Source organism: Miscanthus floridulus, chromosome 12 (genome assembly GCF_019320115.1).
Source record: "Miscanthus floridulus cultivar M001 chromosome 12, ASM1932011v1, whole genome shotgun sequence".
Classification (NCBI taxonomy): domain Eukaryota; kingdom Viridiplantae; phylum Streptophyta; class Magnoliopsida; order Poales; family Poaceae; genus Miscanthus; species Miscanthus floridulus.
In genome coordinates this window covers 44651864-44723345 of record NC_089591.1, presented here as the reverse complement: position 1 = coordinate 44723345, position 71482 = coordinate 44651864, and the positions used below count along the sequence as shown (strand labels likewise).

The 71482-nt window shown below is 46.5% G+C and overlaps 4 protein-coding genes across 5 annotated transcripts; all 4 read right to left on the bottom strand.

Annotated features, from left to right (window-relative positions):
• Positions 1 to 17077: 17077 nt before the first annotated feature.
• On the bottom strand, positions 17078 to 17849 carry LOC136497360 (abscisic stress-ripening protein 3-like). The gene is made up of 2 exons (XM_066493153.1): positions 17616 to 17849; positions 17078 to 17515 (listed from the first exon to the last, which is right to left on the bottom strand). Exons 1-2 carry the CDS (start codon positions 17766 to 17768, stop codon positions 17363 to 17365), a joined length of 306 nt encoding a protein of 101 aa, XP_066349250.1. The 5' UTR covers positions 17769 to 17849; the 3' UTR covers positions 17078 to 17362.
• A 5784-nt stretch (positions 17850 to 23633) lies between these two features.
• On the bottom strand, positions 23634 to 24833 carry LOC136497025 (abscisic stress-ripening protein 5-like). Of its 2 annotated transcripts, XM_066492814.1 has the most exons (3): positions 24620 to 24832; positions 24180 to 24574; positions 23634 to 24049 (listed from the first exon to the last, which is right to left on the bottom strand). In XM_066492814.1, the coding sequence occupies exons 1-3, from the start codon at positions 24726 to 24728 to the stop codon at positions 23858 to 23860; spliced, it is 696 nt and encodes a 231-aa protein (XP_066348911.1). In that variant the 5' UTR covers positions 24729 to 24832; the 3' UTR covers positions 23634 to 23857. The 2 variants fall into 2 exon arrangements, with proteins under 2 accessions (XP_066348911.1, XP_066348910.1); XM_066492813.1 differs by having other exon boundaries at positions 24180 to 24833.
• A 14249-nt stretch (positions 24834 to 39082) lies between these two features.
• Positions 39083 to 51858, bottom strand: LOC136498497 (protein SET DOMAIN GROUP 41-like). The gene is made up of 6 exons (XM_066494418.1): positions 51546 to 51858; positions 49833 to 50610; positions 49338 to 49377; positions 49162 to 49262; positions 41102 to 41200; positions 39083 to 40576 (listed from the first exon to the last, which is right to left on the bottom strand). Exons 2-6 carry the CDS (start codon positions 50589 to 50591, stop codon positions 39662 to 39664), a joined length of 1914 nt encoding a protein of 637 aa, XP_066350515.1. The 5' UTR covers positions 50592 to 50610; positions 51546 to 51858; the 3' UTR covers positions 39083 to 39661.
• Positions 51859 to 53510: 1652 nt separating this feature from the next.
• On the bottom strand, positions 53511 to 54587 carry LOC136498541 (pectinesterase inhibitor 28-like). The gene has a single exon (XM_066494446.1). It carries the CDS (start codon positions 54510 to 54512, stop codon positions 53874 to 53876), a length of 639 nt encoding a protein of 212 aa, XP_066350543.1. The 5' UTR covers positions 54513 to 54587; the 3' UTR covers positions 53511 to 53873.
• Between the last annotated feature and the right edge of the window lie 16895 nt (positions 54588 to 71482).

Genomic DNA, 71482 nt, shown 5'->3' with positions numbered 1-71482 from the left:
ATCATAAACATTATGTGCGGACACGTAGAGGCGGGATTCTAATCCATTTTCTATAAAATGTTAATTCTTATTAGACAGCTAGATCCCCATGCTCTGTTGGTCCCTGGTCAAAAAAAAAAAACACAGGTCCATTATTAGGGCCGGTTTAGAGCCCTAAAAATGAGAACTCCTAAATCATCCTCCTCATTTGTCATTACCGTTGACTCTCCACTCCGCCCACGCGACTCCTCTACTGGGCGAGATCCGTCTCCCGCAATGGATTTCCCATCGCCCAGCACTTCTTTCCTCTCGATGAGGTCCTCGGTGGCCCTTCTCCTCTCAGCGAGGTTCAAGGAAGCTCCTCTCGGAAGACCCTACTGATGATGTGGAAATTCATGTCCCGGCGACATCTTGTCCCGTGAGAGCATGACTCCCTAGCCCAAAGGAAACAATGAAATGAAATAGTAAAAACAGGATTTACAAGAGTGAAAATGAAATACAATGGTGCCAACTGTCATTTTTGTTAATTTATAGGTCTTGTTTGATATGTAAGTTTGTTGGGCAATTGCAGCAAAACAAACTTAGCACACACCAAAATTCAAATGACATAACATGTGATTTCATTTTATGAGATGTTGAGTCGCACAAAGAACGTTTAAAAGCACTCTGGGAAGATATACCTGGTGGCAAAAGATAACTTGTGCACAAAAAAAATAGTTGGGAGATGTATTGAATAATGATATGGCATTACTTATCACCAAGAAAGTAGAAGGGCATGCCTTTAATATTAACTAACAGAATCACTCTTCCAGAATCACTACTTCATATCAATGCTAGCCTTATTTTGACAGATAATAAGATCACTGATGAAAAATTGACATTGTAACTTGAAACTGAAATGCGAATAAACAAAACACACATATAGTGCTGGTACATTTGATAGCCAGACTAGGTATTCATGGCATACATATGGATACCGAAGGACGTGCATGTTTACCTCATGGGCATTACGTCAAGCACCTCCTGTACGCTACCGATGTTGACGTCGGGTCCAGTCTCCGGTGTTGGAGGTGGGTGCTGCCGGGGCTGCGAATGCTGGTGTAGATGGCCGAGATGCCATGAACGGCTGTCGGTGCTCCCTTCCGTGGCTTCGCTTGTATTGCCGCCGACAGCAGCACAGCGGACGGCAGTGCCGTTGATGTCGTTGACGCACAAGAGCGTGCACGGCTGCGCCACTGGAGGAAGCATGCACAACTGACGGGAATGTCGTGGTACCGGACAGGGCCTCCATGTGGTCTTGGTGGCGTAGCCAGGGGCGGTCGGCAGGGCAGGACAGGGGCAGGGGCAGGGGCAGGTATGGTGTGGCGGCGGCAGAGGGGACAGGGCACTGTGGGCAACAGGGGTGTGGCAGCGGTGTCGGCGGGGGAGCGGAGCGGCTGATCGGTGCAGGGCGGGGGTTCTGTTTTTCTTTCATGAAAAGAGAGGGTGTGGACCTGTGGGGAGCATAGGGAACGGATGCAGACTGCGAATTGACGAGTGGGCTGCGGTGGGCGCACGGATTTCGACTTGCCCGTTACAAATTATAAGACGATTTAGTTTTTCAGATTTAATAGTTTTTACTATACACCAAAATAGAAGTTATATCTAGATACAAAATAAGAACTATGTATTTAGAAATGCCAAAAACATTTTATAATTTAAAACGAATAGAGTACTAGTTATTCAACGCTTGATTTGTACTTGATACAAGAACGCCGAGGATCAACGGTTCCTACGTGCAAATATCGGTAGCCCAAATCAAGACCTGGCGCACACACGAGTTGAAAGAACAAATCAAGCAGCAGCCACGACGATTCGCTGCTTCGGTTCAGGCAGTTGATCGATGATCAATCAGTTGTGGCCGTGCTTCTTGGCGTCCTTCTTCTCGTGGTGCTCGTGGAAGGCGAACCCAGCGGAGCCCACGGCGGCGACGGCAGCCACCTCCTCCTTGATCCGGTGGCCGTGCTCGTTCTCCGGGTCCTTCTTGGCCTTGTGCTTCTCATGCTGCAGTCACATACACAGGAACACATCGATGCATACCAGATCAAGAGCTGAATCATGCATCGATCAGGCGATCAATAAAGAAGTTGGATTTTGTTCTCACCAGAGCATATGCGCCGGCAGCAATGGCGCCGAGCTCGCCGAGCTGCTCCATGTGCTTGTGGTGCTTCTCCTTCTTCTCGTAGTCGACCTCGCCGGAGCCCTCCTCCTCCTTGCAGTGGTGGAACAGGTGGTGGTGGCACTACGGGAAACAGATCCTTTGCCGAGGGCTAAAAGTCGGGCACTCGGCAAAGAGCTATTTTGCCGAGTGCCGCACTCGGCAACGATATACACTCGGCAAGGCACTCGGCAAAGCCAGACACTCGGCAAAGGCCCTTTTTGCCGAGTGTCCGGCTGTCGGCAAACCCTGGCTCTCGGCAAAAAGTGGCGTCAGGTAACGGCCGCCGCCTGCCGTCCAGGTTTGCCGAGTGCCAGCGGGTAGACACTCGACGAACCACTTCTTTGCCGAGTGCCAGACCCTAACACTCGGCAAAGAATAACAGCAAACTATTTTTTTCTCACTTTTGAACTCCAAAATTTTTCTCGAGTCCTCCTACAGTACATGAGACTCCATGTCAAAATTTGGTACATTTTTATTGCTTTTTGCTATATTTAGTTACTTTATTTCATTTAATTGAATTTTTTCAGAAAATGCAAATTTGAACTGCACTTGCATCGAATAATGGAATTTAATGATTTCAAAAATGATATTCATGGTATTGAGTGTAGTGTGAGGCCATATCCAGGAACGGACCCGAAATTTCGAACATCTTGTTCACGAAACATGACGACAAACTTGCGGACGAATTGTTTTTAAATTCTATAAAATGCAAACGAAGTCCGAAAATCATGAAACTTGTCGAGATGTCATGATATCGTATGTGGAGGATGTGATAAAAATTTGAGAAAATTTAGTACACGTCATCATGTACGATGCTTACAAACCAGGACATCCCCTACAAAAAGAAAGTTTGGAGGTCAAAATACAAAAAAAAATGGTTTACCGAGTGTCATCTTTTGACACTCGGCAAACATGCTCTTTGCCAAGTGCCAGCTGCCAGGCACTCGGCAAAGTGTTCCGTTTGCTGAGTGTCCATGGGGACACTCGGCAAAGAGCGTGTCAAATTTTTTTAAAAATGTTTGCCGAGTGCCTCTCCGCAAGGCACTCGGCAAAGTGGTATTTTTTTTAAAAAAAATACGATGCAGTACGGTTTAGGGTTTAGATTTCAAAAAAAAGGAAAAAATGTTTGCTGAGTGCCCCGATCTGGCACTCGGCAAACCGGCAGCCCTAGTCCTTTGCCAAGTGCAAGATTGGGGCACTCGGCAAACGGCCCATCCACACTCAAATTGGCCACCCAACCGTTACCTCCCTCCCTCCCACACACGCACACACACACACACGCGCGTCGTCGTCCCGCCCCACCCCGCTCTGGCCGGCCTGCCGTCCCGCCCCGCCCCGCGCACGCCCCGCCCACGCATAGCGGCGCGCCCCCGCCGGTGTGCCCCCACCGCCTTCGCCTGCCCCACCCCGCCGACGCGCCCCTGCCACTCCGCCGCCCGCGCACGGCGGTGCGCCCCTGCCGGCGTGCCCCTACCGCCTTCGCCCGCCGGCCCGCCCACACCGACGCGCCTCCGCCGGCCGCCCCGGACACCGCGGCTCACCGGCGCCCGCCGCCCCACGCTCGCCGCTCCAACCCCACGGCCCGCGCCCCGGCCCATGGTAGTGCCGCCCCGGCCCTCTCGGCGTGACCCCGGTCGTCCTGAATGCGACCCCGGCCATCCTCGGCGCGCCCCCGACCGCCACGGCCATCCTCTCCCCGTCCCCGGCATGCCTCGGCCGATGAGTAGTAGAGTAGCAGTGGTAGTATGTTTAGTAGAAGTAGAGTTCGGTAGAGTAGTAGTAGTAGGTGGTTGAGGTGGTGGTGGTAGTAGTACAGTAGGTGGTTGTGGTGGTAGTAGTAGTAATAGGTGGTGGTGGTGGTGGTGGTGGTAGTAGTAGAAGAGTAGAGTGGCAGTGGTGGTGGTGGTGGTTGTGGTAGTAGAAGAGTAGAGTGGCGGCGGCGGCGGTGGTGGTGGTGGATGAATGTGACTTGGCAATGATATGTTGAATTGAATGCATATGTATATGTGGTTGTCGGCCATCGTGCCGTATGTTTTTTTGCAGGTTTTGGATACCTCACCGTGCAGGGGAGGATCTACCAAAATTTTTAACTGAGATAGTATTTTGTTCTTTTTTTTGCAGAGAAGAGCCGTCGTAGCTGAGCCGGAGTATCTCGATGACCCCGATCGTCTTCCTTGCCGCTGCGGGTCTGCCTGCACCGCGTCGCCTCGCCACTACACCGACCCACCACGGCCTCGCTAGCCTGACTCCACCGCCACCCTAGGTATAACTCCTCTTTCCGTGTCATGGTCATAGATCGCGTAACTCAGTTAGGCGTCTCCCGTTCGAAAGAGATATGGTTGGAGGTATGCAGATCTTTGCATATCTATGACCATATCTGTTTTGGATTGTCCACGTTTTTTGGACAGCCCGCGGATGCATAGATGGGTTAGTTTTCATGGTCTGTTCCGATCCGAGATAGAGTTTCAGCATCACCTCCCTGTTGTTCTCCCGATACGCACTCTTCTTTGGCAGGACGTGTATCTAGAGAACAGCGGGGAGGTGCTACTAAAATTCTGTCTTGGATAGGAGTAGAGCATGGAGACTAACCTCATCTACGCATCCACGGGTGGGATTAGGACCTATCCTCACCAATTAGACAGCAGGAACACCATGTAGATGCAATTGATGGTTACTTTGCTCGGTGACACATATGTTAGAGGATGGATGACCGTCAGTGGATGTACATGGGCCAGAGAAGTCAGAGTGATTACACCAATGAATGGATGAACAAGACCAATGCTTTCTTAAACAGTGCATTTGGCAAGGCTGCTAAAGGACATTGCCTAGTTTTGTGTCCTTGCAGCAAATGTGGAAGCAGGAGAAGGGTAAACAAGGTGGAAATGGGTAAACATCTTGTGAAGAATGGATTTATGCCAGACTACACCCGGTAGGTCCACCATGGTGAAGCCCATCATCTGAGAGAGGAGGTGGTGAGACCACGGGTGGAGGCTTTTGATGCTGATGTCGGGGTAGCAGACATGTTAGATGACTTTCACTAAGGACAGTTCGATGAGGGACATGAGAAGGAGGAGATGGAGGTAGCCGCACAGGCGTTCTACGACATGATGGACTCGGCACAGAAACCCCTTCACGATCGGTCAACGGTATCTCAACTGGATGCCATTGGACGCTTAATGGGGTTGAAGTCCGAGTTAAACTTGAGTCGAGAAGGCTTGGATAAGATGTTGGCCGTGATTGGCACCCTGCTTTCGGAGGGCCACATTCTGCCAAAGAGCATGTACGAGTCACATAAACTCCTTCGTGCACTTAAGATGCCGTATGAGCAGATATATTATTGTCTGAAGGGGTGCGTCCTATTTAGGAAAGAACATGAGCATGCAAAGTTCTGTCCAAAGTGTAAATCCTCTAGGTACCTAGAGGTAGACTCTGATGATGGTCAGAAGAGGCAACTTATGATCCCCGTGAAAATCCTACAGTACCTTCCGTTCCTACCGAGGATCCAACAGCTATACATGACCGAGGAATCCATGAAACAGATGACATGGCACAAAAATGGCAAACGGTATAATCCTGACAAGATGGTACATCCATCCGATGGTGAAGCTTGGATCCGCTTTAATGACAAACATCGTGACAAAGCAAATGAGGCTCGTAATGTACGTGTCGCGCTAGCAACAGATGGGTTCAATCCTTATGGAATGATGGCTGCCCCATACACATGTTGGCCCATCTTCGTTATCCCCCTTAATCTCCCCCCAGTGTTTCCTTTCAACGACATAACGTATTCTTGTCATTGATAATTCCTGGACACCCAGGGAGTAATATGGGTGTGTTCATGGAGCTCGTGTTTGATGAATTGGTCCGTGCTTGGGACGAAGGGGTATGGACATACGATCGAGCTACAAAGACAACCTTCAAAATGCATGTTTGGTACCACTACTCCCTGCATGACTTCCTGGCGTATGGGATATTCTACGCCTGGTGTGTTCACAGGAAGTTCCCATGCCCAATATGCAAGGAAGGTATGAGGTTCATTTGGTTGTAGAAGGGTGGCAAGTATTCGTCGTTCGACAGACATCGTCAATTCGTACCTCTTGACCATCCATTCAGACAAGACATCAAGAACTTTACGAAAGGTGTCAAAGTGACAAACCCTACACCATGGATGATGACTGGTGCCGAGGTTCATGCTTAGATAGATGCTCTCGTGCCCAATGAAGAAGGTAGTTTTGTGGGATATGGTGAGCAACATATGTGGACTCATATCTCGGGCATGACGAGGCTCTCCTATTTCGATGACCTTCTTCTGCCACGTAACATTGATGTAATGCACACTGAAAAGAATGTCGCCGAGGCACTTTGGGAAACACTCATGGACACTAAAAAGTCTAAGGACAACCCTAAGGATAGAGTGGACCTGGCAACGTTGTGCGATAGACCAAATCAAGAGATGCAGCCTCCTAGTCGTGGCAAGACCTGGAGAAGGCCTAAGGCCGATTTCGTCTTGAAAAAGGACCAAAGGAGGGAAGTACTTGAATGGATCCATATGCTAATGTTCCTTGATGGGTATGCAGTGAATCTAAAGAGGGGAGTGAACTTAGGCACTCTACGAGTCAACGGGATGAAGAGTCATGACTACCACATATGGATTGAGCGGCTTCTTCCGGTGATGGTTCGAGGCTATGTCCCGGAGCATGTCTGGCAAGTGCTGGTAGAGTTGAGCTACTTATTCCGCCAGCTTTGTGCCAAGGAGCTCTCTCAGGCCGTCATTGATGACTTGGAAAAAGTGACTCCCGTGTTGCTCTATAAGTTGGAGAAGATCTTTCCACCCGGCTGCTTCTTGCCGATGCAGCATTTGATTGTGCACCTCCCGTATGAGGCACGGATGGGGGGGCCATGCAGGACCATTGGTGCTATCCAATCGAGAGATGTCTGAAAACTCTTCGCAAAAAATGTAGAAATAAAGCCAAAATTGAGGCTTCCATTGCAGAGGCATTCATTCTAGAGGAGGTGTCGAACTTCATAGAGAAATACTACACTAAGAACCTTCCTAGCGTTTATAATCCACCCCCTCGTTACAATGCTGGCGAAAATGAATCGAACCTCAGCCTTTTCCAAGGACAACTCGGAAGCGTAAGTGCATCGACCACTAAGCAATTAAAAAATGAAGAGTGGCCCAGTATCATGCTATATGTGTTAACCAACCTTGTCGAGGTGCAGTCGTTCATTGGGTAAGTTCTGAACGAACTTGTTTCATTTCGCCATATGTCCTTGTTTCTTTGTCCAACCCCCTTGTTTCTCGTTGGTATAGGGAATTTCTTCGTCAATCCTGGCATGGATCAAGGCAACCTACCCCCGCAAGAAAATGATACCCTTCTTTCACAGGGTGCGAGACAAGAGAGCCCCGATTTCATTTGTTGGTTCAAACAAAAAGCCCAAACTGATGCGCCTATAAGTGACGAGCTGAGACAGGTTGCAAACAGTTGTGCCGTTAGGGTCAAGTCATTTACCGGCTATGACGTGAATAGATATTGTTTTCACATAGCAAGCTACGAGCAGAGTCGGCCCAATCGAAAAACCACAAACAATAGAGTTGTTACGCCCGGCACTGATTGACTCGACTATTATGGAAGAATTGAAGAAATCTATGAACTATCATTCTATGGTTCCAAACCTCTTACTCCTGTCATATTCAAATGCCACTGGGTTCATCCTAGAGTAACGAGACGGACCCCTAAGCTTGGGCTAGTCAAGATTTGATAGGATTCCATCTATCCAGGAAAAGATGTCTACATTATGGCTCAACAGGCCGTCCAGGGTTATTATACGTCATACGCGTGCAAAGACGCCGAGCATCTTAAGGGTTGGTCTATTGTGCACAAGGTATCGCCACACGGTAAACTACATGTCCCAAACGATGAAGATTACAACTTCAACCCAAACACATATGATGGAGAGTTCTATCAAGAAGAGGGGCTACAAGGGAGGTTTGACATAGACTTAACTGAAGAGATAGGAATGCAAGTAGACAATGAAAGAGATGATGACGAGGACGCTGGAGACGAGGTGTGAAATCTGAAGGACATACAAATGCTTAAGAGATTACGTTTAGGCAATGACAATGAAGACAACATTCCTCCTTCGGATAGTGTTGATGAGTTGGACAATGTTGATAGTGATGACGAGATCTATAATCCAGCTAATCTCAATCATGAAGATTATTTCTAATACATGTAATACTATGTTTTTTGTAATTATGTTTTGTTTATTTTTGCATATATTTCTAATACATGTATTACTATGTTTTTTGTAATTATGTTTTGTTCATTTTTGCACCTATTTCTAATTACGTCTTGTTTTTCTTTTTTGTTGCAGGTGATTGAACAAAGATGGCAGGCGACCGTCATAGGTCCGTGAACTCGATTTACCAAAGACCACGCTGGCTGCAGGAGGAGGCGAAGGGATCGGACAGGAGGAGGAGGACCGCTAGCCACAAGAGAGGGCCGTCTCCTCCCACGCCGCGTGAGGAGGAGCTTGAGGAGGAGGTGGCACCCGTGGACGAGTCGGACGAGGAGCTGGTTCGGTAGACGGACGAGGAGGGGCTGCACGAGGACGAGTCTCCTCCCACGCCATTGGAGGCGACAGGCACGGGTTCCGCTTCCTCCGACTCCTCTTCAAGTGTCTACTTGCGAGGTCCCGCGAGCCTCCCACAGGTTCCGCTTCCTCACCAACGCCCAGTGATTCGCCCCGAAGGGCAAAAGTAAGTAACTTTATATGTTATCACCACTACTTCATATGATATGATGAAAAAAAACTAATAATTTTTCTTAATCACTTGTGCAGGAACTGGGTGGTTGTGTCGGGTGGTAGCACACGGCTAGTTAACGGCATCCTGGGTCTTCTGTGCAGGCAACACTTCCCCAGCATTATCACGTATGCATCGAAGACTGAGCCGGCCTACTCGTTTGACCACTACGCCGTTGCCCTCGATGCGGAGTACCCCAACAAGGCGGCGCAGGTGAAGGCAGAGTTTTGGGTAAGTCTCACTCGCACAACATTGCTCAATACGTCGCATTCATTGGACTTTTCTTGAAATAATGAATGGATACATCGCTTTTGTATGTAGACTTATTACAGATGCGAGGAGGGATTTGAGGCTAGGGCAGAGCAGGTGACTACCAAAGCCTATAAAAAACTCGTCACCGACATGCATCATGAGGTGCGCATCCAGGCCATCATAACCTACTATGGGTCGAAGCTTGGAGAGAGGAAAACCAAGAAAGACGCAAGAGAGATATAGCTGACCCGGGAGCAGTACCTTGAGGTAAATAAAGAACATCAATATTGATTCGTTTTGAGATTAAGTTGGTTTAATTTGATCTTCTTATATGTCCAATACTTGATGACGTGTAGATGATCCCCTAGTGGTGCCAAGCGTATCCCGAGTGCTGGGCGATGATGGTGGAGAGGTGGTTCACAGAGGAGTACCTCAAGATGCATAGGGATGCCTGGAACCGTCGTTTGCAGATGCAAGGTCCAACACACCATCAAGGCAGCCGTAGCCTCGCCGGATACAAACAAGCATGGGTACGTGAATTCATTTATCTATTTTGACGCTCAGTTCTGCCTGATTTCTAATCATCGTGCTGTCTTTCTCACAGTCGGCGTCACATAGTGGCCAGGCTTGCTCGGACTTCTAGGCATGGTGTATGGCCCACAAGGGCAAGGCGACGTCCGACGTCTCCTTCAACCTGGAGGACCCGCCCGAGGCATACACGAACCCGAGCGTTCACTCCCGCATCAGTGAGTACACAGAGGTGGCGAGGTCGCACCATGGACCAGACCACGATCCGAGCACCCAGGACTTTGATGGAGTGGCCGTCATGAGGGCGGGGCAAGGCAAGAAGCATGGGCGGTTCTGGCTTGGCGATGGCGTCATCGACACGGCCACTACTCCCTCTCTCTCCCAGATCTGAGCACGGAGCGCGAGTGAGAGCCCGGCCATTCACACACTGCCGACCGCTGCACAGCACCAGGTCAACGAATTCTAGGTTATTCCTGTTTTACTCGTCATACATTGATCTTTACGCACCTTAATTAGCTTTGCATTACTGAAACATTGGAGTGAAATATTGCAGGCCCGGCTGGAACAAGAAATGAGGCAACGTCAGGAGCTGGAGGCCGGGTAGCAGAGGATGGCGGCCCAGCTGGAGGCCGAGCGGCAGGCCCAGGCGCAGAGGCTGACGGACATTATGGAGTTCCTATAAGGGCTTGGGCAACCTGTGGGCTTCTCTCTGCCAGCTGGGCTGTTGGTTCCACCTCTGCCTCCGCGTCCTGCAGCTACAGCTACTCCTGTGAGTATGAAAGTTTTTTACTTTCGCTTGTGCTTTGCTTGTATGGCCTCTACGTTCCTAGATTAGCTATCCAAATAATCTTATCTCACATGCAATCTTTTCTCTTTTGTGCAGTCTCTATCTGACGGTGGTTCGAATAATCCACCTCATGCACCTCCGAATGATGGAGTTGGGCCTTCACCACAGTTGCAGTGGCCAAGATGAGTGCACGTTGTATTTTTTTCATTTGTTGTTCACTTGGTGATGGACTTGTGATGCACTTGTGGAATTTGATGGACTTGTGGATTTATTTGGATGGACTTGAGCACTTATTATTATATATGTGATATATATTGTGATGGATGTGATATGTGCGGATGGATGTGTGGATGGATGAGATATATATGTGATGGATGAGATATATATGTGATATATGTTTGTATGAATTTATTTGTCATGATGGAATATAAAAAAAATAAAAATTGCCGTTTTGGGTCACTTTGCCGAGTGTTGGACCCCGTTGCCGAGTGCCATGGTCACAGCATTCGGCAAAGCTGGAAAAATGGGCACTTGGAAAACCATTTTTCCAGCTTTGCCAAGTGGCATGACCATGGTACTCGGCAAAGATTTTTTTTAAAAAAAATTCAAACTTTGCCGAGTGCCGGCCAGAGGGCACTCGGCAAAGAATTTTTTTAAAAAAAAATTCAAACTTTACCGAGCGCTGGCCAGGGGGCACTCGGCAAAGAATTTTTAGAAAAAAATAATAAAACATCTTTGCCAAGGGCCGAATAGAGGGCACTCGGCAAAGAATTTTTTTTAAAAAAAATAAAAAATCTTTGTCGAGTGCCTGCAGGGTTGGCACTCGGCAAACCGACCATCAACGGAGCCGGCGCCGTAACGGTCGTTTTTCTTTGCCGAGTGCCCCCGGGGCTCTCGGCAAAGCCTTTGCCGAGTGCCCGATAAAAGACACTCGGCAAAGAGGGCTTTGCCGATCAATTTTTTACCGTGTGTTCTTTGCCGAGTGCCGCACTTGGCAAAGGCTTTGCCGAGTGCCTCAGGTGCTCAGCAAAGAACCTGAATCCAGTAGTAGCATGATGATGATGCAAAGGAGTCTTTCCAATTAGCGAGCAGGAAATTAGAGACAGCTACGTTGGAGCTATTCGCCTCTCATGGATGGAAATTTAATAATAGACCCCATCATGCATAATTTTGGCATTTTATGTTCCCTAGATTTATCAGCAATATCATTGAAACTATGTAATATCATAAACATTATGTGCGGACACGTAGAGGCAGGATTCTCATCCATTTTCTATAAAATGTTAATTCTTATTAGACAGCTAGATCCCCATGCTCTATTGGTCCCGGGTCAAAAAAAAACACAGGTCCATTATTAGGGCCGGTTTAGAGCCCTAAAAATGAGAACTCCTAAAATCATCCTCCTCATTTGTCATTACCGTTGACTCTCCACTCCGCCCACGCGACTCCTCTACCGGGCGAGATCCCTCTCCCGCAATGGATTTCCCATCGCCCAGCACTTCTTTCCTCTCGGTGAGGTCCTCGGTGGCCCTTCTCCTCTTAGCGAGGTTCAAGGAAGCTCCTCTCGGAGACCCTACTTGATGATGTGGAAATTCATGTCCCGGCGACATCTTGCCCCGTGAGAGCACCACTCCCTAGCCCAAAGGAAACAATGAAATGAAATAGTAAAAACAGGATTTACAAGAGTGAAAATGAAATACAATGGTGCCAACTGTCATTTTTGTTAATTTATAGGTCTTGTTTGATATGTAAGTTTGTTGGGCAAATGCAGCAAAACAAACTTAGCACACACCAAAATTCAAATGACATAACATGTGATTTCATTTTATGAGATGTTGAATCACACAAAGAACGTTTAAAAACACTCTGGGAAGATATACCTGGTGGCAAAAGATAACTTGTGCACAAAAAAAAATAGTTGGGAGATGCATTGAATAATGATATTGCATTACTTATCACCAAGAAAGTAGAAGGGCATGCCTTTAATATTAACTAACAGAATCACTCTTCCAGAATCCCTACTTCATATCAATGCTAGCCTTATTTTGACAGATAATAAGATCACTGATGAAAAATTGACATTGTAACTTGAAACTGAAATGCGAATAAACAAAACACACATATAGTTCTGGTACATTTGATAGCCAGACTAGGTATTCATGGCATACATATGGATACAAAAGGACGTGCATGTTTACCTCATGGGCATTACGTCAAGCACCTCCTGTACGCTACCGATGTTGACGTCGGGTCCAGTCTCCGGTGTTGGAGGTGGGTGCTGCCGGGGCTGCGAATGCTGGTGTAGATGGCCGAGATGCCATGAACGGCTGTCGGTGCTCCCTTCCGTGGCTTCGCTTGTATTGCCGCCGACAGCAGCACAGCGGACGGCCGTGCCGTTGATGTCGTTGACGCACAAGAGCGTGCACGGCTGCGCCACTGGAGGAAGCATGCACAACTGACGGGAATGTCGTGGTACCGGACAGGGCCTCCATGTGGCCTTGGTGGCGTAGCCAGGGGCGGTCGCCAGGGCAGGAGCAGGGATGGTGCGGCGGCAGCAGAGGGGACAGGGCAATGCGGGCAACAGGGGTGTGGCATCGCTGTCGGCGGGGGCAAGGCATAGGCGGGCGGCGGGCGTGGAAAGGGTGTGGCAGCGATGTCGGCGGGGGAGCGGAGCGGCTGATCGGTGCAGGGCGGGGGTTCTGTTTTTCTTTCATGAAAAGAGAGGGTGTGGGCCTGTGGGGCACATAGGGAACGGATGCAGACTGCGGAATCGACGAGTGGGCTGCGGTGGGCGCACGGATTTCGACTTGCCGGCCCTAGTTGTTTGATATAGACGATTTAGTTTTTTCAGATTTAATAGTTTTTGCTATGCACTAAAATAGAAGTTATGTCTAGATACAAAATAAGAACTATGTATCTAGAAATGCCAAAAACATTTTATAATTTACAATGGATAGAGTACTTGTTATACATCTCTGGTAAGTCATAAGTTAAAAGTCTGAAAGTTTAGAGCATCTCCTAGAGTTCTAATAATTTCTTTCCAAAACCATGAAGTTTTTCAACTTATCAAAAAGTATTCAGGCAACTCGTTCTCTATATGCATGCGATGATGATGCAACATTTAGCATTCAGGCAACAACAAGTCTTAAACTAAGAATACGCATACTAAGCTACTAAGCTAGCTCTAATGACTAAGGTACTAAGCTAACTACCATCTTCATCAGGCAAAGAGTTGGGTTCAACTAACAAACCCTTAGCTTGACAATTTAAGGATATATCTTTATTTCTACTAGTGATTTAATGTATATTGAAACAAAGAGCATTTAACTACCATAATGCTTAGTCTATTCTAAGGCTATAAAATTTATAGTGAGCACATAATAATACAATGAAGCTACTATAAAATTTTTAGGACAAAAGTTATCACCAATTTACCACAAAAATTCCTACAATAATTAACTTAATATTATTAAGCATCCTCAAATGATTTAATAGCGCCTAATGTCAACACGTATAAACATGAACTAAATATACCAACCGATAGAAAACTACTTCTAATTCTTTAGGATAACGAAAAGTGAATCTCCCACGCGGCCCAGCGCGACACAGCGCGCGCAGCGGCCCGCTAGCGCGGCCCACGGCGGGGGAGTCCCGCGCGCGTTGGCGATTTTGTAAAAGAGACTTCGAACTCCTCCCATTTTACAACAAAGTACTAACACTATTTTCTCCTCTCTCAGACCTTCTTACTTAACCCCCTGACTTTTCCCTAATTCACTCGCGCCCACCGCCAGCAACTCAGCGCACGGAGGCGCGACGGCGATGACACGGCACGACCGTGCCGGCCACCAGAGGCTCGCGCTGGCCGTCGGTCGGGCCGACCTTCAACTACGGTCCAACCGCCTACACCAAGCAGCAACGCGGGGCGGCGGGACGCGCTGGAGCGAGCTGCATCGACGCGCGGCCGTCCACAGCGGCGACGCAGCTGCCCTGGCGATCCAGAGTACCTAAGAACCTAACTGGCTAGCGAGGGAGCATCAGTAGACTACCGTGGACCTAGCCGAGGTGACGATTGGGGTGGAAGATGGTGGAGGAGTGCGGCCGAGCCGTGCGGCGGCGCACTGCGGTGGTGCGGTCGCGTCAGCGGCGACGGGGAGGCGGTAGCGGTTCCACTAGCATGCGCAAGGTGGAGAGGGAGGCAAGGTGAAACTAGTGGTGCAAGTGAATTGGCTCGAGAGGGACAGTAGGAGGGCTGCCCTCGTCCACGGCCGGACGCGGCCTTATCGACACGGCGGCGGGAAAACACCCAATTGGAGCTCGACCGGGCGCGCATTCAAGGCAGGGTGGGGTCGGGCAGCAAGAGGACTTGATGGCGAAGACATAGGCGCACGGAATTGAAAGGAGATGACCACTCGCTGGTCAATTGCTTGGGGCGCGACTCCGACGGCGGCAGCAGCAGAGAGATACGGGTCGGTAGGTGGCACAGCATGGCCTCGCATTTGCGGGATGTGCTCGGCGCGACTGCGAAGGCATGCACGTAGACACAAAGGACAAGCGCGCGCGTCCCCGAACGACCATGGCCCGCGCGGCGTAGCGTCATAAATGGCTGTCGACGGCGAGCACGGCCACGTGCATGCGACAGTGGCGGCCTCGAACAGGGCCAGCAGCGGTGCAGAGGTGCAGAGACAAGCGTGGGCGTGACGGTGAGGCGACGGCACCGGCAGCGACTACGTCGCGGCACGGGGTGGGTCGGCAGCGCGGCGGGACAGCCAGCAGCACAGCACGGCCATGCAAGCAGCATCAGCGACTCCATGCGGTAGAGGCCAGTGGCGACCAGGCCAGAGGTAGCCGCGGACGGCCACGCGTGGCAGCGCGCGAGCGACCATCGCGGCAACGGTGTGCGCCCGAGCGTGGTGACCGCGTCCACCCGGCCAACCAACCTAAAAACGTGTCGTGCGCGCATTTTAAAGCACCTATAACAACTAAACGATTGCTTCTAGATCTAAACCATCTTCACCATGCTCAAGATGGCATATGAGGCTACCAAACCGAGCAAAAACATAACACATATTCTTAACCTAATTTCGCAACATAAATCGCCAAACATGGCATTGTCTAGCTGTCTATATACTTAAAAATCTTCTAAGTCTGAGCTGAATTTGATTCCAAGTTGCATTTCTAGGCTATTAGAAATGTTGGCTAGCAATGTTATTTTTCTACAGCAAGTATTTCATTGTCATCTACAAAGTTCATATTCCAAACTTTATTTAAGCGCCACATATATGTTCTATAATATTTTTGTTCAATAAAAATTAGTTTTAAACCCTACTTGATACATATGAGTTATGGAATAGCTTATCATTTAACATTTTTATCGATCATCTGAAGTTACAAAAATGTTATCTACACCTCCCATCACATGCATTATCACATAAACATGATGCTCACGACATGGTTTGGTAATTTGTTTAGGGTGTAACACCGAGGGTGCTACATTAGCCCCCCCCCCCCCCTATTATCTCAAATGGTCAACCATTACTTCTCAGTGGACTCCAACCGATCTCCTAAATCTTCCTTACTCTACTAAATATTATCATAGATTCTGCTTATCGTCCCATTTGTTGGCTTTGTGGGAAGAGAAAAAGGAGAAGGAGGGAGTAGATGAGGGGCTCATACATTTGGGGGTTCACGAGGGAGGAATGAGAGCCCCTCATTCATCATGGGCTGAATAGGAGCTCTGTTGAAGGGCTTTTTCCTGTGTTTGAACTCTCAAAATAGAACGAGGGCTCAAATAAGGTCTTGGCTGTAGTTGCTGTAAACATAACGCAGAAAAAGTCCACGGTTTTTCCACTCAAACTGTCCAACCCATGTAACACCATGATGTGCCTTTGGTCTTTTCAAGATGGGCATAAGACCAATCTCGGTGTGGGGAGTTTCATGACACAGTTACACATCCAGATGAAGCTCTCTCTCTCTCTCTCTTTTCACAATTAATTTACCAAGTCATCAAATTTTGTTGATGTGTCACTGTATAAATGCAAATAAAACTCAGGTAAAGCCACCGAGACTAGCCCAGTCTGGTCAAAATTTGGCTCATTCTGTCCGGATCCCAAAGCCATGCTATCGTCAAACAAAGTGTACTCTCCTATTTTTAAAAATATATAGCGCTCCCTATGAACCATTTATTAATTTGTCCTAAAATTCTCATATTAAAAGTGAAGGGAGTACTACTCCCTCCCTAAATAAATAGATTTAAATCAAACTTTTCAAACTTTATCTAATTTATAGAAAAAACATCAAAATTTATGATATCAAACTAGTATCATTAGATGTACTATAGAATATATTTTTATAATATACTTATTTTATGTCATAAATGTTGTTACATTTTTCTATAAAGTTTGTCAAACTTAAAAAAGTTTAAGTGGTACGGATTCTAGAAATTGATTTATTTGAGGACAGATGGAGTATTTCTCAGTGTGTGGTTTATTTAGTTAAAGACAAAGCAAATCAGGGCAGGGTGGACTTCTTAAATCAGTTTATAAACACACGTAAATTCACATTATTCGAGTATAGATCAGAACATCTCTTGATACAAAAAAAAAGGATATATGCGCGCGCAGACGCGCACACACACACTTATTCAACGCTTGATTTGTACTTGATACAAGAACGCCGAGGATCAACGGTTCCTACGTGCAAATATCGGTAGCCCAAATCAAGACCTGGCGCACACACGAGTTGAAAGAACAAATCAAGCAGCAGCCGCGGCGATTTGCTGCTTCGGTTCAGGCAGTTGATCGATGATCAATCAGTTGTGGCCGTGCTTCTTGGCGTCCTTCTTCTCGTGGTGCTCGTGGAAGGCGAACCCAGCGGAGCCCACGGCGGCGACGGCAGCCACCTCCTCCTTGATCCGGTGGCCGTGCTCGTTCTCCGGGTCCTTCTTGGCCTTGTGCTTCTCATGCTGCAGTCACATACACAGGAACACATCGATGCATACCAGATCAAGAGCTGAATCATGCATCGATCAGGCGATCAATAAAGAAGTTGGATTTTGTTCTCACCAGAGCATATGCGCCGGCAGCAACGGCGCCGAGCTCGCCGAGCTGCTCCATGTGCTTGTGGTGCTTCTCCTTCTTCTCGTAGTCGACCTCGCCGGAGCTCTCCTCCTCCTTGCGGTGGTGGAACAGGTGGTGGTGGTGCTTCTCCTCAGCCATGGCTCGTCAAATGTTTCTCCGTGAGCTTGTCAAGTCAATGGAGCTAGAGATGACTTATTTGGATGAAGGAACCGTGGTGCCTAATGACCAGCATTTATAGGGGTGGAGTGGATGCTGCAATGGAACAACTGGCCTGCCAACTGTTCATCGTTCGGCCAGCGCAGTCGGAGGGAATTATTGGGTTTGAAATATTTGAAGACTTTCAGTTTATAAAATCCCCGCGTTATAATGAGCACAACATCGTCTAACCACTTTTAAGGGTCATTAGAGGCGAAAGGCATATAGCTTTGTTTATGCATTTAAATATACATTGTATCTAGATACATAATAAAATCAAAGTATCTACAAAAGTAAAAACATCTTATAATTTAGAATGGAGGAAGTACATAAAGGAATAAAAGTTTTTGGAGATTTTTGTTGGAGCTTTCTGCGAATTTCAAAATAAAAGTTTGAGGAAACCTGTGCTCGAAAGTCTTTCGATGTTATGAGGAAACTTCATGAATTCAAGTAATTGTTTCCACGAGTTGTAATTAAGTTTTTTTTTCTCAAATTGTTTTTTAATTTCTTTGAATTATTGCCCATATATAGTTAAATTAACCATTCAATTATTGTACGAATCATTTATATTCTAGTCTCTGTGTTTAAAATTATAGTTCACCTTACCTTTGTTTTAAGTAAAACTTAAATTTATAGGAAAAATGTATCAACATATGTATAATTATATAATTCACCAAATATGTCTTGATAGCTAGTGGATTTATTTGAGGTTTTACATATTAAATATTTTTCTATTAAATTTTGGTTAAAAAAATAAGAGCGATTGAGAAGAACTAAAAACATAATTTTTGGAACCAATGGATTTTTTTTTTGTTTTAAAGACCGAACGAATGTAGTAGTTGCGAGAGAGGTAAAAACACTTGACGAGTAAGAGAGTGTTACTGTTAGTAGCCTATGCCCTACAGGATAGCGACATGCATGTAGATAGGGTTGGAATTCGATCACTTGGCCTGGCTTAACCGTGTTAATTTCCACGGCAACTTTAGTAAGTAGTTGGACAGGAACGCGTTAAGGATGGACGGATCGAGCTTGTGCTGGAATTCAAAAGTTTGTCCGTGACCGCGCAGAAAATCGCGTTGCCGAGACCATCTAGAAGAAAGATGAGAGGTGAAACCAACGTGCTGACAATTTATTAGCTTTATATTATATTAATTATATATAGTCTATATGAGATCTATATAATAGTCGATGCTAGGGAGATGTCAGTGGGTTAAGTATGCAGTGAGTAAGAACAATTCGAAAAGCCCTATATCTTTCCTTATTAATAGTGTAGTAGAGAATTTGGCTAACCCAGTGCAACTAAGATATACAAAGGTTATTGGAAGGCGAAAAAAAATATAGAGGACAATTTTGATTGAAATGACGCTCGAAATGATGATTTAGAGAGTGAGTTTAAGCAGAATTGTTTGGAGATGCTCTAAATATGTGTTCTTGGGGAGTTGCCTAACAGTGAACAAAATTCTGCACCTGCAGTTGAAATTTGTAAATTTGTAATACATCCATATTATCATATAGAATAACAATACCCATGGGTAGAAATGTAGAATTATATTGGCACCCCCCCCCCCCCCCCCCCCCCTAGTCAGCATTGGGTAGGAAAAAAAGATAGTGATAGTCTAATAATTCTATAACAATACATATAATTTCTTGGTTATTATCTTCTTGCGTACTCATCGAGGGATTAGTCAATGCAAGAGCCGGTGGCGGTTGAGATGGCGCCGGTCTAAATGCTCCAGCACTGGTTGCCTTCGCCGCCCCGCGCACGCGCCTTATCAGCCGGACGGCGACATGCATGTGCTGCTCTGCTTCGCACGGAAACGGACCTTGGGACGTTGGTTGGGTGGAAAACTTGCTAGGTTCCTTAGGAGGTAAGGATAGTGGCCCGGTTCGTTTATCTTATGAGTCATATTATTTCAACGAACGAATAGCATTTTTCTCTCATGATAAATTAGTAAATACTACTTTTAGCTATGGCTTTTCAGCAAAACGAACAGAGCCACCGTGAGCCCGTGACCGTGATGCGAATCAAGAAAGCAGGAAAGGGCGCCAGGGAGGAGAGAGGAGACGAACAAGGGCGACGACGTGCCAACTTGCCGAGCGGGCTCGCAATCTATCGTTCTCGTTCACGTTCACGTTCCCGCGAGGCTGTCCCGTTGGTTCGTGCTGACCAGCGTGCCAGATCGTCCAGGCAAGCTCGGCGCGGCACTTGGAAACTTGGAATGGGAGATCACACTGCCGCGGCTAGGGCTTTGCCTTTGCATGCTGCCATCGCCAATTGATATTGCCAACTGAACCGGCGGAACTTTTCATGCCGCCTGCTTGAACGTGAAATTTACCTTTTCTCGAGCGCACCATAAAAGATCATACAGTATCTTTTTTCCGTCTGAGCTCGGGTGAAAATACTGCTTTATTTATTTTGCCAAGAGCCTGGCACTCGGCAAATAAGTCCTTTGCCGAGAGCCTTTTTTAGCCGAGTGTCCGGCACTCGGCAAAGAACTCTTTGCCAAGTGCAATTCTTTGCTGAGTGCGGCACTCGGCAAAGAAGGTCTTTGCCGAGTGTCCGATTTTTGACACTCGGTAAAGAATTTTGCACTTGGCAAAGTCTCTGTTTCCAGTAGTGACTTGATGAGTAAGAGAGTGTTACTGTTAGTAGCCTATGCCCTACAGGATAGCGACATGCATGTAGATAGGGTTGGAATTCGATCACTTGGCCTGGCTTAACCGTGTTAATTTCCACGGCAACTTTAGTAAGTAGTTGGACAGGAACGCGTTAACGATGGACGGATCGAGCTTGTGGTGGAATTCAAAAGTTTGTCCGTGACCGCGCAGAAAATCGCGTTGCCGAGACCATCTAGAAGAAAGATGAGAGGTGAAACCAACGTGCTGACAATTTATTAGCTTTATATTATATTAATTATATATAGTCTATATGAGATCTATATAATAGTCGACGGTAGGGAGATGTCAGCGGGTTAAGTATGGAGTGAGTAAGAACAATTCGAAAAGGCCGTCTATATCTTTCCTTATTAATAGTGTAGTAGAGAATTTGGCTAACCCAGTGCAACTAAGATATAGAAAAGTTATTAGAGGGTGAAAAAAATATAGAGAACAATTTTGATTGAAATGACCCTCGAAATGATGATTTAGAGAGTGGATTTAAGAACTGTTTGGAGATGCTCCAAATATGTGTTCTTGGGGAGTTGCCAAACAGTAAACAAAATTCTGCACCTGCAGTAGAAATTTGTAATACATCCATATTATCATATAGAATAACAATACCCATGGGTAGAAATGTAGAATTATATCCCCCCCCCCCCCCCCCCCCCCACCCCCAGTCAGCATTGGGTAGGAAAAAAAAGATAGTAATAGTCTAATAATTCTATAACAATCTAATTTCTTGGTTATTATCTTCTTGCGTACTCATCGTGGGATTAGTCAATGCAAGAGCAGGTGGCTGTTGAGATGGCGCCGGTCTAAATGCTCCTGCACTGGTTGCCTTCGCCGCCCCGGGCACGCGCCTAATCAGCCGGACGGCGACATGCATGTGCTGCTCTGCTTCGCACGGAAACGGACCTTGGGACGTTGGTTGGTTGGAAAGCTTGCTAGGTTCCTTAGGAGGTAAGGATAGTGGTCCTTTCGCTTGTCTTATCAACCGTATTATTTTAGTGAATAAATATTATTTTTTTTTATAATAAATCAGCGAACAGTATTTTTAGCTATGGTTTTTCAGCAAAGCGAATAGGACCCGTGCCTTGCCGTGAGCCCGTGACGGTGATGCGAATCAAGAAAGCCGGAGAGGGCGCGAGGGAGGAGAGAGGAGACAATCAAGGGCGGCGACGTGCCAACTTGCCGAGCGGGCTCGCAATCTATCGTTCTCGTTCACGTTCACGTTCCCGCGAGTCTGTTCCGTTGGTTCGTGCCGACAAGCGTGCCAGATCGTCCAGGCAAGCTCGGCGCGGCACTTGGAAACTTGGAATGGGGAGGTCACACTGCCGCGGCTCGTGCCGACAAGCGTGCCTTTGCATGCTGCTCCGGGTCTGAGCTCGGGTGAAAATACTCCTTTATTTATTTATATCCATAAAGTATAACTCATGTTTTAGAATTTTCTAAATCAGACCATTTTAGGTTTAATATAATCTATACTAAAAAAAGTACTAGTTTTTTTTATGATAATAGCAAATGAGCATTATTAAAGCATCACGAATTACGCATAGGCTTCGGACCATACACCCGTGGGCTGGCTTTCTTTAACAGAGAAGATAGCGCAGAAGCGGACACAACAAATGCCTCTAAACATTGGTTTTGCCTGTATCTGCTAACTTGTCCTGTAGTGGTAGTAGTAACAAAATACGGTGGTTTCCTTAAAAAATAATATACGGAACAAGAGAAATGCTTTACTCGGGATCAGAAATGTTTTGTTCTCAAAGTCTTGATAAAAAGGTCAAGTGAAAATCACGTACATATATACCACATAGGAGTATCACTACCGGATGCAGGAGCTTTGCCGAGTGCCAGGGGCACTTGGCGAAGCCCAAAAAACACTCGGCAAAGGGTTTGTTGAGTGTTACACTCAGCAAACGACACTCGGTAAACGTTTTATCGGCAAACACTAGTTTGCCAAGTGTTTTTTGTCGCGCACTCGGCAAAGACGTTGTCGAGTGCAAAAAAAAACACTCGGCAAACTTTTTTCCATAAAAAATAAAAAAAAACAAGCCAGCCGCCACCGCCGCCCTTGCTTCCCGCCACCACGCCACGAAGCCCGCAGCCGCCAGCACCAGCCAGGACCACCACCACGCCGGTGCCACCGCGGAAGAAGGCCCCGCCCCGCGCACCGCCGTAGCCGGGGTTGCTCGATCCACCACCGGATCCGCCGCTCCTCCCTCCACCATCGCCGGAGGTGGACGGGGAAGATCTGCCGAGCCTCGATCCGCCACCACCGCGACCCAATCCGTCCCCAGCGCGACTGCATCTGCCACCGCGGCAACCCGATCTGCCCCCGCCACGACCGGATCCACCGCCGAGGGGCTATCGTGACCCGGTCCATGCTCAGTGGCGGGGAAGAAGGGGGAGGGGCGCCGGATCCGCCAGTTGTGGAGGTGCTCCGGCTCACCGGTGGTGGGGGAAGGCCAGATCCGTGCTCGGGGAGAGGGAGAGCGTCACCGCCTGCAGGGGAGAGGGAGAGGGAGGGCCACCGGGGAAGGAGGATCCCCGCCGCCACGCCACCGGGGAAGGAGGGGCCGGATCCGGGGAGGGGGCGGCGGATCCGGCGAGGGGGAGCCAGATGAGGGGGCCGGGAGCGGATGGGAGGGCCGGCGGCCGGAGGGGAAGAGGCCGACCGGGAGAGGAGGGGAGGGAGACAGCGCCGGCATGAGGAGGGGAGGGAGGCGCGGGAGAGAGAGGGGGTGCTGGGGGTTAAGTATGATATTTTTTGTTTGCCAAGTGTCTCAGATCTGGGCACTCGGCAAAGTTTTTTTTTTAATTTTTTTCTTCTCCTTCTTTTTTTTGCCGAGTGTTATAGATCTGAGCACTCGGCAAAGTTTTTTTCATTTTTTTTCTTCTCCTTCTTTTTTAGAAAAAAGATTTTATTTATTTGTCGAGTGTTTTTTTAACACTCGGCAAACCTCCTCTTTGCCGAGTGTTTTTTTAACACTCGGCAAACCCCATTTTTGCCGAGTGTTTTTTTTTTTGCCGAGTAGTTTTAGCGCAGCACTCGATAAAGAACTTGTTCGCCGAGTGCCCGAGGAAATACATTCGGCAAACAAAAAATCACTCGGCAAATTTGAGGATTCCGGTAGTGTATAGGACTAGTAAAAAAACAACTCATTGTACTTTATTAGGCACATGCAGATGCAGATACACCACCGAACGACACACACTACGTACTCTCGACAGAGCTGACGGCATGCAGACACATCATCACATACCGGCACATCATACATACATTCGCCCGCGGGCTGCATGCACATGCTGCTTCTGGGAGCACGTACAGAGCACAGAGCAGCACGCAGGGAGATCGAACAGCAGCAGCTCGATCAGCCGAAGAAGTGGTGCTTCTTCTTCCCCTCGCCGCGGCCAGACTCCGCCGCGTCCTTGGCCTCCTTCTTGTCGTGGTGCTCGTGGAACGCGAAGCCGCCGCTGCCCAGGGCCGCCACCGCCGCCACGCTCTCCTCGATCTTGTGCCGCTGCGCGTGCTCCGGGTCCTTCTTCGCCTCGTGCCTCTCGTACTGCAACCACGCAACGCATGCACGGACATGGACACAAGTTGTCAATATGAACGTGACAGCAGTCACAAGCACAAGCATGGCGTCACTTAATTCGTGTGTGTAAGGAAATGCATGGACGTTAGTTAGTTACCAGGGCGAAGGCGCCGGCGGCGAGGGCGCCCATCTCGCCGAGGTGCTCCTTGTGCTTGTGCTCTTTCTCCTCCTTCCTGTACTTCTCCGAGTCGTCCGGGGAGGAACCGTACTCACCGTCCTCCTCGCCACCAGACTTGCTGTTGTACCCGCCGCCACCGCCGGTGTAGGCGTCGTCGCCAGAGGACTTGCTGTTGTACCCGCCGCCGGTGCCACGGCGGCCGTATTCGTCGTCGTTGGTGCCCGATTCGTTGTACCCACCGTCGTAGTCGTCCTTGCCGGACTTGTTGTACCCACCGCCCCCGGTGCCACGGCCGTACTCGTCGCCGCCGGACCTATCGTGCCCATCGCCACCGCTGCGGCCGTAGTCGTCGCCACCGGACTTGTTGTAGCCACCTTCGCCACGGCCGTAGTCGTCGCCGCCGGACTTGTTGTAGCCACCTTCGCCACGGCCGTAGTCATCAGTTCTGGACTTGCTGTTGTAGCCGCTGTCGTAGTCGTCGCCGGCGCCGGACCTGCCGTAGCCGCTGCGGCCGTACTCGTCAGCCATCGTTGACGCTTTCTTAATTAGCTAATCACGTTCAGGTGTTTCGGTACAGAAGAATAGTAGTAGAGCTTGCTTGCAGTTGCACTTGCACTATATGTTCCCAACAACACAGCAATGGAAAAGTATTTATAGAAGGGCTGGGAGAGACATCTCTGGTAACTCATGGCTAATATGCTGGACACGTCCTAACAATGTCTGGCAGGTAGTTGTTAATTCTGGTTGATTTCCCTTAATCTTGGCTAGTTGCTTGGTTGTCGACATCATCTGGTTGGGCTTGTTGGGCCATGGATTAAATAATGGATGAGGGTTTATTCCCTAAAATCCGAATCTTTTTTTTTCTTGAATATGCAACTAGTTGCATATCATTGCATTAAGGAAAGTGAACAGATAACTTTCAAAAAAAAAAAGGAAAGTGAACAGATTATAATTTTTAATAATCAAACAAGAACCACTCACAGTTTGCTCTGACATTTTTGCTCAGAAAAAGTGAAATAACTAGATGAAATTCTATAAGTGGAGATGGATATGCTTGTTTTAAAAACATCATCACATTGCTGGAGCAGAGGCTGGATTAATAAGTCATCGCCGGTTCGTTATCGGAATGTTACTCATTTGTGCATGCAATAATGCAGAGCATGCTCCATGTATATAGGCTAGCTGTGTGTTGTTATACTACCATTAGTATTACTTGGCTGAACCTGTTGCTTAGAATCACAGTTCACAGTGTGTGTGTGTGGCAGCATCTAGGAGTTCCTCCACTCAGAAAGGAGTTTCAAGATGTCAGCCTATTTGGTTGCATGACAAGATTAACCACAATTTTGTATAACATCTCAGGCATGTTTTAGTAAGTGTTTGGTTGTAGCCACACTAGTTTTTCTAAACTATTTCCCATATATAGATCCCATATGCCAACTAGAGTTTGCGGCAAGATTTCCTTAGTTATGATTAAGTTGTAGTGTGGGTTTTTTTTCTAAAAAGGAATTCAGGTGTTGGTTTTTCTTGGCAAACTTTGATAATATTGTGTAGCAAACCAAACATGCATGTGACAACTTGAAACATAACAATGAGGAGTGGACTATAGAAAAATATATGAACATCTTACTAGAGAAACATGGTCTTTCACCACAGGATCGTTGATCTAATTACACGAACACTAGACAATCTAATATAGATTAAAGGACTAACCGTGGTCATTAAGTGGATAGCCCACCATCGGTGAAGTAGATCGTGGACGAGATCCGTTAGTGGCTTCGACGAGGAAGAAGGGTGGCGGCCTTCAGGTTGATCCGGCACTTCTTAGGATCGGTGTCTTAGGCGATGGGTGGACACATAGTCGTGCTCGAGTTGGCGTGTTTGGCACAGCTCACAACAGCTTATTTGCTAAAGACTTATTTCCAAATTTCCAAAACAGCTTCACCCATGAAGTTGTTTTTCTCCCCCCTCTCAAAAAGACATGAGTTGTGATAAAGCTGAAAAAAGTAGCTTATCCTAGCTCTCTCTCTCATTTATCTCTTCCATCCATGTATGAAGTCGTTGGTGAAGCTGTTTTGCCAAATAGTTTTTTCCAAAACTGCTCAACTTCACCTGGAAAGTTACTCATGAAGCCGTTTTCTAAAAAAAAAAACAGCTTTACTAGTGAAGTTGAGCTGTGCCAAACATACCCTAATTGTGGTTCATTACATGATTATTACAAACTTTTTTTGTGGACACAAAACCCATTTGTTGTGGATACAAACATGCCATGTGTTGCACAAATGTTACACTAGGGAGAGATGCATGCTAGCTACAGTTGCCGACCCAAACTGCCGCGTACAAACCACGTGGCACGCTGTGATAGCTAGCTACAGTGCATCATCCATGGCTCAGTACAGTTGTGCAGTAGCATGTGGTCTTCATCAAGTGGCGCTTCATCTTCATCAGACGTTTGCTTTCAGCAATCAACGGCTACCACGGCCGCTCCACGTGCGTTTGATCAGCGTACTCGTGGTCGTGGATATATATGTGGATCGTCAATCGACCAAAAAAAAAATACAAGAAGAAGATCTTACTACACGTGACGGGTTGTCGGCAATGCGAAGATGGGAGCACGGCGAGTGCACGACAGCAGGTACACATGTATGATGTATGCGCACGTACAAGTAAGTACAGCGAGCGAAAGGGCTCCATCGTCGATCGCGCACGACGACAAAAGGCCGGCGGTTCGTCGGTACCGCGAGACGGCCCGTCGCTCGCCGTCCAGACGGGAACGTCCGTCCGCGCATGCTCGGATTCATGCTGACCAACTTGCTCCATTGATGGATCAGCCCGGCCGACAGCCATCGATTCTCTCTTGGCACGCGGAGGAGGATCCACCGGTGGGACAGACGCTCAAGCTGTCCACGAGGAGTGGGTTACAGAAAATATATCAACATCTATCTAAAGTAATCATGGGTGGATCCATCGGTGGGACGGATGGGGCTCAAGCGCCCTCCCTCCCATGATAATAGAGCCTCTTTTAACACCCCTCGCACTTTTATAGACATGATAGAGTCCCTCATAATTTTTATAGACATGAAAGTGAGGAAGGAGAGACTTTAGAGGTTGAAGAGATGACTTGAGCCTCCACTTCCATGATTTTTAATTTTCTGATCTGCAACTAACAAGCAATGCACTATTAAAATACATTTTGTGGTGGTTTTAATGAGGGAGAGCAAGTTTCGAAGCTCGAAACAAAAAATATATAGAGTTGTATCCGTTTCAGAACACAGAGCAAATTACATGTTTATTGTTAAGTGCGCCGGCGTAAAATACAGGGTGGTGTCGGAGTAAAATACAGACTGGTGTCGTGATATGTTTCAGAATATATACAGAGGAAAATGTGAAAGAAGAATATGGCTGCACTTACAGTCGCTGGATCTTTTTTCTGAAAATCCGAACTAGAATAAGGGTCTGTTTGGGATAGCTCCACCAACTCTAGATCCACCAAATTCATATCCAGATCTTAAAAGAAAGTTTGCCAAACAACTCCAGCTCCACTAGTGGATCTGCTCCACCAAATTGGTGGATGTTCTGAAGAGGTGCTCCACCAGATCTAACTTTGGTGGAGTTGAGAGAAATCCACTGATTACACAGAAATAACAATTCGATTCGTTGAGCTCCTGTCTTTCGCGTCGTGAGCACCTTCTCCTCCTGCATCCCACGCTTGGTCGTCGCGAGCCCCGCCCCGACCTCCGGAGCACTGCCCACGACCGTCATGCCTGCCAGAGCACCCCGCGACCATCGTGCTCACCGGAGCACCGCCCGCGACCGTCACGCCTGCCAGAGCACCCCGCGACGCCAGAGCCCCGCCCATGAGGTCGTGCTTGCTTGAGGCTGCCAGAGCCGTGCCTGGCCGTCGCGAGGCCACCAGAGACACGCCTGGCCGTCGCGGGGCCGCGCGGAGCAGCGCCCGCTGGAGCCTGGCCGTCAGAGGAGAAACGCCATCGCGAGCGCACCTTCCCCTCTCGCAGCGAGCCTGCCCGCACCCGCCAGTGCTGTGGCTGCGCCCGACCGTGGCCTCGCCGCGAGCCAGGGCTGGCCACACGCCAGGGCCGGCCACGAGATCCCCAGGCCGTCGCGCAGGAGCTGTGAGCTCTGGCCGGCCGCGCCCGCCCACCCCTCTTCGCGATGTTTTTTCCTAGCGCCGGTGCTCGCTGGGAGGAACAAAGACCGTGACTTTTTTCCGCTGACGCGTGGGCCTAAGTTGTCAGTGTGACAGAGATAGAGGCGGAGCTGTATCGAACACCTCTGTCTCTACCAGCTCCACCGGTGGAGCTGCTCCACCATGAATCTAGGTGATTCCCAGATCCAATTTTTGAGCTGGTGGAGCTGTCCCAGGAAGGCCCTGGACTAGTAATAATCTAATATCACTCTTTTTGGGCAAAAAAATGGATCATGTGAAACGACTAGATATATTACTCCAATAAGATGCCAGGGGTGAGGGGCCACATAAATGGCGGTGGACAGCATCACTAAGCTAATTGCGGTTCGTTACATATATGCTTACAAACTTATATATTTTATGGACACAAAACTCTCTCTCTCTCTGATTTGTTCTGGATAGAAACATGACATGTGTTGCATGAATGTTACACTTACACTATGGACTGATTCATGCTAAGTATTTTGCCAAGGGGACTTGAACTTCTTCAAAAACCAGATCCCTCATTCTTTCCGGATTACACAATCACCTCTGACTAACGACCCTAGTTCCATGAACGGCGACTGGATCTCGTAGCTCTGCTTCGGATTCGAGAGGGATGGGGATAAAGGAGGAGAGCAAGGGCATCTTATAGTGGCGAACGGGGATGGGGCGCAGTGCACCGGAAGTGGAGGCGGCGGGGATGGAAGGCACTGATGGCTCATGCTGCGGGGATAAAGTCGGTCATGGTGCGCTCCCTACGTGAGCTTGAGTGGAGGGAGGAAAAAGGAGAGGAAAGGGCTCGCTTGACAAGGGAGACATGTGGGCGACCGTGTCCCCAAAAGAGGAAAACAGGAGGGGGTCTGGTATGGGGACGAGGGCGAGGATCAAGAGCCGACGGATACCGGGAAAAGGCGAAAACGCATAGTGCACGAGTACGGTGGATGTGGCGTAATGTCGTGGTTACACAAGGATAGGGTGCTAGTGGCCCTTGACACGGACGGTGTCCGCAGGGCACGCGGCAATAATGACCTGGCGTGCGTAGTGCGGGCGAGCTGGTCATAGGCTTGGGACATGACGTCCACTCATACTTTTCCAATCACTCCCTACTACCTGAGATTAACTCTTCCGGGCGGCTCTTCTTTTTCTTCCCTTCCTTGTCCACAATATGCGCCAACCTTTTGTATAAACTGAGATCACGGTATACATGCTTCCTCCAAAACCACATTCTCTTGTTTTCTTTGAGGGGACACCATTTCATCAACCCATTGTGGATTTCCCGTTCAAACACCCGAATATTTCTAAGAAGAATATTTTATAGCAAGAGTGGTACAGTGGTGTAATCTAGCAAAGGTGCTGGTCAACAACCTCTATACCAGCGCGTGCCAAGCAGCGTCACCCTGTGGCAGCTATTCCACATGGGTCCTCGGTCTCGTCGCAGCACCATAAGCTACTAACCAGAACACTTTACCAACTTACATGCAGTGAAAACAGTGAGGTCATAGACCACAGAAATAAAAGAGTATTACAAGGGAAGATTTAGACAACAAGAGTTCCCTTCACAACAAGGGACAATGAATTCAAATCCAACAATGGATTTGATTTAAAAAGATTCAAGTGTTCTGCTAGGACATCCACAATTAGTCAATACAGTGTCCTATGTTATCCAGTCACGGCTGGTCTGCTAGCATCTGAATGGTAACTTCTCTTGTCACCCACTTAACGTCGTCTTGACAATCCTAAACACATCTAATGAGACCTAAGGGTAGATGGACGCAATAAACACAACGAAATAAACAAAATGCACATTCCAAGGTCCTTATACTGGTACAACATACAGGCACTCACTCGCCCATTCTCGACACATCGTTCACCTTCCCTATGATTGGACAACCTCAACAACTACGGATGAAAGACACCACTAACTACTGGTACATCCCCCAAGGCAACTAATCTACTTTGCCGGACCACACATCTTTATTCCCGGGCTCGGTGGATTCTTCTACCACAGTGGCTGAGTGAGGGGAAGCAAAGGTTCTACTTCTGACACTTCTGAGAGTGAGGGTGTTGGAGGTACTACAACAATGGTTCTCCTTCCTTCTGACGGGTGGACAGGGATTCCCTCCACGATCAAGGGATCCTGCCGTTCAGTAGCCAGCGTCCTCCGCTTGGCCTTGGTGACAAGGTAGGCCTCTCCCAACTGATGGGCATGCTGATCTTCAGCCTCCTTTAAGGCTTTCGACATGGCAGTCTCCCAACTCTCTGCAGCTACCGCACTGGCATGCGCTTTGGCAAGCTACACTTAGAGCATCCTAGAGAAGATCTCGGCTTCCTTGGCTCGCCGAAGGCACTTCCTTGGCTCTATGGCCTGCCGGTCATACTGCTCATCTAGAGCAAGCAGGTATGTGGTCAAGTGCACCATGATTGGACTATCTTCTTGTGCATCCCGCCCTTGCAAAGCCTCCATGTGAGCCCTCCATGCACGTCAATTTTTTCCAAAGGTGGAAAGAACCTCATGGGGGTACGAGCAATGGGCTCTTCATAGATCTGGCAAAGGTACCGCAAGGCTTTGCAGGCCACAACCTGATAGGTGTCGATGAAGTGAAACCCAGTTGCGATCACATTCCAGGCTTCAGTGATGCCGAGGAACTCCTCACTCTTCCCAATGTAGACGGTAACTTCACACCGCTCAGTGCCATGCTTTTCATACTCACAGGCCTCATACTCGGGGTGATCCTTGACTCTGAGCTTTTGTAGGGTGGCATATAGGATTTTGGGAAAACCCTCAGTGTTCAGGCTGTAACTACTAACCCAGGCTCCAGCCATCCCTAGCGGTGGTTGCAAGGAAGGACTGAGCGAAAAGCTTGCTCAAAAGAAAAATCTAGGCGAGCTAAAGTGCACCGAGTGGTGGTACCAACGGCTAGGCCAGGCCCTGCTTATAATGGTAGAGCGATCAGTGGTCCTGGCGCAGTCCACCAAGGTTCCTGCGTGGGCCACTTCAAATGAATCGACCAATTTTTCACTCATCCGAGGCGAGCGATGTTTGAGGCCATTAATGACTAGTACGACTATAGGCAAGGGTCCGACAAGAGTGTAGAAAAGAGTACGAGGAGACGTGGGTCATGGCAGGCATGAACAATAGGCGAATGCAAAGCACGAAGCCATAGTTCAGCAGTAACTTCTGAATAGGAACGAGTCAGTCGTGCACAATACGACACGTGTGACACCTATGGATGGCGTATCTGCAAGCAATACGGGAACTACAATGCACAAATAGGATATGCATGAATGCATGTCCTATATGTCCTTCTACTGTTGCCAACATATAGGGCAATCATTCTCAGATTTTTGGCACATTGTTCTCTTCCTATAGCTAGTCGATACTATCGGACTATGCTCAGGGTCAGTATACGTGCAAAAACTTGATTAAGCCTACCTAAGTCAGCAGAGTGTCATCGATCCTGGATAAATAACTATAGTAATAGAGCTACTTATGTAACTTCGCATGCAACGTCCTAACTTTGTGAAAAGAATTTGTTGTCAAGTTTTAATTTAGAAATAGGTTTCGAAGCTTTATTTCCTCATTTTATGCTCTGATATCACCTGTGGCAGAACCGTCCAAAATAACACACTTACGGAGGTGCTTGTCTTCCACTAGACCCTAAGCACCCCGAAGGTAAGCTACATCAGGCAGTTCCATCGAGCACACCCCATGGGAGAACCCAAAAATCCATATTTTTCTATCAGGATCACAAATGAAAGAATAAAGCTTACAATTTTTTTGCCATTTCCTACATCGCTTTTCATGCAACATCAGAGTATACTATTTATTATTTATAATAGCGGAATATAATCATGTTATCAGAGTCTCAGCGGAAGTAAAATCATTTAATGACAAGTTAAACATTAACATGGTGATCCATTATATACATCATAGTAGGTTATAAGTTTTTCATTGTAAAACATTTTGGGTGAAAGTTTCAATTAAACTCTATGTCCGCAACATTAAGGAAATCCTCGCTGAGCCCACCAGGAGGTTTCCACACACAAGTGTCAGCTCCACATGTTCCTGTCACCTGCAACAGGATAGAACAAATCCTGAGTACTCAATTGTACTCCGCAAGACTTATTCGTCAGGAGGAAAGAAAAGACTCCAAAGATATGCAAGGCTATCTAGCTTGTGGGTTATTGCATCTGTAGGAAGCATTACTAAAAGTGTGTCCTTATATTCAATTTTATTAGCATTCACCATAAGTTCATTAACTAATCACTCAATATAAGCACATGTGTTACTTTCAAGCAGGTGATAAGTAATTAGACCATTTTATCATTTTTCATATTCCAGTTCTTACTACGGTGCTAGATCGTAGACAAGTCGTATCGGATTACCCGGTGATTTGCGAATCAATGTGCCCAGCTGGGTACCCCAAAACACATGCACCTCTTGTACCCCAGGCACAAGCAAGACCAACCCACCACTCTCCTATCAAGGGGTCCAGGTCTCCGTCCAAACTTGGACTCCAAGCCCCCTCACCTGAGTCCCGGACTCAGTGTGGTGCTTAGACCTCCATCATCCTCGCCTCCAATCAGTCGGTCCAAAAAGAGCCAGAACCCACTATAAGAGAGCAACGAGTCTTCCCTGCTCCCACAAATAAGTATGTGCTCAAGATAATAAATTTGTGACCTGACTAGAATCCAATGCAACGGACGATCCTTAACCGACACAAGCGGAACAAGCGCAATCTGAGCCTCGCTCGAATGCCAAACCAAGTCTAGATCTAAGTACCATTCCGCCCGGTCTCCAATTATCATTCATATATTTTCTATGTGATAGTAATATAACAACAACAATAATATCTTTTCTATCTCTCGCGAGTGATAGGCAATCACTCAACTTCTACCAGAGTCCTATAGCATAGCAATATACATGATCCTGTCATACTAGTAAAACTCATAGGATAAGGACATATATATATATATATATATATATATATATATATATATATATATATATATATATATAAACTTAATACACAAGCATAAATAAAGTGAAGAATAATAGGGGTTATGCACCGGGGCTTGCCTAGGTAAGATATAACCAAAAGTTAGCATTCCATCGTGGTGGCATGATCCTCCGGACCATCCTTTCGATACTCCAGATGACTCCATGATTCCTCATTATTCCTATAAGGGTATACATGGATGAAATGCAGAGACGTAATTAACCAACTGCAACCGTGACTCGTAAAATACAATTTATGCCTCTCGAGCTAACAAGCTAGTTCTACAATGACCGTACTTAGGCTACGTATCCACGTTGCCGAACCAGACGTTATTTTCCAATGATTGTTTTAGCTATACAAACCCAAGTTGTTTTTTTATTCCATTCTATCAATTTAATATCTATTCGAAATAGGGTATCATTATCTATCTAACAAACTAATTACTCTAGAGGTACAAAAATTATAGTGAGTAGATAATAATATTAGGAATTTACTGTAAAATTTTCAGAGTCAACACTATCACCATTTTCTCATAAAAATTCCAACAAGTTTAGGTCTTATTAAAACTAAGCAATTTAAATTAATTATGGCAACCCAAAAAAAATACAAAATATATGAACAAAATACACTAATAGGTAGATCATGATTTTAGGAATATAACAAAATTAGTTTCATAATTTTTTGACACTTACACAAATTTATATTGATTTTTACAAGTTTGTCTCAGAATAAATTAAAAATGCTTTAGAAAATGAAAAGGACTGGCGGCAACCAATTTGGCCCAGCAGCCCAACGCAGCCCTCGTGGGCGCTGCCGCTCGCCAGTAGGCCGGCCCAACCAGCCCGCACGCTGCCGCTCGCCAGCAGGCCGGCCCAACCAGCCCACTGCGCGAGCGCACCAGCATGTTTTGCAAACGAGTCCCTACGTTTTGGGATAATTAGCGTCGCCATGAAACACTATTGCAGTAGACTCGAACTTTGCATCAAGCACCCTGGATTAAATCACCTTCTCAACTAGGGGGTCCCTGGCGCCCCTGCGCACGACAGCACGACCCCGGCCGACACTACACACCTACGCCGGTCGGCAGAGCGAGGCACTGGCTAACCGAGCAAGCCGACGAGCATCACGGGGCCAAGCCGGACTCCTGGACGGTGGTTGGGAGATAGACAATGACCCTAGCGCTCTGTCCGTGCTACCGGACTGCCCGCCATCACGGCACGAGCATTCCAGCGACCTAGGATACTAACATAGAGGTAGAGACGGAGGGGAAGTAGCAGTGGCTCACCGCAGTCTGCGTTGTGGTGGCCATGGAGGTAGAGGAGGGCCGAGGTGACCTGGCCACGTGCGCGTGAGCACGGTGGCGTTGCTCCGAGGCAGACACAGCGCGTCACCATGCCATCGACGAGCACCCTAGCTAAAAGAAGATGAGCACCAGCCCTAGGGGGTCAAGACAAGCTCCAAAACGTCGTCAATTGATCCTTTACTGTTGGATTTGGGCTTACCCCCAAATCGTGCTCTGTTTGGGGCGAGATGACCGGCGGCTCGAAAATTCCCGAACCCGGCCGACCAGAGAGGATTGAGGGTCTCGAGCGGGTCAACTAGCTAGCCTACCTCCAATCCTAGGTACGGGAACACTAAATCGAAGTGGGATATCACGAACCACGCACACAAGCTTACGCCACGATGCGCTCCGTCGGTGGCTAGGCGGACGAGGCAGCGGGCTCACAGCTCGGACAACCTCGACCAAGGTTGCGTTAAATGAGCAGAAACACCCACACGGTGAGGCCCCAAGGGAGCATGCCATGAGGTGCCGAGATGGGACCGCTTGGCCTTGGCCGAGAGCGGGCGGCGGTAGCGGAACATCAAGCACGCGGGAAGAGCATTGACACCACGACAAAGGTAGTAGCTCGACGAGACAACGGATGGTGGCAGCTACTTCGGGGTAAGTGGCTCGTGCGGTGAGAAAAGCGCCATGTCACCCTGACGGTGGCCGCCGTGGCGTCGGCCCAGCCTGGCGTGCAGCAAACCGCAACGGGGTCGGCCAATGGCAGTGACCACGACCGGGGCAGCCAACGGCAACGGCGTGCCCGTGTGGCGACTGTAGGGCAACGGGAAAGGCGGGCACGGCACACGCGTGTGGCACGCCCGAACACGACGGCATAACGTCGTGGATGCGGTGACCGCGACCACAGGACTGAACGGTCGAAACCAGTGTCGTGCACGCATTTTAAATCTAAACAAAAACAGTAATCGTCTCGTCTAAGGTTCAACCACTTATGCTAGTTCAAAGCCAACACTACCCGGTCCCTACCAAGACAATCGTTATGCTCAAAGAGTAGCTAGAGAAAAAGATAAACAAGTGCCAAGGTAAGCTCGTTACTTAAATGTTGGTTCACGAACAGAGAGCCAAAGACATGCTTCCAATGTGTTCTAGTGAAGTTTGACCAATTTTTGAGTGAGCATCGTAACCCTTAACGCAACTACGCCCTGCTCCGTGCTCAAGCACTCGCCTTGATGCAACCCACTATGTAAAAACATGAGGTTAGTGTTTAAATATTTTAGTTATACTCTAAACGTCAAAATGACGCTGTCTACTGCCTTTCCAAACTTAGAAAGGCTAAGGATTTCAATTTGGACTTTTGTCATCATTTTTAAATGGTCTAAACCCCTTTAACTTTACCCAACAAGTACATCACGCGGAAGTCTATACTTCATGCTAACCCATAGGAACAAAATATTTAAGCCCTTTTTAGGTATTTTCCACAATATAATTCGCCAAAGATAGCATTTTAAATATAAGCTTATTTGTTTGCCGACTTAACCAAAAAGAGTTGATTTAATTTCAAATCGATTTCTACGCTCCCCAAAATACTAGCTAACAATATTTATTCTCCAAAAATTTAAAATTGCATGCCCATCTACGTAACTTGCTATCTTTATTGATCTATTTCTCAGGCCATAATCTCAGTGCTTAGCGAGCTCGTAACACCAGTGGTGTTACAGCTGCCGGAGCCATGCCTGGCCGTCGCGAGGCCGCCGGATACATGCCTGGCAGTCGTGGGGCCGCCGGAGCAGCGCCCGCTGGAGCCTGGCCGTCAGAGGAGAAACGCCATCGCGAGCACACCTTCCCCTCTCACAGCGAGCCTACCCGCACTCACCGGTGTTGTGGCTGCGCCCGGCCGTGGCCTCGCCGTGAGCCAGGGCCGGCCGCGAGATCCCTAGGCTGTTGCGCAGGAGCTGTGAGCCCTGGCCGGCCGCGCCCTCCCGTCCCTCTTCACGATATTTTTTCCTTGCGCCGGTGCTCGCTGGGAGGAACAAAGACCGTGACTTTTTCCCACTAACGCTTGGGCCCAAGTTGTCAGTGTGATAGAGATAGAGGCGGCGATGTATCAAACACCTCTGGCTCCATCAGGTCCACCGGTGGAGCTGCTCCACCATGAATCTAGGTGAATCCCATATCCAATTTTTGAGCTGGTGGAGCTGTCCCAGGAAGGCCCTGGACTAGTAATAATCTAATATCACTCTTTTTGGGCAAAAAAAAAAAATGAATCATGTGAAACGACTAGATATATTACTCCAATAAGATGCCAGGGGCGAGGAGCCACATAAATGGCAGTGGACAGCAGCACTAAGCTAATTGCGGTTCGTTACATATATGCTTACAAACTTATATATTTTCTGGACACAAAACTCTCTCTCTCTCTCATTTGTTACACTTAAAACCAGCTGATAAGCCGGCTGAAGTTGATTTTTTGTGAAAGAAAAATACTATATATTTTAGCTGATAAGCCGGCTAATAAGTTCAAGTGAACAGGCCTTTACACTATGGACTGATGCACGCTAAGTACTTTGCCGACCCAAACTGTTTACAAACCACGTGGTACAGTAGCATGTGGTTTTCAAGTGGCGCTTCATCGAACCGTAGCTGTCAGCAATCAACGGCTAGTCGTACGTGGATATATATAGATCGTCCCTCCGTCCTCCCCAAGAAAAAAAATGATCTTACTACGTGACCGGTTGTCGGCAGTGCGCGGATGGGAGCACGTATACAGCATGCGGAGTACACATGTCCGATGATACACGAACATGCCCACAGTGTGTAATTACCAGCCGATCGAATGACAGTTACATGACGATCTTTAAACAAAACATATATAGATTATAATCTTCGTTTAGGCACTCGTACACATGCAACCGGTGGAATCGATAAGCACTGAACGAAGCTCTCGGAGTAGTAATGGCAGCAGTTGAACGTGAACATGGGGGTGGAAATGGCAGCTGCCGTCAGGGAAAACACACAGCCACCTGCTTGCTTCTCTAGTCTACATGGCAGTCCACATCAATATCTGACTTCCAGTTTCATCGGTTAAGCATACAAGGTACACATATGAGTTATTATTATACAAACATAACCAACCATCGTATTTCCCATTCATGCAAGTACAGACAAAGCAGAGTTACATATCGTGCGTGTCAAAGCACAGTACAGAACGTAGAGTGGTACATACACACACTGATACACACCGGGGAACATTACACTGGACTTACGATGGAGTTATTACAAAACTGATACCTCGACACTGGAGTTACGATGGGATCAACTATACATGTAACACATAATCCCATCCCATCCCATCCTGTAAACAGTGTTGTTCCTGCCTGAACCGGTAGTATACTCGTCCGAGCCGGGCTTGTTGTAGCCTCCACTGCAGTCAGTAGTGTCAGCCGTTTTCCAGTGACAAAATAGCAGCACTGGTCGTTGGCTTATTGGAGTTGAACCTATAGTGGTATATGAACATAAGAGCCAAACCTTTAGCCTTAAACATGTACCTCACTAATCATAAATACCAAAATATGTAGTATAAGCTTGCAGCTAGAGTTGAGTTTTGAGTTACTTGCTTTGCAAAAGTACGTTGAGGTGTAGTGAATGAACCACCATAAAGATAAATAAGAAATGGCAATTGCATGAAAATGATTGTTGTTCATTTGTTTATATGTTTCTCCACTACACTAGCATTATCGAGATACTTGCAAAGTGTAAATAAGATTAAAACTGACTAAAGTAATACTCCCTAAGTTCCAAATTATATGTTGTTCTGGTTTGTACATAATAAAAGCTAGGTATCTCGACATAGTATATATATAGATGCATAGCAAGAACCATGTATCTAAAAAAACTAAACATCTTATAATTTAGAATAGAGCTAAAATTGGAGAAGCTTTTTTTTTTTTTTTGGGGAACAGATTTACATTCATATCAGGAGACACAAGGAACAAAAACGAATACCACATTGAACAACTCCGCAGAAACTCCGACTTTCAGTTCTACTAGTAACTTGACAAAGTGGGCTCATTCTGTCTAATTCAGTTGAACCAGACATCACTATTTTATTCATAACAATGAGCTGTTACCATGTCACTGAAGTCTGAATACATGATTTTTTTTCTCTTTTACTTGCATTATTGCTAGAAAACAATTTCATCAGGACCAATGCCAACCTCCAAAACCCCTATCCAGGGAGAGAATGATATTCTTAATCAAGTGGACAGTGTTTTCAGTTCATTGAACCACGACAAAGTAGCCCAAAAGTAATGCGCATTTGTGTTCCTTTCCTTGTCTTATTAAAATGTCGCAAGAGAATCTCCTAAATAATTGCTTGGTGAATGTGAGACCACTCTTCAGTGAGCTGCCAAAATGTGCAACTTTTGTGATAAATGATACAAGCATCTTTCATCAACCATAACATCTTTAAAGAATAAATAAAATAATATTACTTGCACATTTGTTCAAACCATAAATGATTGCCTTTCATGGCCCAGCCACAGATTCCATGAGCCGCAAAAAATAAGAATTTGCATCCTAACCAGAAAGCGTGTGCATACTTTTTCGTTGCATAATGAGAAAAGTCAAGGAAAAAAAATGAATTAGAGATCAACTTTTGGATACAAAATCTAAGAACCCAGTTTCAGATAACTCTGTATTAAGTGAAGTTTGAAACCATAGATGTACGATGTAATGTGAAACCCAGTGCAACTGAAGATTATTAACTTTTCTTCATCAGAACAAACAGAAAAGTCAGAAAGGTACAATATCAATGGTACAACTTCTCAGTGACCAAAAAGTATAGAAAAATGGTGCTTGCATACAAATGAAATAATGAGCTTAGCATACAATCATATAGAAAATAAGCTCAACAGCCTTGATAATACACACATTGAACATTAACTCCTAGGAGCATAAGATTTTACAACACACCTGTGCCAAGAAAGAGAATTCATTGTGCAAGATCGATACCTTCAAGTAGATATTTTGCATGATCTGCCAGATAATGTTGTGGACCATAGCATATACTTGCCAGATATTTGCAATAGGAGATACAACATAGAGCCAAACTAAGAATGCACTCCGTTTGTTTCTTCGTGAAACCTACTGGCTGATGTGCAGAAAGGTTGACATGATCTTCCTCAGAAAGGACAGACTGATATGTTGTTGTTCCAAGCATACTAAATTCCATGGGGTTCTTTACCTTTTCCAGGCTGGGTAAACTTTGCACTAGAAACGACCAGCAATGCAATGACAAAGATAACATTTGCTTGCCAAACGCTTCACAGGTTGATCTAAACTCATGGTATGGTGGAGAATCATTTTTTGTAGAACTTGTTGGACATGAAGAAGAGCTGAACCGAGCCTCAGCTATATTTTGCCTTGTCTTTCCCTTGATAGACTCAACAAGATATAACAGAGACTGTCCAGTATTTAACAAAAAATGAGACAGGGGAATCATAAAAGAACATTCAGATAAGAACAAATGGTGTGTAGTCCCTGCAAGTAACAATGAATACGCTGCTGCTGCTCTAGCCATTCTAAAAAAGTCATCAGTATTTTCTCCATCTAAACAGACAGCCTCTAAACTTAAGGCACGAAACCGGTAAGCAGAGGCAAGTGTCATGTAAGCAGTAAGACAGATATGGTGAAGAGGGTGTAGTATATGTTTTCTCCCTGAAATTTCCTCTTGCTTCAAACCACTCACCAAGTTATTGGAAAGCATGCTTTCAATCATATCACAGCAAGCTTTAGGGTCATCATTTGACGTGTACTCAGATATTGCCTGTTGTAGTATATCACCCAAATCCTCAATTGCTGGAGTTGTAACAGTATCCTCTGCTTTATCCAAGTCCTTCGCATCACACTGGATTAAGTAGGCACATCAACACTGATTAGGAAAATTAAACATTTTCCACAAAAATTACAACAACCAGCAACACATGAAATAAGAAAAATGGACCTGCTACAAATGTATAGAATGGGCACAAAATAAAATATCAGTATTAGCAATGGCTGAAAGTAGAGTCTGTTTGTTAACTACACATGCATAGAGCTAGCTTTACCGATATGGCTTTAGTTTTCCACTGACCAGACTCCCTATTTTAGTTTTATTCTTCTCTTTATTTTATCTCTGCTTTCTCAGTGGGATCAGTTTGCTTCCTAACAAAGAAAAGCTAAGTTTCAAATACCATCAATTGTTGTTCAAAGTGTTATGGCAGAGCAAATTGATGCAATTTGCTAATAGTTTACAGAACTGTGCAACAATGTAAAAGTAGGAAACTCTAATCACTTATAAACACAGTACAAATGCTTCATATCAATACTAATGAAGCATACTAAAAGAGGCAAGTAAATAATCAGAACATTTTCTCTCAGATTTCATTCTTACATTCAAAATAAGATCAGTGTATGGCTCTGGTGATGCAATACAGCGCTTGCAAGAACAAATAAATTTATACTTTGACCACAAATCAGAATGTCTTGCGTCCTGTAAAGATTTCTTATGAGCATGCCAACATAAGTGAATAAAATATTTAATTTGAAATACAATCAGTACAAATACCATGAAAGTTTATTTCCATCTATGGACATTACATGTTGGTCTCAATCTGGTACTTTGACAATATCGCCAAAATTTTACTAAGATAACCATTATCCATTGACTAATCATTCATGGAAAACATTAGTGCTGTAGTATAGAAGGCTACATCAAAACGAAAGGGGCTGTTGGCCCCCTGGATCTTCCACACGGGTGAGCCGACCGCCCACCGACGTTGCCGACCACACACTATGACTAGAGGTAGAAGGGAGGGAGAACAGAGCGCACACACATAACACAAGCACCAGCGTTGGCCGGAGATCTGCAGAGGAGATGGCAAAACTGAACCCGCTCACTTTACTGAGTTGCAGTGGGAAGCTATATATACAACTCTACCCATCTAATCCTAGTACACAGACATGTCAGGCTGCCAGCAGCAGGGGAGCCCTTTCGGTGCCTGCCCCTGCCGCGCGTAAAGAGGAGAGCAGCAGATTACTTAACAATTCTTCCCCTAATCCTGCTGCTAACCCTAGAACCTCATTCATGCCGATCACCTTCTTCAGCTCCGTGAACCGAAGACGGCCGAGCGGCTTGGTGAGGACGTCCGCGAGTTGCCGACCAGTTTCGATGAACTCGATGACGATCTGCCCTCCATCGACACAGTCCCTGAGGAAGTGGAACTTGACGTCGATGTGCTTGCTCTGGTCGTGGAAAACCAGATTCTTCGCGAGGGCGATGGCGGGCTGGTTATCCACCATCAGTGCTGGTGGGTGAGCTTCCACACCGGTCAGCTCGCCCAGCAGCCGGCGCAGCAACACAGTTTGGCATGTCGCTGTGGCCGCAGCCACGTACTCTGTCTCGCACGTGGACAGCGCCACCACCTTCTGTTTCAGTGACAACCATGAGATTGGAGCCGAGCCGAGGAAGATGAGCACGCTAGAGGTGCTCCGCCATCCGTCGATGTCCTCCGCCATGTCTACATCGTTGAACATAGTGAGCTGCAGCCCACTTCCGCTGGTCTTGGGGATGACGATCCCCTGATCCACCGTCCTCTTGACGTAGCGCAGCAGCCACTTCACCGTGGCTCAGTGATCCTCTCGGGGATCCTCCATGAAGCGGCTGACGTAGCCCACAACGAACGCAGTGTCCGGCCTCGTGTGGACTAGGTAGCGCAGACCACCGACGATGCTCCGGTAGAGTGTTGCATCTACCTTCGCCGTGGTACTAGCCTTCGTCAGCTTCAGCAGCTCCTCCATCGGAGTCACGCACGGCTTGCACACAGCCATGCCGCTCCGCTCCAACAGCTTCGAGGCGTACGCGCTCTGACCGAGCGTGAACGCCTCCTTCCCCTGTCTCACCTCGATGCCGAGGTAGTAGGAGAGCGCGCCGAGATCGCTCATTCAAAAACGAGCCGCCATCTCGCGCTTGAAGCTATCGATGTCCTCCGCACGCGCGCCGGTGACAATCAAGTCGTCCACATACACGCCGACGACGAGCTCCTCCTTCCCCCATCGCTACGTGTAGAGCGCGTGCTCGATTGCGCACCGCAGGAACCCAAGCTCGCCCAGCGTGGCGTCAAGCTTGACGTTCCACGCTCGCGGGGCTTGCCGCAGCCCGTAGAGCACCTTGCGCAGTCAGAGCACCCTGTGCTCCGCTCCCTTGACGGCGAAACCCGGAGGGTGCCTACCGAAGACCGTCTCCGCCAGCTCGCCGTTGAGGAATGCCGATTTTACGTCCAGGTGATAGACCAGCTCGCCGTTGAGGAAGGCCGATTTTATGTCCAGGTGATAGACGCGCTAGTCCTTCGCCGCTGCCAAAGCCAGCTGCAGTCGGATAGACTCCATGCGCGCTACCGGCGCAAAGACTTCCTCGAAGTCGATGCACTCGCGCAGGACAAAGCATCGGGCGACGAGGCGCGCCTTGTGCTTGACAATGGCGCCGCGCTCATCCCGCTTGACCTTGTACACCTACTTCAGGCCGATCGGACAACATCTTGGAGGTGGATCGACGAGCTCCCAAATCTCGTTTTCCTCGATCGCCTTCATCTCCTGTAGCATCACCCGTCGCCAATTTGCATCGCGCTCGGCCAGTGCGAACGTGGGTGGTTCCTTTGCACTGACGAGAAGCAGCTCTGGGTCAATGAGCAGCCGACCCGCCAGGCCTGAGGGACCCTGTGTCGCCGACGATGTCGTCCAGCCTGCGGAACCAGCACCTCCTCACCGTCGTGGAAAGCATCCACGAACTCTGTGATGTCGCTTGGAGGTGAGGCGAACTCGATCGGCAGTCGATGGAGTCTCCTGTTCCGCCGGAGTGGTCGGCACAACACCTAGAGTGCTCAGCACACCGCCTGTAGTGCTCGGCACTACTCTTGGACCGCTCGTCACCACTCCTGGAGTGGTTGGCACCACTGCAGGAGTGTTCGGCACCAGTATTGGAGTGGTCGGCACCACGGACAAGACCTCTCAGGCTCCGCTACGGGAGCGTTCGGCACCCATCATGGAGTGGTCGGCACCACAGCAGGACCGCTCAGGCACCCCTCCCGGAGTGCTCGGCACCGCCCCAGGAGTGCTCGGCTCTGTTGCTGGAGTGGTTCGGCACCTCCTCTCCAGCGTCTCCACCACCGTGGATGACCAAGTGCTCGACGACGAAAGTACTGGTGAAGCCGCAAGCTTCCCCCGTGCCCGGACTATCCCAGTCCCAGGCACGCCTCGTCGAACATGACGTCGCGCGAGACAACCACCTTGCCTCCGCGTGGGTCATAGAGCCAGTACGCCTTGGTACCTTCCTCGTAGCCCAGGAGCACCATCGATGTGCTCCTATCCTCCAGCTTGGTGAGGATCGGCTTCGTCTTCCTGACGTGGCCGATGTAGCCGAATGTCTGGAGGAAGGACACGCTTGGCTTGCGCCCATACCAAGCTTCGAACGGCGTCTTTCCCTTCAGGGCCTTTGTGGGCGCGCGGTTGAGGATGAACACCGCCGTGGTCACTGCCTCACCCCAGAACCTTGCCGGCATGCTCTTGGCCTTCATCATGGATTGAGTCATGCCGACCACCGTCTAATTCCGCCGCTCCACCACGCCATTCTGCTGTGGCGAGTACGGCACGGTGTGGTGTCGCGCCACACCCTGACCCGCGCAGTATGCAGCGAACTCCACCGAAGTGAATTCGCTGTCGCAATCAGTCCGCAGCGCACGCAGCTTCTTGCCGCTCTCTGCCTCCGCGTGCGCCTTGAACTTCTTGATCACCTCCACCGCCTCGTCCTTGCTCGTTAGGAGTTGCAGCCACATATAGCGACTGCAATCAGCCACGAGCAGGAGGAAGTACCATCGACCACCGTTTGTGGTTGGCGTGATTGGCCCGCAGAGATTGCCGTGGATGATCTCGAGAGTGTCCGCCGCGCGATACTTGGCCGCCTTTGGGAACGGCAACCTCCTCTGCTTCCCGGCCAGGCAGCTGTCACACAGCTCGCCTGCATGCTTGATGTGGGGCAGCCTTCGGACCATCTTCTCCAGCCGACCGAGCGCGTGGAAGCTGAGATGGCCGAACCAGGACATTCTATAGCCACGGCTCCTCGGTGTGCCGTGCTGCCAGGCACACCAGTTGCTCCACCTTTAAGTCGAGCAGGTACAATCGATTACGTGAGCGTTTTACCTTCGCGAGAAGACGCCGCTCCCGATCCCGAATCTTCAGGATCCCTCTCTCGATCAGTACCTCGCATCCTACGCTCGTCCAACTGCCTGATGCTTGAACACAGCTACGGGATGTAGTACACATCTAGTCAGCGTGCGGTGCTCACCGTTCTGGCACCTGAAGATGATGGTGCCGCGCCCTTGGATCGCCATCCTTGAGCCGTCACCGAACTTCACCGTGCCGGTCACGTTGCCTTCGAGCTCAGAGAAGGCTTCCTTGGAGCCCGTCATGTGGTTGCTGGCGCCGGAGTCCAGGAACCACCGTTGCTCCTGCTCGCCGCCCACACGTCCGAGGTGCACTTGGGCGCGCGGTTCGTCGAGGTTGACAGCCTTCAGAGCCTTGCCATGCCCTTCCACTGCCATCACCTCTCCCTTCTCCTTCGCCTCAACGTCGTGCAGTGCACAGAACGTCGCATCAAGAGAGTGGCGTCATCATCCTCATTAGCCTGCGCTAAATGAGCCTCAGCCTTCTTCCCCTGCTTGTGATTTGGACACTCCTTTGCCCAATGGCCCGTCTTCCCGCAGTGCCGGCAGGCGTTGGAGTCAACCATCTTCTTCTTCATCGAAGAAGCCTTGCCGCGGCGCTTGCTATCGTCACCGCGGCTGGAGGAGGCTTCCCCGGACTTCTTCATCCGGGCAGAACACTCCTCTGTCAGCAGCAGCTTGCCGCTATCCGTCGTTGCTGTGGCCTGCTCCATGCGCTCGTCCACCGCCCGCAGATGACCTGTCACATCCTCAATGGTGAGGGTGGACAAGTCCAGCATTGTCTCTATGAAGAGAGTGATCTGGATGTACTTCACCGGCACGGAGTGGAGGTACTTGGAGACCGTCTCTTCTTCAGTCGATGGTGACGCCGTGGCTCCTCAGCTTGCTGATGAGCGACTGCAGGCGGAGGGAGAAGTCCTCCACCGACTCACCATCCTTAATTTTGAGGGTGGCGTAGTCCTGCTTCAGCAGCTGGGACGTCACCACCTTTGCGCGGTTGGAGCCGACGCGCATCGCTGTAATGGCCTCCCGCGCCTCCTTAGCAGAGTTCTTCGCCCCCAACAGGCTCCCTGTACTCCACTGGCACAGCAGCGAGGATAGCCTCCAACGCTGACATGTCGTCTTCTTTATTGTCGGTGCCCTTGTCAATAACATTCCAGAGTCGTCGGGCTCTAAGCTTGACCTTCATAGTCACCGCTGAAAGCTCTACTTTTGGTTTTGGTGAATTGATGAAACCCTAAGTGCTAACCTAGTTCATCAAATGATCATGAGATAGGAAGCACATTCCAAGTGATGAAACAAATGAAGACCATGACATGATGATGGTGATGCCATGGTGATGATCAAGTGCTTGGATTTGAAAAGAAGAAAGAGAAAAACAAAAGGCTCAAAGCAAATGTATAAATGGTAGGAGCTATTTTGTTTTGGTGATCGAGACACTTAGTGAGTGTGATCACATTTAGGATCGATAGCCGTACTATTAAGAGGGGTGAAACTCGTATCGAAATACGGTTGTCAAAGTGCCACTAGATGCTCTAACTCATTGCATATGCATTTAGGATACAGTGGAGTGCTAACACCCTTGAAAATGTTTGTGAAAATATGCTAACACATGTGCACATGGTGATATACTTGATGGTTGGCACATTTGAGCAAGGGTAAAGAAGATAGAGTTGAAAAGGAGTTAGTCACGCTGTGACCGGACGCTGGTCTTAGTGGGACCTGGTGCGTCCGGTCAATGATACAGCAAAGACGCTGACGTCGGTCTTCGACTGGACGCTGGGTCATTTGGTGACCGGACGCTGACAGGGTGCGTCCGGTCCGGACTGATGTGGCAACGCACAGAAGAGTCACCGCGTGACCGGACGCTGGGTGAGTCCGGTCGAGCATGACCTGGACGCGTCCGGTCGTGAAAAGTCGTCTCTGGATGCTTACTGGAAACGACCGGACGCTGAGGTCAAGCATCCAGTCACTTCGCAGCAGCGCGTCCGGTCATCACTTGACCGTTGGGATCGGGCTGCTCTGTATTTGAAGAGAGGGGACACGTGGCATACATCGCACGACCGGACGCTGGAGTCCTGCGTCCAGGTCGATATGGACCGGAGCGTCCGGTCACCCCGTGTTGTGCCCAGTGAAGGGGTACAACGGCTCTATTTCGTGGGGGCTTGTATTTAAGCCCCATGGCCGGCTCAAGCTCACTCTCTTGGCCATTTGCATTGGACATAGCAACCTTGTGAGCTTAGTCAAAGCCCTCCCACTCATCTACATCATTGATTCATCATCTTTGTGAGATTGAGAGAGAATACAAGTGCATTGCTTGAGTGTTTGCATCTAGAGGTACTTGGTGTTCGTGTTTCGCTGCGGGATTCGCTTGTTACTCTTGGTGGTTGCCGCCACCCAGACGGCTTGGAGCAGTGAGGATCGTCGAGAGGAGGTTGGTGATTGTCTTCGGCTCCGATCGTGGTGATTGTGAGGGGTTCTTGATCTTTCCCCGACGGAGAGCCAAAATATACTCTAGTAAATTACTCGTGACTTGTGTGATCCTCATCTTGTGTTGGTTGTGCGGCACCCTATTGAGGGTTTGACGTGTGATGTCAATTAACGCGTGAACCTCCAAGTGAGTGAATCGCCACAACGAGGATTAGCTTGCCGGCAAGCAAGTGAACCTCGGTAAAAATCATTGTGTTCATCATTTGATTCCGAGGTGATTGGTCTTCATTGGTATTCATTCTTGTGATTGATTGGCTCCTTCCTCGACACGGCGGTATAACCATCTTGCTCACTCTCTATATTATCGCAAACTAGTTGTCAAGCTCTTTAGTGTAGCTAGTTGTGAGAGTTTGTTAATTTTGTTAGTGTGGCTCTTTAGTTAGCCTTTGAGAGCACACTAACTTAGTATAGTGACATAGTTATTGTGTGAATAGAAACTACATAAACTAGAATTGTGGTAGGTGGCTTGCATTTTTAGTAGGCTAGCGCAACACTCGCTTCGTCTCATAATTATCTAACCGGTATGTTAAGTGTTGTTGTAGAAATTTGAATAGGCTATTCACCCCCCTCTAGCCATTAGGACCTTTCAACCGCCCACTCGCCATAGTTGGTACGAGTCAGCGTCGGCCAACTGGTGCCGCTGACCTCCCGCACCGTGTGCATGACGACCTCCTGTCTTGGCTGGGCAGCTACAGCAGCGCCGCTGCTGTCGCCCATCTCCAAACCGTCCGTCATCGCCAGCGGTTAGTTCGGTGACGACGCTTGTATGGCTCCGATACCACTTGTTGGCCCCCTGGATCTTCCACACGGGTGAGCCGACCGCTCACCGGCGTTGCCGACCACACACTATTGCTAGAGGTAAAAGAAGGGAGGGAGAACAGAGCGCGCACACACACAGCACAAGCACCAGCGTTGGCCAGAGTTCTGCAGAGCAAATGGCAAAAATGAACTCGCTCACTTTACTGAGTTGCAGTGAGAAGCTATATATACAACTCTACCCATTTAATCCTAGTACACAGACATGTCAGGCTGCCATGCTGCTACAGTGACTAGATGTGACAGCAGGACCTGACTTTGGCGCCTGCCTCTGCTGTGGCTACAGTGCGGCAGGGGAGCCTTTCGGCACATGCCCCTGCAGCAGCTACAGTGTAGCTGCAGGAGAGCCCTTTCGATGTCTGCCCTTGCCGCGCGTACAGAGGAGAGCAGCAGATTACTTAACAAGGGCTAGTCAACATTTTGCTTTCCTCTGCTAAAAAGCAGGGAAACCAAAGTTCTCAAAACAAGTTGACAATTTTATCAAGTTGCGTAGCTATGCACTAGACGCTGGTGTGTAACTTGCAGAATACAGTAGGTGTAACCGTGTGAGTAAAGATAATTTTTTGCATAAGCATACAAGCAATACACTACTAATCAGGGCACTGTATCATGTATCAACAAACAACAGCTGCTCAAAAGAAACAAAAAGTACCAAAACTGAGTGAGACTGTTATGTCCTTTGATAATTTGTACTAAATTACAGTCCAAAATTCTAAAATTAAGGGCAAATATGATATATCGGTCATGTAAACATTAAATACTGGGTGTGACAGTAACTCAAGTAGCACACACTACAATGAACTGCACAAGTAAACCTTGATTAGATTCTTGGAAACATATATATTGAGATCTATAATATCATGGATATACTGACTTAATGTGTCAGGGAAAACATACAAATATGGGTTCAGAAAAATTCAAGAAATAGTACCCTGGTCTGGAGAATATCAATGTATGTTATGCAAACTTCATCTCCCTTGTTAATTGGTTTTATGCAACGAACAACAACTCTTGGGCCATATTTGCACAGTGCTAGAAAGAGTTACGGAGAAAGTTTAGAGTGATGAATTTAACAGTTGCACGTGAAAGTCGAATGTGATGAAGTACCATGAGTAGAATGATCTTCTTCATATTGCCAAGCATGCCACTGCAATAAAAACAAACACAATAATACACTTCACGATTTTGTCTCAAAGTAAATACTAGATAAGTAAGTATTGTCTAACTAGAATGTGTGTAGTCAAACTTTTGAAATTTTAAACATGAGTATCTTCATAAATATTTAGATTTAGCATGTGAAAATGGCATATACTAGAAAGATATTTTCATGTTATTACATTTCTTATTCTACAAATACATTACAATTGAATTTATTGTCACAAACAAGTGTTGTTTGATTCCAACTATTTAAAGTTTGAACAATTGGTGGTCAAAGAAGTGTTTGGGAACCATATATCTGTATAAACATTCAAATAACACTTGTTTATGATAATGAAAGTATGTTGTGAACAGTATTCAAATATTTTTTCTTACTCTTTATATGAATTGATACAAGCAAAAGTTTAGTAGGTCCTAAACAAAATGGTCATTATTTTCCTTTACCACATCAGCTGCAACTCCTTTGCTAGCAGGGACTACACAGGATTTTGATTTCTGTGAAGCATAGTCTTCATTCCTTGGAGCCAGTACAAACCGGTAAGAAGCACTGGGAAAGCAACTATGGTTGAACCATGAGAAGCTTGGGCCATACACTGCAACTCCCATAGCTAATCCTTCACTAAGTTGCACCTCAACACTATTGATAATCACTGCCCATAATGCCATCTTCTCAAGTTTAAGCCTATCGGAAAAAATAAAAGAAGTATGTGCCCTTGATTTTCTGGCAGATGACATCAATAAGCTCCCCTCCAGCATCCTCTCAGCAATAACCTCACCTTCCTCCAAAACTTTCTCAATACCACTTGCTGAAAGTCCACCAATTCTACTGTACTTATCAATTGAATCAGACGAAGCAAGACCATGCATCTCAAGCACATAAAGAAGGCGGAGGGCAGCACGCAAATCACTGGTTCCTTCACTAACATAGGAAGGGGAGGCTCTCTTGAGGTGGTCCACAAAGAAGCAACATTCACCAGAAGAAAAATGCACTGCTGAATCTGCACCAAAGCACTCTGAACAGCAGTATCGAAGAGAACAGCAAATCGTGCAAGATACTACACAGGGGGGTTGTGGCAGTAACTTGGTGAAGCACGATGAGCAATGGGACTGGAGGAACACATCATGTAGGGCGGTGGCATAAGGTGCGATTTCCCCAGTTAGGTCCTTTGACGTGCTTACAGATTCCCGGGCCCTCATCTCCATTGCCAACCTTTGAAGCTTCCTGGCCAGTTGTGAAGTTGTTTGTACATATAGCATATAATTAGAACTTTCGCAAATAGAACAGAACTTGTTTTATTTTATATTTCTTTTTCATTTGTTTGCCATTTTGAAGTAAGTTGCCCTTAACTTGAACAGAACAGAACTTGTGCTCCAACACTTATCAGAATTGATTGAGGCCCATAACTTGAGAGAACCCAATGCTTATCAAAATTGAACTACTTGTTCCGAAGTAATCTAACCACCTTTACTGCAAGCACCCCGTAACACGCGAAAAATAATATCCCAGCTTTTTCCTCCAAAGTCCTTATATGATTAGGTGAAACGGGAACAAAAGCAAATTTGATCAGACAAAGTCCTCATATGTAGTGGTTGGGCAATAAGAAAAAAAAAAGGTTGATATGCTCCCAATCCACCAGTGGACTCGCTAACTTGGTCTAGAAACAACAAACCCTTACCCTAACGGGCTAATGGCTAAACTAAGCAATGGTAGATTCGGGAGAGGTTCTGCTTGCCTTAAGCCAAAGCAGCACCGTCCACGGATGAGGCGGAGATAGAACTTGCGACAGCTATGGAAGAGAGGAGAGGGTAGTCATGGGCCCACCTGAGTTCAAATGTCCCATACAAGACCCGCATAGGAATTTAAAGCAGTTTCACATGAAAACATAGCTGAACAGTCCAGAATACATCGCTCGGAGAGGTAAAATATGTGATTTGTCCATGACAAATCAATAGATGATGCGGGACACCAATTAATCTTCACTAGAGCATGATTAACAGGCAGTATGATAAATAACAATCTGCAATCCACATAACGAATTATAGTCTTGCAGAGAATGATGCTAAACAATCTGCATTTTTTATCTACAACTGGAAACTGAGAATCAAAATAGGAGCTAACTGAATCAGTGAAATGGAACCGCGTTTATATGTACTTACTTGATTTCTCCCAATTCTGCAAAACACAAATTGGCGAGTGCTGTCACCAATCCTCCAGGGCCCAGCGCAGGCACAGCTGTGCAGCAGTGCGATAGCGCCCTGTCTAGCGCCGGCTTTGATGCGTCGTGGCGCTGAGACCGGCCGCGCGCTCGCCCGTCGCGCGGTACCGCGTGCCGCGCCGGCGCCTGGCGCGCCCTGCTGTGCTGCTCGCGGCCTCGGGCCGCCGCGATGCGCGATGAGCGATGCACAGATGCCGCGCCGCCTCCTCGGCCGCTCAGTCTCCCACCACCGTCGCCGGCACCACCACGTGCTAGCTGCTAGCCTGCTAGGCCCAGCTTCAACTGCCCTTTAGTGGGCCCTTCTTGCTTATAGGCACTGCATCATTGGGTCTGGCCCATAGAATAGAGCAAGAGCGGGCCTTTTTGGACTATGTAGGCCATGGGATGGGGTACTTCGGTCAAAATTGCTCTCTTGATTGGCAGTTGGACTGGGCCTCCGTTGAGATATGAGTAATTTTATTAATAAAAAAGGAAACAATTTTAAGCAAGGAACAAAAACATCGAGCGTGTTTTAAAAAATATATTTCTAAATCAAAATAAATTTTCAAATAAATTCTAATAATAGATCAGGATTTTGCCAATTTTCTAATTGAGGGAGGCAAATTAGACTTGCATAGTACCTGAGGGAGACCAGATAGAATTTTTTTTCTTAAAAAATTGTATTCTCTAGAAAAAAAAAGTCCATTTAACACTCTCCTTTAATATCTCTCAACTATTACGGTAGTCTAAACTTTGTACCTCATTTATAAAAACCTAGTTTTTAAGCTTCTTAAATTTTAAAGCCATTTCTCATGACTGTTTTTGGATTGCGGCTTTGTGTAACGTAATGCCACATCAACCACACTACGTCAACCGCAAGGGGATAAATTAAAATTGATAGTTTAGGTGGTAAATTGGACTATAAATGATTTTTTTTAATTTATCAAATATTTTTCCTGTAGAATACGTCAACCACACTATGTCAGCTGCGATGGGATAAATTAAACTTGATACTTTAGGTGGTGTAAATCAGACTATATTTTTTTGAAAAATTATCAAATAGTTTTCCTGTAGAATTATATGCGATTAAAAATCCTATAATTTAGTATAATATGAGGAAAATCACAAAAAATTGGTTTATCTTAGAAAATTATTAAACAAGTTCCAATTTTTTTTTCTAAAATCATGCTTTACCCTACTGTGTCTACATTGAAATTATTTAAATATTTTATGGACTTTTTGTGATGTTTATTTGCTAGTAGATACTTGTGTTATATATTATAATTATTCGTTGACCAACAAAACCACGACAGAGAGTTCCATTCCAAAACGTATTACAACTAAACTGTTGGTTCTGTTGTAAAGCGTAGGTATGTTGGCTAGTAGTATTATATTATATTAAAGAAAAGAGTAATCTATATATATACACCTAATATTAAAGAATGAAAGAATTCTTTGATCATGTCTTTCTTTATTCTAAAAAAACTGCCCTCGCATGTTTCGTGTCTTGTACGTGGCTCCGATTCATGATCCATGATCATATGAGTTAGAACAAATTACATCTAGCGATAATACTTCTGATTTCAAGATGTATTGGTTACTTTGCAACCGGTGTTTTTATATTACTACTCAAAATATAAAACGAGATGTGCACCGACTACAATTCTGTCCTATGCAATAACAACATTGAAGAGACGGCTTTCCATCCGTTCTTTAGCTACTCTCTCAGTCATGCTTGCCGGAGATTCTTAGGTATTCATTGGATCCTCACAAGTGATTTCTTCCTCATGATGCAAGCAAAGCATCATTGTGCTTTCGGGTAAAAAGAAAAAGATGTGCTGCACCGAGGGAGGAGTGAGGAGGGAGGAGGTGGTTGAGTCCAAGAGGTAGAGACAAATTGTGCCAATGCCCGTCCGCAAACAACAGTCCGTGAGCAACCTTTTTCATTCCGCGGACAGCTATTCATGTCGTATTCGTGTCGGCACTGCATTGCACGAGCACGACTCACGACATGCATGCTTGATCAATGATCATTGGTCCATTTCACTACGTACTCTTAGGCCAGTTTCAGTGGGGTTTCATCTCCCAGTTTTCAACACATCTATATTATGAAAATAGTGCAGAAGAGTTTTATCCCCATGAAACTCTCTCTACTCTCATGAAACTTTTATCTTCTCTCTTCATTAAGACAGTGTCATATCAGCATATTTAATGCACATGAAACTCTATGAAATCCCTATTGAGACTGGCCTTATGCATGAACATCGACACTAACCGACTGACAATTACATTACTGGGGCTCCTGATTTTGCAGCAGGGAGATGATGTCGAGGGTGATGGTGCAGAGGCGGCGCAGCGCCTCCTCCCTCTTGGCCAGCTCCGGCGGGTACGGCCTGCTCGCCCGCTGCTTCTGCTGGCGGCGCCGGAACAGCGTCCGGCACACGGCAGGGTACTCGTCGGCGGCGCTGACGTGCACGAAGGCGTAGTCGTAGGCCTGCTCGGCGAGGGACGCCCGCGCCTGCAGGAGCGCGTCGCGCGCGGCGGCGTACTTGCCGGCGCAGGTGCGGAGCAGCTCACGGTCCGCCTCGGGCGTGGCCGCGGCGTCGCTGGCGTTGCCGAGGAAGGCCGCGGTGCCGGAGGCGTTGGCGGCCGCGGCGGAGACGGCGATGGCGCAGAGGCCCGGGACGTCGGCCGTGGAGCTGGACGGGTCCGCGGCGAGCGCGGCGATACAGACGTCGTAGAAGCTCGTGGAGTTGCACGTCCGCTGCACCAGCGCGGGCTGGCGATGCTGCTTGGTGTTCTGCTGTTGCTCATCAGCTGGCTGCGCGAGGGCGGTGATGAAGGAGGAGGAGTCGGGGAGGTGGAAGAGCATGTTTAGCTGGATGATGAGCAGCAAGAGAAGCAAAGGTGATGCTCTGGTCGCTGCCATTGCCGGCGCCGCCGTATCCCCTAGCTGCTCCGGTGCTCCGGCCCCTTGACGATGGAGACGGACGGCTGAGGAAGAGGAGAAGATATAGCATGGCTGTGCGGTTGTGCCGCCCGGTGTGCGAGATGGCTCCATGGATATGGACAAGATTGCGCAAAGCTGCTGGCTGCTGTATTTGGTTGTCGCCTTGCTTCACGTGCAACTGAGGTCCCGCTTCAAAAGAAGAACAAAAAAAAATATCTACGCTCGACGGGCGTCCCCTCACGGCCCACACAGCCACACTGGGTTCTCGACAGCTCTGCTCCCGAATATTTCAGCCATTCTGCACCGTCAGCTTCCGCTACACTCAAACTTTTGGAACTGTCTTGTACTCTCGTTACGAATAGTATCAGTTTGTGCTACAATGCTCTGTTCGTGTTCAAGTAAAATTCACTTGCCTTGGGATTACAGTTCAGTTACAGTTACAGGCACACTAGGCTCAAGTTATGTTTCTGTTTAAAAATGTTTCCCTCAACAATCTCAACCTACAGAAAAACAGCAGTATATATATATATAAAAAAAACTCGATCCGTGGGGTAAGACAGCCCGGCATTGTGCTTAAGAAGAAACCTTCTCATGTAGGTTGAGAAAACCCCCGAACCTCTGTCCTCACCCATACACAGCAGCACCGTAACTCCCGTGAGACTGGGCTGGCCTTAGACCTGTGCTTTGGCGTAGGGCAGACGAGGAAATTTTTTTCAATGTCCAGATAAATTGCGCCTCCTCCGACCAACAAATTTGCTCCCGAGAGAGTTCAAACTCTGACCGGCAGGATGCAAAACGCTCAGCCAGACCAATTGGTCTAGCGTTCGCTTACAGAAAAACAGCAGTATAACCCAGGAAAATTCTGGTAACACTCAGATTCAGGGGCAACACAAAAACCCAAACAAATTAACCATCGCTAGTCATAGTAAAGGCGATGAGAAATAAAGACAAGTTGAAGATGATCGACCCATGACGAAGTTCTCAGGATAGCCAATGTTGCAAGGAGATCCAGCCAGCATATGCTGGCTGTTAGACCGTTGGACACCCCTCCTCAGTCCTCGTTAATTAGCATTGCCTCCTTTCACTTGCTAGCTGCACCTCTCCTCTGAGCCCTCCACGGAAGTCCTTGATTCCCGATGACGCAGCTACAAGTAGAGAGCATAATCATCCGATCTTGCACTACTACACTAAAGAGTCGTAGGAGCAGCTCAAATGGGTTTACAGGGACTGTTTGGTCAACCGCCCCTACTATCGTGTTGCTATAAATCGTAGATTTATAGGGACGGTTGGACAGCCGCTCCTACAAATTCGTTTTCCAAAAATTCATATATCTAGGAAAAAAGTAAGATTTTTTTAATCCAGAGAGGCCCTCATCGGTCAGCCACCCCCACTCCGTCGAAGCCGCAAGTCACGGCATTTTTCGCGTGAAAATCGCGTGCTTCCCGACTCGAATCCGTGACCTACCCCTCGCACCTACCCTCCTCTACCACTACACCTCACACTCACTTGTATCTATATTGGATTTTGGTTTCCCACGTATTATTCTAAACTGATTTTAAATTGATTGTTTGAGGTCATAAACGAATTCAAATAAAAAAGTTATCAACTACAAAGTTTCATAACTTTTCGAGATCTACAACTTTCATTTTAGTAGTTTCTCCATCCGAGGTCATTTATAAAATTTGAATTTTAAATTTGAAAAATCAAACATAGTTTTTCTTGACAAGATGATTTCAAATAAAAAAGTTGTAAGTTTCATAACTTTTCGAGATCTGCAACTTACGTTTTTTTTCTGTTTGTCCATCTGAGGTTGTTTAAAAATTCAAATTTTAATTTTTTGGAAATTCAAACGTAGTTTTCCTTGACAAGATGATTTCAAATCAAAAAATTGTCAATTATAAAGTTTCATAACTTTTTGGAATCTACATCTTTGTTTTTTTGTTGTTTCTCCATCCGAGGTCATTTGAAAAATTCGAATTTCAAATTTGAGAAATTTAAACATAGTTTTTCTTGACAAAATGAAATCAAATAAAAAGTTGTTAACTATAAGGTTCCATAACTTTCAGAGATCTACAACTTTATTTTGGTCATTTAATCATCCGACACAGTGGTAGTAACATTGTTTACAAATTTTATATAGATATGTAAAATTTGTAAACAATGTTACTACCACTATATTGGATGAAGAAATAACCAAAATAAAAGTTGTAGATCTTGATGAATTCTACAACCATTATGTTTATGTCTTTTTCAGCTGAAATCATTTAATGTTTCAAAATGGCGTTTGAAGTTGCTATTTTTTTTAAAATTCAAAATTCAAATGGATAAAACACAGTCTTTTGAAAAGATGGACAAAATAATAGTTGTAAGAACACAATAAATTGATAGAGCATGATTTTAGAATTTTTTTGAAAAAAAAAATCATCAAATTTGAAGTTAATATGAGGGAGAAAGACTAGTTACAAATTTTAGCCAGAGATTAAAAAGAGAAATCAGAGTTCTTCAATAATTTCAAATATTAATTTCAAGCAGAATTTTGAAGCAGTAAATGATTTCAAATGAAATAGTTGTAAACAACAAAGTTTCATAACTTTTTAAGATCTACAACTTTTTTTTTGTCATTTCTTCATTCGAGGTCGTTTGGAAAAAAATTCTAGTTTAGTGTTTAATTTTTACTATTCGACGTCTATTTGCCCTACAAATCTGATTTGTAGGGACGGCTGGATATAGATCCGCCCCTACAAATCGAGCCATTTGTAGGAGCGGCTGATAACACCAGCAGCCCCTAGAAATAAATTTATAGGAACGGCTTATTTATATATCATTTGTAGGAACGGCTCAATATAGAGTCGTTCCTTGAAAAAAAAAGGACGTTACTATAAATCTTTTTTTTTAAGTAGTGTTGTCCAACAATAGAGGTCACCACCCTCGACATCGATTCTGGTGGCATAGGATCTTGTTTGATGAGGGTAGCTTACCAACGCTTGATTCAGTAGCTCAACATGTCGCGGTCCAACTCGCTCATCCTCGGTTTTACACAGGCATGGACTGGCGATGTCCGACGGGAACCAGAGTCATGTCTCTAGGCTCAGCTCAACGGCACAGGCGCAGACTGCGGTTCTTGGACAACGGAGGCGGCGGCCATGGCTCACGATGAGCAGGGAAGAAAAAGAAACTATTATGAGGCCTATGCTATATGGCGGAGATGCTACTCCATTGAGGGGAGAAAAGGTACAGTGTTTTTGGTGGCCACGGAAAAGGGATTACTTGGGGTAAGTTGGAGCAAGAAAATAGCCCTATCACCCCTAATATTGTAGTTTTATAGGGACGAGGAGTCTAAGGTCATTGCAACCGCCGCTAGCTAGCTCTAGGAGTTGGTCTTAAAATATCTACAGAAAGCTTATCTGTCCCCAGTTGGGCCTATCATATTCATTTGGATAAGCTTGAACAGTCATGAAAATATACTTGAGTAAGAAAACTTATATACTAGTTACAGCCTGTTCGTTTGGCTATGGCTTATCGTAAACGATCGTAAATTTTCAGCCGGAACAGTATTTTTCTCTCACACAAACCAGCCAGCAGTACTTCTTCACGAACCAGCAACGATACGAACCAGCCAACCGAACAGGCTGATAGGACAAATGAACTAACAAGACAAACACAATTTTTTTGCACTTAATTAGCATGTGCCCTATGTACATCACTGTTGTTGGATGTACATGTGATGCGTGCAAAATAGGAGAGAGACACAATATATCTCTTGATGTGCACATTCCTATGTGCGTCTAATAGTGGTGTGCACGGGGCACATGCCCTTAATGGAAAATTTAACTTTACCCTAATAACCAGATGTTAAACCATTTGAATCAAAAGCGTATGGAAATATAGTATTTCTATGCGCGCCCAAGCTGGATGAGAATGTTGAGGTATTTGATGACAACCTGCAGGGCACTAAGGTCTTGCATATGGAAGAATAGCAGCAATCGAAGTGATGGTCCAAAGCAAACGACCAATTGACACAATGGACACATATATGCGTTGCTAAAAGGGGTTCCCTTTGTAGTGTCATGATAAACAACATCAGATAATGGTGAAGAATAACATGAGCTCTTAGTAGCTCAACCAAGCTAAGGGAGCTTTTCATTTAGTGATAGAAGCAAGCAACCATTGACCGGTGTTAGGAAGTGGTGTGGCAGTTCTGTTCAAAACAGAGATAAGACTTTTAGCTTACAAGTAATTGTGAAGATTTTGTAGAATTCAAGTATGCATATATGTGGATTAGGAGGTGAGTGCACAGAAATAAAATTTCTTAGTGAAGGTGCATTTAGTATGAAAGGAGAGGTGTTGATGTTAGAAATGTACTAGTGCTACTCTCTCATAATTAGTGGAAATGCAACCTGCATCTGAATCCAGCACAATCTTTTCATACAGAGCTTGGGTTGTGACTCACAAGGGTGTCACAAATGCAATTATATTTAGACATAAACCACGACCAAACAAACTATCTAATTAAGAATTCTAACAAATCCAAGTTTATCTGAAGTTCTTGCATGCATGCATGATGCTTAGATCATTTTTGTTTATTATATTTTGAGAACGATGAAGATGCAAATGCAAATACCTGAAGGAATCTACATGCCCTAAGTGAAGAGATGCCTATGCTTTTTCTTACTCCCTAAATATCTAGATGCCCCTTCATTCTAAACATTCACTACTATAGAACCTATTTTTAGAGGTGGTCAAAACCTATTTCTAGAGGCGGCTGGAAAAACTGATTCTAGGCATGTGTCTTCGGTGCAAGGACCATGACACCTACGAGGAGGGATGAATTTAGTCACTTAAAAACTAAGGCCCAAAAGCCAGACCTACAAAAACCTACACAAATTTTATCTAGATGTGCACTAGGTTTTTCTAAGTGTTGCTATGTTTAAGGCAAAAAGAGCTTTGCACCCATTGGTTCTAATCCTAGGAACTAACTTAGCAAACTAGACTAGAAAATTAAAGCACACACGAAGTAAAAACAATAGGTAAAATTGTAGAAACGTAAATTGAGTTAGAGAATGCATACTACCGCATGAATATATTTTCCCCGAGGTATTAGAAATATCACGCTTTCCACTAGTCCTTGTTGCAGCACGTCACCAGTATGCCCTCGCAACAACCAAGCTCTACAGTCAGGTAACTACGCGTATAGCTCACGGGCCTTGCCCACGCACAAATGGATCTTTGTAAGCCTCTCCAAATTCCTAGGGTCTTGTGGACTCTACTTCTCCTTTAGGACCCAAACCTTTTTGGTGATCTTAATGGTTCAAATAATTTCCTTTAGCACCCAAATTAGCTTGGTCCACTTCCTATTGTCTTGCTTGTTGACCTTGTGAACCCCCAGGGGGTTGAACCCAAGTTTGCCTGTCACGGTCGCCTTGTTCACTTGGCCTCTGAGCAAACATTGTATGTGCCCTGATGGTGATGGATGAACCTCTATTCCCCGAATCAAAAACAAAAAAGTTACGTGTGAACTGAGAAGACATGGACCACTCCAACTCCACTTATCAAACCAAAACACAGCTACTATATAAGACATGGCGCTGACCACCACGGAATTCGAACTTTACTAGGCACAACCAGGAAGGCCCTTGACCTGACCATCAACCACGAATCAAAATCAACTACAATAATATCCTACATCTGTTTACATCCACATCATTCCTCATCACTTCCACCTCTTAAACACACTCCTCTCAAGGGCATATGGAGACGATGGCCTAGCTCTTTGTCGTGGGGCACATATGATCTAGTGGTTGCTGATGGAGCACGCGACAAACAACGGTGACATTTGTTGCTCACCGGCGATGTTTGTCGGAGCTAAGGAAGACGAGCTCGAACTGATGAACACGAACACACACAAACACAAAGGAATTTGGTGTCGCAACAACACAATGTTCTTGACTATTGATTGGAATATATACAAGCAATGCGTGGTTTGTAACCATGATGATAGGTGTCGTGCACGCCATAATCTCTGACTTGATCTTGCCATCCCACAACTAAGAAAAGAGCACACATGACAGCTTCCACGACTCAACGGGAAATGATAAGGATGAACGACACCGCGTCGCAGATAGAGTGCGAGTCTCGTGTTTACTAGGACACACTTTATTGGCCAAGAATTAAACATAAATTGACTGAATAAAACTGAATTAACCAACAAATGTCCAACATTAGATGGGTTATTCCTATCTTGCTATACTACATTAGTTCTTGCCTTCTTGATATTCTATCTAGATTGTATCAATAATAACTCCTATTGTTGTGATTTGGAGTCTAGGATGACCTTAATACACAGATATGCAAAAAATCTAGATTGTTCAAAGTTTTGTGTAAGAATGAGTACTATATGAAATTTTGGAGGTCATTGCGATTTATGCCCTAGAGTAAGTGCTAAAGCAGCCCTCTGACTAGCCTAAGCTCCAATCCTAACATTTTAATAATTGCCTAATCTTTCGTTAACCACATATGGTGTCTAGAGTGCAAAAGAATGAGCCTAAACTTAACTATTGTTAGTTTTAGCTAACAAAATTAAGAGTGCGAAGGAGAGAAGAGTGGGAAGCAAGCGGGTGGTCAGCCAGCCAAAAGTCCCTCTCCCCTTTTATAGGGTAGGTGGGAGAGGAGGTTCTCTTTATGCCCCCGGTGGGGTTCATATTTACAAAAAACGGCACTACAGGCTATAATTGGATCCTAGTGGGGATTTGTATTTACAAAAATGCCACTAAAGGCTACAAATGGCCCCAAAATATTATCTTATGAAATGGGGTGCCCAACATACAATACACCCTCAACAGTAACCCCTTAGCTATTTAATTTTAATCGAAAGTACAAGACCCAATAGCTAAATATAGTAAAATGTGGCCCAATTATAACTCAGATTAGGTACATAACTTTCATTTATACATAGATAGTCTAGGGCTGCTTTGTCTCTAGCTAGTCTTTGACTTGTCTTCAGTTGGTCTTTGATGCAACCTTTGCTCATGCCTCCATGACCGGGTCCTTGGCGGCTTGCTTGCTCCTCGTGAATTAGCCTTCACCAAAGACATTGGTATAGTTGATGTAGGCGAAGCAGCTGACGTGGACGAAATAGTTGTAGATGATCATGACATGTCTTCAAGCCTTCATTCACAGGTGGTAGGCAAAGCTTTTGTCTTCGAGCAGATTGCTTGTCCAATGCGCTCCGCGCCAACCCCTCTTGGTCGGCACTTGTAAGAAATTCTTTCGAAGATGGCGATGACGATCGCTTCACTCTAAAATATTAGCGAAAGTGAAGTTGTCAAAGATGTCGATGTCGACTGCTCCGCCCCGAAATGTTGCTGAAAGTGTTGTTGATGACATTGACATCATTGGCGAAACCCTGTCCCGCTTGCCGAAATGTTTATTGAGGGCGTAGTCATGGATGTCGAAGTTGGTGGTGTACGTAGCCCCTTGCCAACACATTTGCGGAGCCGTTGTTGATGACACTGAAGTCGTTGTTGAATCCCCTCATCAAAAAGTGGGTGAAGGTGCTGTTACTGGTTGCCGAAGCCAATGGACAAACCAGCTCATTGATATGTTTGCAAAGGTGTTGGTGGTGACACTGAAGTCGATGGCGAGGGCCTCGAAAAGTGAGTTGCAAGACTTTGAACAGTGATTCGCTACACTTTTATAGCGAAGTGGGGAACAAAAATGAGAGCCGGTGATAGAATTCTTGGAGGGAGTGCTCTGATGAGATCTAGTGCTTTAGTGCTAGCATGACCATTTTGGAGTCTTATCTTTTCTTTTTTGTTTGGGCAAAATGTGCAAAACGTGACTAAAAGAAACCCTCAGCCTTTTGAGATTGCTTTAGTGTCAGCCCCGTTCATTTTCAGGCAAGGGGACATGGGATCACGAAATGTGACCTTGGACGCTTTTAGATTAGTTTGGTGCAAACCCCTGTACCTTTTGAGGCGAGGAGGTGAGGGGTCACCCTCAACGCTTTTGGATTAGTTTGGCACCCCCATACCTTTTGAGGCGAAGAGGCAAAGGGTCGCGAAATGAGCCCCTCAATGTTTTTAGATTAATTTGGCGCCAACCCTTGTACCTCTTAAGGTGAGGAGGAGAAGGGTCACAAAATGAAACCCTGCATTTTTAGATTAATTTGGCTTACCTTTTGAGTCGAGGAGGAGTCGCGAAATGAGCCCCTCGGCATTTTTGGATTAATTTGGCGCTAAATCCCGTACCTTTTGAGGCGAGGAGGCGAAGGGTCATGAAATAAGCCCCTCGGCATTTTTAGATTAATTTGGTGCTAACCCCGTACCTATTGAGGCGAGGAGGTGAAGGGTCACAAAATGAGCTCCTCAACGTTTTAGATTAATTTGGTGCCATCCCCCATACCTTTTGAGGCGAGGAGGCGAAGGGTCGCAAAATGGGCCCCTCAGCATTTTTAGATTAATTTGGCGCCAACCCTTGGTCAATGTTGCAACGGCGAAGCCCCTCGCCGGGGTGTTGGCGAAAGCTTACATGATGAGACTAGTGCTGATTGCAAAATGATTTAGAAAAAAGTTTGCAAAATGTTGATGCACATTTTGCTTGTGTTGTACATTTAGTCTTCAAGTCGTCCGAGATTTCGAACGTTTAGGTCTCCGGAGAATCTGAAAGGATCAAGCTATAGTATTTGGTACGCTGGTTTTTAATCTTCATAATCTTGGGAACCCTGGCATTCTTAAGCACTTCGAGACTTCGGACTACTGAAGATTCATCTCCACAAGTGAATTCACAAAATTGCAAAAAGTTTCAGAATTCTTCCTTGGTTGCCTCCAGTAATTATACCACGAATGCTCGCAAAGCGAAACCATGCTACACCATCTATTCGGTAGCGTTGCCATTTCCGACTGCCTCATTTTTATTGGGAGCCAGCACGCACTGACGTTTATCTTCTTTCCAGTATATATATAAACGAAACATCCTAAGTTTGCATTTGTTATACGATCATATTTACATTATTTAAATATCAAAATAAAACACTCAGTTTTCGCTGGTGCACCGAAGGCAGTACTTTTGCAGGTCGTTTCCCCTTTTTTTTTAAGTACTGTTCATCCTTCTTACGATGCCAAACATTTTTTCTTCAAGTGCCATGTCATTATGATCTCGCTTTAGCTTTTGCATCCCCGAATCAGAATGCAAAGCCTTTAGCTTTTTGCATGAAATAAGTCACCAAGGCGACCGAAATGCTAACAACGAATAAATAATTTAGTTGCTCAATCAAAGATCACCCCGAGCAGCTTTCACTTAGCCTAAGCGGCTGGTCCAGAATAAATATATCTTTCATTCTATATAATTGCCAAAGACGACAACCTTTTCAACCGGTGATTCACAATCATCTTTCTACGACAGAAATTTCCAGGCATGATTCTTTCGCTCACCAGTCATCACTCCTCACCGTTAACTGCATAATATACAATTTATTTATCTTCGTCCGCTGACAAATTTACAATCGCTGCAGATAAACAAAACTGTTATCTTTCCATGCACATACTTGCTTTACATCTCTGCAGACGCTGCTCGAGCAAGTGAAAAGCAAATAGAGTGTTTCGGCTCTTGATCGTTCTGTTTGGGGACCCTTTATTACCATTATGCTTCGGTTGAGTAATTTTTGGAAACCTAAAGTTACTGAGTTCTTTTGATATCATTGTGTACATAGAGGTCGAAAAGGATGCATGTGGCAATGTGCGGCTACTGACTAGTTGATCTCATTGGATATGTTTTGGCCGATGTCATGGGGCCTTACGGTGCTAAGGCGCCCTTTCGGCTCATTCGGTGAATGGATGTTTTGGATGAATGTCGTGACACATATGATGGATGAATTTGCACATAAAAAGAATGGGAAAATATTTTTATTTAGCTTTGTCCTCGCGTATCTTGGAGTGTTGAAGTCCTGGGCCCTAAGGCTTTTCATTTAGTTTCGCACTCGTGTATTTTTGAAGGCTCGAAGTCTTAAGGCCTTATGCTTTTCATTTAGCTTCGCTCTCGCGTATTTTTGAAGGGTCGAAGCCTTGTGTCCTTTGGCCTTTCATTTAGCTTTGCACTCACGTATTTTTTGAGGGTAGAAGTCTTGATCTCTTAGGCTTTTCTTTTAGCTTCGCCCTCTCGTATTTTTAAAGCGTCCAAGTCTTGAGACCTTAGGCTTTTCATTTAGCTTCGCCCTCACGTATTTTTGGAGGGTCGAAGTTTTGAGCCCTTAAGCTTTTTATTTAGCTTCGCCCTCATGTATTTTTGGAGGGTCGAAGTCTTGAGCCCTTAGGCTTTTCATTTAACTTCCCTGGTCGAAGTGGCTTGTGCCCTTAGGCTTTTTGACTGGCTTTGCCCTCGTGTATCTTTGGAAGGTAGAAGTTATGAGCCCTTAGGCTTTTTGACTGGCTTTGTCCTCGCGTATTTTCAGAGGATCAAAGTTATGAGCCCATAGGCTTTTTGTCTGTCTTTGCCGTTGTGTATTTTTAGAGGTTCGAAGTTATGAGCCCCTAGGCTTTTTTGACCGGCTTCGCCCTCGTGTATTTTCGGAGGGTCGAAGTTACGAGCCCTTAGACTTTTTAACTTAGTAAAGTACAACTTGCAAGACCGAGGAATAGATAATTGTGTGACTCCCGCAAAAACAGCAATCTGCAAATAAAGTTATCAAATAATTAAGCAAGTTTCATCTAATCCTTAGTAGCGCAGTTTTCTTCCGGAGTAGGTCATTTTGCTAGAAAAAAATCACTTCCAAGAGGAATGTGTCCTGAAGATGACCGCAGCTGATGTCTTCGCACTACCGGAGGCGGCTTCTTTGCCGAGTGCCTGAGGCACTCGGCAAAGCCTTTGCTGAGTGTTACACTCGGCAAAGAGCGCTCAGTAAACAGTTTATCGGTAAAGACCTCTTTGCTGAGTGCACTTTATCGGGCACTCGGCAAAGGCTTTGCTGAGTGCCAATCCGACACTCAGCAAAGAAAAGTGGCCGTAGCGGTGAGCGCCACCGTGACGGCGGCTTTGCTGAGTGTCAAGGTCAAGTACTCGGCAAAGGTACCCGCTTTGCCGAGCGCCGTTGACTTAGACACTCGGCAAAGGTGGCCACTATGCCGAGTGCCACCAACAGGACACTCGGTAAACAGGCGACCTTTGCCGAGTGCCTGGCCCGTGGCACTCGGTAAATCTGTGATGTTTGCCGAGTGCAATGGCCATTGCACTTAGCAAAGCATGTTCCCAGGTAGTTCCCAGGTAGTCACTTTGCTGAGTGTCATGGCCATTACACTCAGCAAAGTGACCGAAAACAACTTTTTTTATTTGTTTTTTACATCCCATCCAACACAAACAGAAGATATATATAACAAACATCACCAACATCACATATATATCATCAACAGCACATATATATCACCAACACCACATATATATCACAAATGTCACATATATATCACAAACATCACATGTCTCACAATATATCACAAATAAGTTCACAAGTAATCCAAGTGCTCCATCATCTTCAACCACAATTGCAAATATAAGTACCATTAACAACCACAAGTATCATCACTGATTTGGTGAAGGATTCGCTGAAGCATGAGGATCGTTCGATGCCGTTGATTGATTCTGCACAAAGAAGAAGAGATTGCATCTGTGAGACAAGATAAATATATACCATACATGAATAAAACTTTCATACTCCACTAGGTTTGACCGTAAGCATGAACATACAAACTAAAACATTTATACTCACAGGAGTAGAATATTGAGGAGGTGGAGGTGGAGGTGGAGTGAATAGCGAAGGTGGCGGAACTACACCCGTAGCGGCGCCAAGACTTTGCATGTACTGAAGAATCTCCTCCATCCTCCGCTGCTCGGCCTCCCGCTCAGCCTCCCGCTCGGTCTCCACCCTCTCCATCTTCGCTTGCATCTGCTCCCATATCCTCCTCTCTTGTTCCAGCTGGGCCTACAATACATTCACCCCAATGTTACAATAATGCAAAGGAAAGGTATGAAAAAACCAATGAACGACGAATAAACCAGGAATAACCTCGACTGCCTCCACCCAGTGGTGTGAAGTGTCCTACTGAGGTCGTATGGCTGGGCTCCTGCTTGTGCTGCTTGCTCGAATCTAGGAGAGACTAGGAGTAGCGGCCGAGTCGATTGTGCCGTCGCCAATCCAGTACCGCCCATGCTTCTTGCCTCCTCCCACCCTCATGATGACTTCTCCATCAAGGTCCTCGGTGCCACTTCATCAAGGTCGGTCAACACATATAGCATGATATGGCGCCACTCTTCATGATTCAAGGTCTTGGAGGTTGATGCACTTGCGCTTTCGAGTTGCCCTCGGAAAAGGCTGAGGTTCGATTCATTTTCGCCAGTATTGTAATGAGGGGGTGGATTATGCACGCTAGGGAGGTTGTCACCATAGTATGTTGTTGTGAAGTTCGCCACCTCCTCCAGAATGTATGCCTCTGCAATGTAAGCCTCAATTTTGCATTTATTTCTACATTTCTTTCGAAGAACCTTTAGACATCTCTCAATTGGATAGCACTAACGGCCCTGCACGGCCCCCCCATTCATGCCTCATACGGGAGGTGTAAAATCAAGTGCTACATCGGATTGAAGAAGCTGGGTGGAAAGATCTTTTCCAACTTACAGAGCAACACAGGTGCCATTCTTTCCAAGTCAGCAATCACGGTCCGAGATAACTCCTTGGCATAAAGTTGGTGAAAGAAATAGCTCAACTCTGCCAGCACTAGCCAGACATGCTCAGGGACATAGCCTCGAACCATCGCCGGAAGAAGCCGCTCAATCCATATGTGGTAATCATGACTCTTCATCCCTAAGACTCGTATAGTAGATAAGTTCACTCCCCTCCTTAGATTAGCTGCATACCCATCAGGGAACATTAACGTCTGGATCCATTCTAGTACTTCCCTCCTTTGGGGCTTGCTCAAGACAAAATCGGCCTTAGGCCTTCTCCATGTCTTGCCACGACTAGGAGGCTTCATACGTTGGTTTGGTCTATCGCATAACGTTGTCAGATCCACTCTAGCCTTAATGTTGTCCTTTAACTTGTTAGGAATGTCCATGATTGTTGCCAAAGTGCCTTGGCGACATTCTTTTCAGTGTGCATTACATCAATGTTGTGTGGAAGGATAAGGTCATCAAAATAGGGGAGCCGAGTCAAGCCTGACTTATGAGTCCACATATGTTGCTCTCCATATCCCACAAAACCACCTTCTGGATTGACCATGAGACCATCTATCTATTCACGAACCGCGGCACCAGTCATTATCGGTCATGCAGGGTCTGTCACTATGATACCTTTCGTAAAGTTCTTGATGTCTTGTCTGAATGCATGGTCAAGAAGGAGAAATTGCCGATGTTTGTCGAACGATGAATACTTGCCACCCTTCTGCAACCAAATGAACCTCAGACCTTCCTTGCATACTGGGCATGGGAACTTCCCGTGAACACACCAGGCACAGAATATCCCATACGTCAGGAAGTCATGTAGGGAGTAGTGGTACCAAACATGCATTTTGAAGTTTTTTTGTAGCTCGGTCATATGTCCATACCCCTTCCTCCCAAGTACGGACCAATTCATCAATCATAGGCTCCATGAACACACCCTTATTATTCCCCGGATGTCTAGGAATTATTAACGACAAGAATACGTTCTGTCGTTGAAAGCATACGCCGAGGAGGGGGGGGGGAGATTGAGGGGGATAATGAACACGGGCCAACATGTGTATGGGGCAGCCATCATTCCATAAGGATTAAACCCATCTGTTGCCAGCGCAACACGTACATTATGAGCCTCTTTAGCTTTCTCATGATGAATTCCATCAAAATGGGTCCATGCTTCACCATCGAATGCATGTACCATCCCATCAGGATTATATCGTTTGCCATTTTTGTGCCATGTCATCTGTTTTATAGATTCCTCGGTCATGTATAGCTGTTGGATCCTTAGTATGAACGGAAGGTGCCATAGGATTGTCACGGGAATATCAAGCTGCCTCTTCTGGTCATCACCTGAATCTACCTCTAGGAACCTAGAGGATTTACACTTTGGACAGTACTTTGCTTCCATGTATTCTTTCCTAAATAGGACGCACCCCTTAGGGCAAGCATGTATCTGCTCATATGGCATCTTAAGTGCATGAAGGAGTTGCTATGACTCATGCATGATCTTTGGCAGAAGGTGACCCTCCGGAAGCAGGCTGCCAATAACTGTTAACATACCATCGAAGGCGTCTCGACTCAGGCTATACTAGGACTTTAACACCATTATGCATCCAATGGCATCTAGTTGAGAAACCTTTGTCTGGTCGTGAAGGGGTTTCTGTGCCGCGGCAAACATGTCGTAGAACGCCTTTGCGGTTTCCCCTAGCTCCTCCTCCGTATGTCCTTCATCGAACTGTGCCTCATGATAGTCATTTAACATGTCTGCTACCCCGGCATCAGCTCGATGCGTGGTCTCACCACCTCCTCTCTCATACGATCAGCTTCACCATGGTAGACCCACCGGGTATAGTCTGCCGTAAATCCATTCTTCCAAAGATGTTCCCCCATGACCTTCTTCGTTTATCTTTTCCTATTTGCACATTTGCTGCAGGGACAGCAAATTTTACTCGCTCCTTTAGCAGCCACGCCAAATGCCCATTCCAAGAAAGCATCGGTCTTGTCGATCCATTTATTGGTGACCTGACCCTGACTTGTGCGGCCCGTGTACATCCACTCACGGTCCTCCATCCTCTAACATATATAGCGACGAGTAATATAAACATCAATTGTATCTACACGATGTTCCTACTATCTAATAGGTGAGGATAGGTCCTAATCCCACGTGAGGATCCGTAGATGAGGTTAGTTTCCTTGCTCTACTCCTATCCGAGATAGAATTTCGGCAGCACCTCCCCGCTGTTCTCCAAATACATGTCCTGCTAGGGAGAGTGTGTATCCGGAGAACAAAAGGGAGATGATGCTGAAACTCTGTCTCAGATCGAAGCAGACCATGGAAACTAACCCCACCTACGCATCCACGTGCTATCCAAAAAACGTGGACAATTCAAAACAGATACGGTTTTAGATATGGAAATATCTACATATTTCTAACCGTATCTCTTTTGAATGGGAGATGCCTAACTAGGTTACGTGATCTACGGCCATGATACGGAAAGAGGGGTTATACCTAGGGTGGCAGTGGAGTTAGGCTAGCGGGGCCGTGGTGGGTCAGTGCAGTGGTAAGGCGACACGGTGTAGGTAGACCTGCAGCGGCGAGGAAGGCGATCAGGGTCGCCGAGGTACTTCGGCTCTGCTCCGACGGGCTCTTCTCTTCAAAAAAAGAAACATAAAACTGTCAATACAAAATTTCGGCAGCACCTCCTCTGCATGGTGAGGTTTCCAAAACCTGTAAGAAAATCAACGGCACGATGGCCGACATGCACATATATATGAACGGCACGATGACCGACATGCACAAGATTATGTAAGGAACACCTAGCAATGTAATCAGGATAAGCAAGGATCAGGGATTACAAATTTAGGATCTGTATCCCATTACTAATATATTCCATAAGCTATATTAATTTATGACAAACATAAATCCATGCATCCATAATCCATCCATGCTAAACCTTAGATTTGCAACTATGTACCATAACCAGTGTCCACGAAGGCACCATAACCAGGACATCTTAATCTATTCATGCATCCACATCCATCAGGCAGAGACGACGTAGGGGCTCACCACTGCAGAATGGTGACCAAGATGGCCGGATGTGGGTCGCCGCTGCTGCGGGGCCATGCCGCACCCCGGCGGCGTTGCTGCGGCGCCACTACAGGAGCACGCGAGGGCGAAGACGTCGTTGCTTCGGCAGCCTCCTTCTCTTCCTCCTTCCTCCTCTCCTCCTCTCCTCCTCCTCCTCCTCCTCTGTTTCTCCTCCTCCTCCAGCGGCGCTGGCACGGGGGGCGGCGCTGGCGAGGGCGTGCGGGCAGCGGCGGCGCTAGCGAGGGCGGCGTGGGCGCGCGGGTAGCGGTGGCGCGAGCGTGGGTGGGGGCGGTGATGGCGCTGGCGCGTGCGTGTGTGCGGGCCGGCCCAGCCGGTAGGGTTAAATCCCCCTTTGCCGAGTGCCCCCGATCTGGCACTCGACAAAGGTTTTTTTTACTTCTTTGCCGAGTTTCACCTGGCCTGGCACTCGGCAAAGAGTTTTTTTTTAAAAAAAATTCTTTACCAAGTGGCCTCGATCTAGCACTCGGCAAAGTATTTTTAAATTTTTTAAAATTCTTTGCCGAGTACCAACACGGCTGGCACTCGGCAAAGAGGGGGGTTTTTAATTTTTTTTAAAAAAACTTTGCCGAGTGCCAGCCGTCCTGACACTCGACAAAGAGGCTCCTTTGCCGAGTGTCATTTTTTGACACTCGATAAACCATATTTTTTTTTACTTTTGACCTCCAAACTTTTTCTGCAATCCTCATACAATACCTGGTACTCCATGTTCTAATATGGCACATTTCTCGTACTTTTTTCTATATTTCTTTAATTTATTTCATTTAATTGAATTTTCTTAGATAATTCAAATTATAATTGCTAGTCTTTCGAATAATAAAAAAATGAATGGAAAAATGATATTCATGTTATTTAGTATAATATGAGGCCGTATCCAGGAACAGACCACCAATTTTGAACATCTTGTTCACAAAACATGACCACAAACTTGCGGTCAAGTTGTTTTTAAATTCTATAAAAAGCAAACGAAGTCCAAAAATCATGAAACTTGTCAAGATGTCAAGGTATCATATGTGGAGGCTGTGATAAAAAAAATTGAGGAGGTTTCGCGTAAGTTTGTCATGTACGATGCTTACCACCTCGTCGGCCTCTTCACGAAATCATGAAACTTCTTCGGAGATTCTTTGGTTTGTAAGCATCGTACGTCACA

What these genes read in the sequence shown, in the direction of transcription:
- LOC136498497 (XM_066494418.1), bottom strand. Translation starts at nt 50,591, where the DNA reads ATGGAGATGAGGGCCCGGGAATCTGTAAGCACGTCAAAGGACCTAACT. An exon ending in AAGGAGTTGCAGCTGATGTG is followed by an intron (nt 49,378 to 49,832) that starts GTAAAGGAAAAT and finishes TTTTTATTGCAG; the next exon opens with TGGCATGCTTGGCAATATGA. An exon ending in AGAAGATCATTCTACTCATG is followed by an intron (nt 49,263 to 49,337) that starts GTACTTCATCAC and finishes AACTCTTTCTAG; the next exon opens with CACTGTGCAAATATGGCCCA.
- LOC136497360 (XM_066493153.1), bottom strand. Translation starts at nt 17,768, where the DNA reads ATGGCTGAGGAGAAGCACCACCACCACCTGTTCCACCACCGCAAGGAG. An exon ending in CTGCCGGCGCATATGCTCTG is followed by an intron (nt 17,516 to 17,615) that starts GTGAGAACAAAA and finishes ATGTGACTGCAG; the next exon opens with CATGAGAAGCACAAGGCCAA.
- LOC136497025 (XM_066492813.1), bottom strand. Translation starts at nt 24,728, where the DNA reads ATGGCTGACGAGTACGGCCGCAGCGGCTACGGCAGGTCCGGCGCCGGC. An exon ending in CCGCCGGCGCCTTCGCCCTG is followed by an intron (nt 24,050 to 24,179) that starts GTAACTAACTAA and finishes GCGTGGTTGCAG; the next exon opens with TACGAGAGGCACGAGGCGAA.
- LOC136498541 (XM_066494446.1), bottom strand. Translation starts at nt 54,512, where the DNA reads ATGGCAGCGACCAGAGCATCACCTTTGCTTCTCTTGCTGCTCATCATC.